This window comes from Archocentrus centrarchus, unplaced genomic scaffold, assembly GCF_007364275.1.
Source record: "Archocentrus centrarchus isolate MPI-CPG fArcCen1 unplaced genomic scaffold, fArcCen1 scaffold_26_ctg1, whole genome shotgun sequence".
In the NCBI taxonomy this organism is placed as follows: domain Eukaryota; kingdom Metazoa; phylum Chordata; class Actinopteri; order Cichliformes; family Cichlidae; genus Archocentrus; species Archocentrus centrarchus.
The window spans coordinates 792,513-864,601 of NW_022060256.1; the positions used below are offsets into that span (position 1 = coordinate 792,513).

The following is a 72,089-nucleotide window of genomic DNA, read 5'->3' on the forward strand; positions in this document are numbered from 1 at the left end:
AGCTGTTGGTTCATGCATCACAGTTATTCTTATTTTCTGTCTTTAAACAATCAAACATGTATTTGTCTAAAAGGAAGCACTAAATCAGAGTTTATGGAGTCATAAAACCTAAAGGGTCGTACTCCAAAGAGCTGAAACCAGACCAGTGATAGTGAACTGTTTGCAGTCATGATGTCAACACTGAGGGAAAAACCATATCAAAGATCTCAAACTGGACTTACTGGTTCTGACTCAGCCGTAACTTGATGGTTTTATTGTACAGGATGATCTCATGATTCTTCCTCGCGAGGACTCGCGCTCTCACTGTAATCACACCAGACAATATTCACACACAGCTGCACACACTCCACTTTACTGCAAAGATTTACATCATTCATTAACTGCTACATGGATCAATGTTGTAAGAAATAAATCTCATGTTACTTCCACTGAGCATTTCCTGTTACTCTAAAAACTTCCTGTCTGTTTTCAGTCTCTGTATTATGTTGGTTTTTGATGTTTGCTGCTGCTGTTTATGACAGCTGCTGAATTATTCTTGTAGGCTCTTTATCTTCCACTATAAAGCATCTTAAGGCAACTGTTTGTTGTGAGTTGTCCTATATAAATAAAACCGAATTAAATTGAATATTAAAGTTTAATCCTTGTGTGGAGTCATTTTTATGTGCTTGCTTCGCTGCTTCTTCACCTCCTCTGAGCAGAAGTAAACAGCCGCCCTCGGTGCTCCTTCCTCCGCCTCCACCCGGCACTCTCCTCCGCTCGACTTCTTCTTGCTCTGGAAGTAAAGCTGCAGTTTGTTCTTCAGGGTTTTGGTCTGAGCTGGACTCCAGTCCCCCTCCACGGTCACCGGCGGACACTTGGGTCCCTCCATCCTGCTGTCCGGATCACACACACTGATAGGCACTGACACACACACTGATAGGCACTAATACACACTGACACAGCTAAACAGACGGCGCAGACTTCATGGTTAAACTTTCATTTTTGTTTCTTCACAACAGAAAAACTGGAACTCTGACTCCGCTTATTTTTTATACATACAAACAAGTTTAAGGCCTTTATACTTATTTTTTGCTGGTTTAGGATATTTTACAAATCTTCACTGGTATGTAAACTCTTTTGTAATTTCTTTACCATGATAAACATGCATAGAAACTTCACATGAACTCAGTGGGACATTTAGGAAGCTGGGACTGAAAAGAGTATTATACCATGGAGCCAGGCCCTTCTGAATCAAGGCCTTTCCTCTTCAGATGAGGCCAAAGTTGTACGAGTTGTGCAGTGAGGACATAAACTTACTGACAAGATAATCTTCCTCAGTTTAGATGGCTACTCTGCACTGTGTTGGCATATGTCATTGAAGAGCATAAAAATGAAGAAATTATATCCTTAAACTTAGTTACAGCTAGGGCTGCAATGATTCCCTAAATAACTCAAATAATTGGATTATAAAAATCCTCGACACAAATTTGTTGCTTTGATTCTTCGTTTAAACTCTGCGGCGCTCAGGCGTCTCTGTGTAGGTGGACCATTTCACAACATTAGCAGTAGTAAAGTTCTCATCACTGCAATGGATTCCTTTTAACACTGAGTGGATCATCACTCACACATATTTCCACGCTTATACTGCTCTCTGCCATGTGTGTGTTGTACTGGTTGTGCTGAGAATTTCAGCTATCTTTTCTTACTTCAGTTGTTAGCTCCCAGAACAGATCAGTATAATGACAGTTTGCTAGTGGGCTGCAACCACTGTTAAATCTTTACTGGTACACAGCTGGAGGTTCTTCATCAATCATCTGATCAGGAAGTGTTAACGTGAACAAAAGAGAACTTTGTAGCTGCTCCATCCACCGCTGTTTGCTTCACACAGTGAAAAATTGCAGTACAGAAGTTAAAATATGCAGATGAAGTGTTAATATGAAAAAAGTATTTCTTATGAGATTACTCAATTAATTGAAGGAATAATCGATATAATGCGTGATTATACTTTCAGACAGATTTCTACTGTAATAAAACTGCTTACAACTGCTGTGTAATTAAGTAAATGTACTAAGAAATGATCAGCCATAAGGGGGCGTTCAGGGAATACTGTTCAGTCTTCAGTTTCTTTGCCATATGTCAGCACAAGATTCAGATTCATCATCAGATCCAGAGCCAGAAATTTTTGGAAGGATTTGTTGTTGCCATTGTGAAACTGGACATCCACGTTTGTACTGGAATCCAATAAAAAAATTTTTTTTTAAAAAAACAATTTAATAGTTATTTTAATTTTGTTTTAGGTCTGGAGAACATGAAAATATGAACCAAAAACCAATGAATAACTTGCATTTCTTGAAAAAAAACCTGAATGTTACATCACAGTAGTGCTGAAGGCAAATCATCAGCAGGAATGCAGTTTGTTCTCTGATGAAGCAGAATGCCCTTTCACTACCAAGCAACATCTTAAGTCACTATTACAGGAATATATTCAGTCAGAGCTCATGTGACTAATTAAATTCATTACTTGCTCTTAGATCGCAAACTCAAACATAATATTCTCAACACTGTTCAGCCCACTGGCACAGAGCATTAAGTGTGCACAAAATAAATGATGAGAATTGTAAGAGTAGTTTCAGTGTTACTTTATTGTTCATTTGAACAGCATTTGATTACATCTATGACAAATAGAAGAGTAAAAATGAAAACGGCAATTCAAAGACGTTCAATATTTGATATTATTTTAAATTAGACTAAATTAAAACAAATATAACAGAGCTATATCTGTCTCAAAAGTGTTGCACAGTGGGAACATGGCAGCTCATGTAAATGTGATAAGGTATTCTGGGTATGCCTGTATATCAATGAAGATGACAAACACGGTTGGAGTAGAGCGGTTATCAGTGACGCTGTCATACAGGTCTGAAGTATTCCTAGATTTTTGGGGGTGGGGTGATCATACCACCTTGTCCTTGTGTGTGGTCTCCAACTAGAACTCTGGCCTGGTACATGCGTTTATGCCCCTTGGCATCAGGCTTGGCGTAGCCTTGTGCTGAATAGCAAGGGTTCACAGCAAAGTAAGAGCCGTTGCCGTACATTGCACCTGCAGACAGAATGAACGAATTAGCTGAATGCTGTGGTTCGGTGTATCGATTTATTGGATTTAAAGCAGAATTAGAGTGCTGCGCCACCACTGAACTGTCTGTTAGCAGTTGTAACTGAATTTCACACTTTTACAACTGTCACAAAACAGCGTTACTGACTGATTGTAAACACATCAAAAACTGGTTTTCAGTCTGTTACACCAGTACTGTAACAGAAATTCAGTGTGAAATTACTTACATATTTATATAATGTAATATTTATCTAATAAGTAAATTCAAACTGGTAATGGGAGGTGGTTATTTTGTGATAGCACTCATTACTAAATTTACTGCTCTTGTATTGAATGGGTCACATATTGACTTTAGCACTTTACATATGACTGGGTAGTATAGCAATTCATAGCCAACAGCCTGTGTTAATGTTTTTTTTTAATGTGATTTTTGAGGAAATATATCACTTTCTCTTATATTTGATTAAAGTGAAGACAGGCTTCTAGCACCCATGAGATTTTCTGGTTTTTAAGGGGGCTGAACCACTGTGTTACACTAACATGAATAGTAATGCAGTGAGAGAGTTATTGTGAATATGATTAAACCAGAGATATCTCCAAGTGTTACACTATGCCATACTTTTTTCAGATCCCCAACACATGTAGACTGTAATTATTCATCTTGCTTCTTAAAATTAATAATAATTTATATTAATTTGTTGCAACACTAATTCTAAAATATTCTACCTTTAGATGTGTATTGTGTGTGAGGCTTTGGTTACCATGTGCTCCTGCATAGCTGCGGTTGAAGCCTTGTTTGTTGATGAGATCGATGGACGTGGCCTTGGTGCCATGATAAAGAAGCTTTTCATTGTTGGTATGTTTATTCTTCGCCTCCATTTGTTTTCTTCAGGATCTGGTAGTTCTGCCACAGTGTTGGGTTTTGGACCCTTTCGATCTGTCAACACAATCCAAACACAGTTCATTCTCATAGTTCTTCCCTTCTTAGCTGTTTCCTTTCTCTGATGACCTTCATTTTTTCATGAAAACACTTCCTCCTCCTACTGGCAGACACCACCCTCAATCTAAAGATTGCCTCTTTGTACATACATGAACCTTGAAATCAAGAGCATGGCTGAAGCTTGCTGCAGCAGTGAGTCTGTCATAGACTCCCATGTTAAACTTTACAGCAGAAATAAACACACTTACAGCCTGATACAGCAACTGCTTTGATCTCTATCACTAATTTCCCCTTCATACATAACTGTACGGGGGCAGGGAGAATTTTTATATAACTCACGTGTTTGAATTATTTAAGGCCTAAAGTTTGGATTTTGTGGTTTGGCCTCTGTCTGACAGGCAGCTGCTGTCTGCTAGGCTTCACCTCATGTGTTTGTGCTGTTGGAGCCTTTTGGAACATTTTAGTGCCATTATCTGCTGTGAGCTTCATTTGACTAACAGACCATCCAAGAAGGCGGAGCTCCAGTTTTGCTGAGTGAAATTCTGGGATTTTATTTGGATGTTTAACAGTAATTAGCAGGTTGAGTCGAAGGCTGCTGGATTTTTTTGGGGGGCATTCTTGGCGATGTCTCGCCTGTTTCTCAAAAACCGTCTTAAGCTGTGAACAAAAGAGCTTTGACTCCAGCCTGTTAGCACACCACAGCCTGGATGACTGCAAACCTGCACAGACATTAATTAGCAGGTATCTGTGTCTGTGTAATGCACCTGTAACTAAGCTAATTTACTAAATAGTTATTTTTAACTGTACAAATTATACAGTCTGCTCTGTGTATTTATGAGTGAACATACACTGATGATGTTAACATGAAGTCCAGCATTTGTCAGTTCACTCTCCACGTCGTTGTATTCCTTAGATCCTGGAGTCAGAGCAAACAGCTTCACAAGGTCGCCCTTCATGTCCTCCCAAAATGAAGGCAGAGCATTGTCATCTGTAACAATCATTGGAAGAGTTCAGTTTAAATAATATTCTACACTAACAGAGGACATGTGCACCAGGCTGTGGCTGGAGTTTCAGTGGGAAATGTAAAATCTGTTAGTGTAGGACTGAGATTACTTGTTGTCAGGGTTTCTATATGTGACAAGCTTTTTTTTCAGCTTGGTTTTCTTACACATTATAACATTTTAAGCAAATACAGCCACTCAAAACTCACCACTTAGCCTTTCATAGAGGTTTTACTTTGGAAAATGCAACAGGTTAAAAGTGCACATAAATGACTCACCTTTCAGTCCTTTCCGGATGAGCTCCACATTCTTCCTGTTTGCTGAAACTGCTTTTTTAAGCTGTGGATCAGCGGTGTGCATTTCTTTATATATCAACTGATTCATTTCATTGATAGTTGTGGTAGGGATTGTCCGTAGTGCTGCATTCACATCTTCTAGTAGATCTTCAGAGGGTACTTCACGTAGTCTTGGTAGCCATGCTTTTAAATCCTTTTAAATCCTTTCTTTTCATATGTAAATCATTCACTTGTGGTCTATATAAAGTAGAACTGCATTGCAATGCAATGATAAATGATAAATACTGAATTTGGGGTTTTCATTAGTTTACAGTTAAAATCATCAAAATTAAAAGAAATAAACATTCAAAATATAGCAGCCTATTTGTAATGAATGAATATAATATACAAGTTTCACTTTTTGAATGGAATTACTGAAATAAATCAACTTTTACATGATATTCTAATTTTATGACCAGCACCTCTCTTTGTCAGTGTTTCTTCAGGGAGTTCAGTGGTCATGATACTCCAAGGGACACCAAACATGAAGCATGTGATTTTAGTGAGTTTCCAGTCAAGTTACCAACTCGACAATCTACCAGCCAATCACAGCACTTGTCAGGTAAGAACTTTCAGAAGACAATGCAAAACAGCTCCAAGAGAAGCCTCCTTTAACTTGAGATTTAGTGATTGTCTCAGCTTAAAGCACTAAATTTAACTAATTTTAAGTTTGCCGAGAACAAACTGATGGCAATCACTGTTTTATAAAGATCTACTGTTCAAAAATATTTGTTTATGTTTATTTATATTTTACCTTCAAAGTGTTCAAAGCAATAGTTCTTTTTCACTCATTTTCACTCATTTTCACTCATTGTTTCTTTGTTAAAGCTACTTAACCCTGACCTATGAATTATTTTTTTATTATTATTTTGCACCAACAACATGATTCCCCAAAAGATATTAGCTGAAAACCTGGCATGTCTCAGCATGGTGTGCATTGTGTCCTTAAAACATTTGAGGAAACTGGAGAGCAAAAGAAGTGTCAGGCAGGAAAAACAAATCCAGCAAATACCTGACACAGGACCTGAGAGATGGCAGCACGGTGGCGCAGTGGTTAGCACTGTTGCCTCACAGATAGAATACCATCTGGAAGGCCTGGGTTCGATTCCACCTTGGCCCAGGCCTCTCCCTCTCTCTGTGTGGAGTTTGCATGTTCTCCCCGTGCTTGCGTGGGTTTCCTCCGGGTACTCCGGTTTCCTCCCACATTCCAAAGACATGCACTTACTGGGGTTAGGTTAATTGGCTAATCTAAATTGCCCATAGGTGTGAATGTGAGTGTGAAAGGTTGTTCGTCTCTCTGTGTTGGCCCTGTGACAGGCTGGCGACCTGTTCAGGGTGTACCCTGCCTCTCGCCCTATGACAGCTGGGATAGGCTCCAGCCCCCCCGCGACCCTGAACAGGATAAGCGGAAGTGAATGGATGGATGGAGGACCTGAGAGATGCATCTGGACCTTCAGCTCATCTGAAGCCTCATCAGAAATGGTCTCAGTGGAAGGGTGGCTCTCAGGAAGCCATTCATTCTTGAGGAAGGAAACAACAAGATAATAGAACTGGGCTGGAAATCAGTGGCTACAGGTTGGATGGAGTGATCAATCCAAATTTGACATTTTTGGTTAAAACTGCCATCATTACAGTGGGTACGGAAAGTATTCAGAAATTTTTGTCTTAGCTAATTATAGGCCAATCTCCAACCTTGCTTTTCTCTCAAAGATTCTTGAAAGAGTAGTTGTAAAACAGCTAACTGATCATCTGCAGAGGAACGGTTTATTTGAAGAGTTTCAGTCAGGTTTCAGAATTCGTCACAGTACAGAAACAGCATTAGTGAAGGTTACAAATGACAGTGGACTCATCTCTGTTCTTGTCCTGTTGGACCTCAGTGCAGCTTTTGATACTGTTGACCATAACATTTTATTACAGAGATTAGAGCATACTATAGGTATTAAAGGTACTGCACTGCAGTGGTTTGAATCATATTTATCTAATAGACTCCAATTTGTTCACGTAAATGGGGTGTCTTCTTCACACACTAAGGTTAATTATGGAGTTCCACAGGGTTCTGTGCTAGGACCAATTCTATTTACATTATACATGCTTCCCTTAGGGAGTATTATTAGAAAGCATTGCATCAATTTTCATTGTTATGCAGATGACACTCAGCTTTACCTATCAATGAAGCCAGATGACGCACATCAATTAGTTAAACTGCAGGAATGTCTTAAAGACATAAAGGTCTGGATGACCTCTAATTTCCTGCTTCTAATTGCAGATAAAACTGAAATTCCTGTACCCAGCCCCGCAAATCTTAGAAACATGGCGTCTAACCAGATACTTACTCTGGATGGCATTACTTTGGCCTCCAGTAACACTGTGAGAAATCTTGGAGTCATTTTGAGCAGGATTTGTCCTTCAATGCACATATTAAACAAATATGTAGGACCGCTTTTTTGTATTTGCGCAATATTTCTAAAATTAGAAACATCCTGTCTCAGAGTGATGCTGAAAAGCTAATTCATTTATTTATTACTTCTAGGGTGGACTACTGTAATTCGTTATTATCAGGCAGTCCTTCAGAGCCTTCAGCTTTCAGGCCCCTCTTCTGTGGAACCAGCTCCCAGCTTGGATTCGGGAGACAGACACCCTCTATTTTTAAGATTAGGCTTAAAACTTTCCTTTTTGATCAAGCCTATAGTTAGGGCTGGATCAGGTGACCCTGATCCAGCCCTTAGTTATGCTGCTATAGGCCTAGGCTGCTGGGGAGGTTCCCACAATAGATTGTTTCTTTTCATTCACCTTATTTACTTTGTTTATACTCCAGTCTGCATTTAATCATTAATTGTTATTAATCTCTGGCTCTCTTCCACAGCATGTCTTTTCTCTCTCCTCAGCCCAACCGGTCACAGCAGATGACTGCCCCTCCCTGAGCCTGGTTCTGCTGGAGGTTTCTTCCTGTTAAAAGGGAGTTTTTCCTTCCCACTGTTGCCAAGTGCTGCTCATAGGGGGTCGTTTTGACTGTTGGGTTTTCTCTGTATTATTGTAGGGTCTTAACCCACAATACAAAGCGCCTTGAAGCGACTGGTTGTTGTGATTTGGCGGTATATAAATAAAACTGAATTGAATTGAATTGGTTCTGAACCTCTCATTTGACATATCCACACAGACAAAAACCCTTCCTCTAGAATGCATATAAATTATTAAATTAGCTCAATCAAGATCCAGACAGCTCTCAGCTTACCATTTTCCAGTTATTTTTAACTTCAACCATTTTTAGTCTTTAGTTATAAATTTGAATCAATTATGGTTGTCCATTGGATGCTTTTTAAAAAATTTTTAACTAGCATTTGTTAACAATTAGGCTTTTTTTTGGTCAAACTTAAAGTTCACTTTTTTAAAAAAATAAATATCATTTATTTCAGCTACCACAAAAGTTAGCACAGATATCATAAAAATGTCCTTGTCTAGGAATTATTACATTACAAAACTAAAAGTATGAGAATACCTTTAGTCTGTTTTCTTGGGTGATCTCAGCTGGTTAGTCCAGCAAATGGGGAACTATTAATGGTACACCATACAGTCTGACAGTTTAGACCTAGCATATTTCCAAAATTTGGAAATTTTGTATTTAAAGATGTGAAGAACTTTGGTCCTGGACTTTGTTGGACAAAGCCCTCATCTCAGCCCCAGCCAACACCTCTAAAATAGTGTAGAACTCTGTTGGAGCTCACTATCACACTACGTTAGTCTACTTAGACATCAGCAGTAAAGATTTATTTAAAAAACAAAAAGAAAAAACCTTTAGGATCACTGAAGTGATGATGGCAGCCTGTTCCGTTGGGATCATGATGATATTGTCAGGCAAGAGTCCAGATCTTCTCAAAATACAGCTCCAGCATGTCTAGAAATAAGCCAGAAATGTTACAGTTGGATAAGCATGAAATCACTTTCCAAAGGTTGGTCTCATTCTCACTCCAGGTGCTGTGCCAGATTTTAGCCAACAGTTTTTTCATCATGAAATAAAAAGTAATTATTAAAGGCATTTTTTTGTTTTGAAAAAAGCAAAGCTAACGGCAGGACACCTACCATTAGTCTCTTCAGTAACAGAATACAACACTGTGTTTCCACCACACCCAGCTTATAATGGAGCAGTATCCACCTGCAGTTCTGCTTGAGAACATCTTTATGGTGTAGGTGCAGGTATGAGACGCTGCTGTTGATGTGAGGAGAGTTAGAGATTGACCAGAAAACTGGTCAAGGACAAGGACAACCTGCCCAAACACAAGATATGCAACGAAGACGTCTATGCTGTCCAGTGTAGTGACCTCTACATTGGAGAAACCAAGCACCCTCTTCACAAATGAATGGCACAACATAGAAGAACCACCTTGACAGGACAAGAAGCTGTACATCTGCATCTTTGAGTATGCAAATATTCAAATCAGGACAGGGAAGACAGATGATTTGAAAGAGGAGTAAAAGAAGCATCTATGTCAACAGTAAACAACCATCATTGAAAAGAGGAGGTGGATTACGCCACCAACCTTCCCCCCACTTACAAAGCTGTTTTGAGCTCCCTACCCAGGCATCTCAACCCACATTCACACCTTTGTCCAGATGACTTCAATAGGTCACTTGTTACAATGGAGCAAAGTCTCAAATTGGTTTCACCTGAAACCACTGATTGTAATGACCCTCCTTTCACACCTTGGTGCATGTGTAACCCATGTTATAAATATTGCAGTAATGCAATAGAAAATTGTCACACTAAATTACATTAAATATTAAGTTTTAATTATATAATTTATGTTGCAAATAACTTGTAAATGAAGGTTGAAACATTAGTATTAAATTCACCAAACAAAAAGTGAGTTGTGGGTATGCCCCCTTTAACGTGCCCTTCCCCCCTCTTCCCGTGAGCGTAGTGTTGGAGGGAAAACAGCCAGCGATACCAGAGAGGTGACGTAGGTGTGCGCATCGAGAACATTTTCTCTGAAAATACGGAGGTTTTCTGATCCAAAGGGAAACCAGTGTCTATTGAGAGCCTAGGAACAATAACCAGAGAAGTTTTGGTGAGTTTCATGATGTTTCTTTTGTATTTGAGAAAACTGTGTTTTAGACGAGCAAATGGAGTAAATGAGACCCCGAAGTTAATCGGTAAAAGTGGAAAACTGATCGCTTTAATGATAACGTGTTTTGAGTTAATGTGCATAACCAAACGTGAATATGTGTATAGCTTATGTTAAGATTTAAGTGTGCGTTTTATTGCAAATGATGTTAGCTGCGAGAGGAAAAAGCTGCTGCCATTTTCCTTTCCTTTCTCTTCTCACAAGGAGGCAGAAAGAGTGTATTCTGTTCTTGTAATGATTCCTTTATAGTAAATTAAGTTTTCTGCATGGCCTGTTATGCAGGCCAGGTTTTTTAGTGTGTGCTTCAGGTGTCGGGAAGAGCTTTCTGGGTGTCGGACGAGGCCTGGATCGCTCTCTCCCTTTTCTTCGTGCGGGGGCTGCAGACGACCCGCACACACACACACAGGATATTGGATGGCGAGCCTGACCCATGAGACTCGAGCTTAAAGACAGACAGCAACCGGATCAACGGAATACGGTTTGATATTGCTCATAGAGAGAGACAATTTTGTGTGCTCCTGTTTGCTGCTTTATGGCAGCAGGATTCCGGATTTCCCCCTTTCTGAACTGAATCGAACTATTGAACTGAACTGGATCAATCTGAGTCAAACTATTGAACTGAACCAAACTGAATCGAACTATTGAACTGAACTGAATCAATCTGAAACTGTTGAGCTGAATCCAAGTTATTATATTGAATACCGTTATATTTCATGCTGTTGTTGTTGTGTTAAAGTGGGTTCTATTCATACTCAATAGGGATTCTAAGTTAGTGCGGTCTATTTGACATTATTGTGAGTGTTTCTGTTTAATGCTTTTTGTTTTATTAAAATGCCGGCTTTCCATTTAAGGGTCTCTGGTTCTGGTCTCTTACTGTGCTTTGCTCCACCATTCCGGCGAACCAGAACTGTCCAGTAGCTCATACATGTCTGAGATTGACACAAGTGCCACATATGTGATTATTCACATTAACAACAGAGGGTCATAACCACCTCCAGGGGACTACACCCACTGGTGTTGAAATACCTGGGGCCTATTCCAGGAAGCATGTTCAACAACTCTGAGTCTAAAAACATATGCTGAGTTGATCAACTCTGAGATTGGCAACTCTGAGTTTCCCGTTCCAGAACAGCTGATCAGAGTTAGGTCAATCAACTCTGAGTACGCTCACCCGGAGTTAGCCCATGCGTGAGTAAAGAAAGAAAGCCACCATCACTGGACTTAATCAGGACTTAATCACAACCGACATACAGGTAACTGTTTTAGAGTCTGTTAATAAGAAACTAGATATCTTAGCCATGCTTCATCAGGAGATCAAAGACTTAAAATCTAGCGTAGAATTCACACACCAGCAAATAGCCGATCTCCAGAAGGACAATGCGGAGCTCTGATCCTCCATGTCAACATAACAGTGCAAATGGAAACTTTAAAATAGAAAACAAATCCTTGAAAGAAACGATCTTTGACATACAAACCAGAAGTATGCGGGACAACTTGATCTTCTCAGGAATCCCCAAAAATACACCAGATAACCCGGAAACACCGATTAAAAACTTCCTGCAATCGGCTCTGAAGATCCCGATGGAAACTGTCAGTGCCATCTCATTCCACTGCGTTCACCATTTGAAGCCCGAGGAGGAACCAGACCACCACCCATCATTGTGAAGTTTGATTATTTCAAGCAAAAAGAACTTATTAAAAACAAAGGACATGAATTAAAAGGAACATCGTATGGCATGAATGATCAGTTTCCCCATACTCCCGCAGGACCTCCCAAAGGACACCCCGAGGGACACGGTCGAATGCCTTCTCCAAGTCCACAAAGCACATGTAGACTGGTTGGGCAAACTCCCATGCACACTCGAATATACTTGATAAACAGGATAAAGAGCTGGTCCAGCATTCCGCGACCAGGACGAAAACCGCATTGTTCCTCCTGGATCCGAGGTTCGACTAACGGATGGACCCTCCTTTCCAGCACCCTGGCATAGACCTTACCGGGGAGGCTGAGGAGTGTGATCCCCTGAAAGTTGGAGCACACCCTCCGGTCTCCCTTCTTAAAGATGGGGACCACCACCCTGGTCTGCCAATCCAGTGGCACTGCCCCAGATCTCCACGTGATGTTGCAGAGGTGTGTCAACCAAGACAAGCCCCACAACATCCAGAGCCTTCAGGAACTCAGGGCAAATCTCATCCACCCCAGGGGGCTTGCCACCAAGGAGTTGTTTATAACTGCCTCAGTGACCTCACCCCCAGTGATGGTCAAGTCATCTCCCTCATCCCCAGACTCTGCTTCCACTACAGAAGGCGTGTCAGTAGGATTCAGGAGGTCCTCGAAGCATTCCTTCCACCGTCCGACTATAGTCTCAGTTGAAGTCAGCAGCACTCCACCCGCACTATAAACCGTGTGAGTGGAGCACTGCTTTCCCCTCCTGAGTCGCCTGACGGTTTGCCAGAATTGCTTTGATGCCGTCCGAAAGTCTTTTTCCATAGCCTCACACCGAACTCCTCCCACACCCGAGTTTTTGCTTTGGCCACTGCCCGAGCTGCATTCCGCTTGGCCTGCCGATACTTGTCAGCTGCCTTTGGAGTCCCACAGGCTAACCAAGCCTGATAGGACTCTTTCTTCAGCTTGATGGCTCCCTTCACCTCCGGTGACCACCATCTGGTTCGGGGGTTACCACCACGACAGGCACCAACCCTCTTGCAGCCACAGCTCTGAGCAGCAGCCTCAACTATGGAGGTGTGGAACACGGTCCATTCAGACTCAATGTCCTCAGCCTCCCTCGGAATGCTGTCGAAGTTCTGCCGGAGGTGGGAGTTGAAGATCTCCCGGACTGGGGCTTCTGCCAGGCGTTCCCAGTGCACCCTCACAATACGCTTAGGTGTGCCAGGTCTGTGCAGCATCTTCCCCCGCCACCTGATCCAACTCACCACCAGGTGGTGATCAGTTGACAGCTCAGCTCCTCTCTTCACCCGAGTGTCCAGAACATACGGCTGCAGATCTGATGATACGATTACAAAATCAATCATCGACCTGCAACCTAGGGTGTCCTGGTGCCATGTGCACTTATGGAGATCCTTATGTTCAAACATGGTGTTCGTTATGGACAAACTGTGGTTTGCACAGAAGTCCAATAACAAAACACCATTCGGGTTCAGATCGAGCAGGCCGTTCCTCCCAATCACCGCCGCTTCAGGTCTCACTGTCATTGCCCACGTGAGCGTTGAAGTTTCCCAGCAAGACTATGGAGTCACCAGATGGAGCACTCTTCAGCACCCAGCCCAGCGACTTCAAAAAGGGTGGGTACTCTGAACTGTCATTCGGCGCATAAGCGCAAACAACAGTCAGGACCCGTTCCCCAGCCCGAAGGCACAGGGAAACAACCCTCTCGTCCACTGGTGAAAACTCCGATGTACAGGCAGGAAGCCGGGAGGATACAAGAATACCCACCCCAGCTTGCCGCCTCTCACCGAGGGCAACTCCAGACTGGAACAGAGTCCAGCCCTTCTCCAGGAGACTGGTTCCAGAGCCCAGGCCATACGTTGAGGTGAGCCCAACTATATCTAGCTGGTATCTCTCAACCTCACGCACTAGCTCAGGCTCCTTCTGCACCGGAGAGGTGACATTCCATGTCCCAATAGCCAGTCTCGATAGCTGGGGATCGGTCCGCCAGCCCCTCTGCCCTTGGCCACCGCCTGACACACACTGCACCTGACCCCTACGACACCTCCTGCGGGTGGTGGGCCTACAGGAGGGCGGGCCCATGTAACCTCTTCGGGCTGCGCCCGGCCGACCACCACGGGCTAATGCCCGGCCACCAGACGTTCTCCCTCGAGCTCCCTCCCCAGGCCTGGCTCCAGGGTGGGGCCCCGGTAACCCTATCCCAGGCAGGGTAAACTGTTCCCTTGCTGTTACGAATATAGGGGTCTTCTGAACCGCTTTTTGTCTGGACCCTCACCCAGGACCAGTTTGCTATGGGAGACCCTACCAGGGGGACAAGCCCCTAGGCAACATAGCTCCTGGGATCACTGGGACACACAAACCCCTTCACCACGATAAGGTGGCGATTCACGGAGGTGAGGATCCTGGAATATGACACAAAATTAAAAGCAGACATCCTCCACCTACAGGAAGCTCATCCACAAAAATCAGAAAAAAATTATCTTATAGATTCTAATTTTACCCGGGTCTTTTCAGCATGTTATAATAGTAGACAAAGAGGGGTCTCTATCTTGGTACATAAAAGGCTATCAAATACATTTCACTGTGCATTGTACTGTGTATAACTGTGCATGTGACAAATAAACACTATCTTATCTATCATTTACACCAAATAACACAATAATAGATCCAAAAGGTTGATTTGCCATAATTAAAGAAACTATATTTAATAGTGTTTTTACAATCATCAATCTATATGCTCCCAAAATTGATGATCCAGCTTTTTTCCATACATTTTTTTCTCAAATATACAATCTTACTGCAAATTCAAAAATCATTATTCAAGGAGATTTCAACACTGTATTAAACCCTTTAATAGATCGCTCTAGTAATTCAGCCAATGTAAGGCATTTACAATCTGCCAAAATAATAAAAGAATACATGGAGGAGTTTGGTCTTGGTGATGTCTGGAGACTTAAAAATGAAACAAATAGGGATTAAACTTTTTTCTCTCCAGTACATCAATCATTTTCACGAATAGATTTTTTTTCTCATGAGTAATTCCATGATTGAAAAAACATCTTCTAGAATATATCCTATCATTATAAGTGATCACACAGCTATATCCCTCATTATTCAAACTGAAACCCATTTTAAATCATCTCCCACATGGTGGTTTAACACCTCTTTATTAAAGAATTTAATACATTTATAAGGAAAGAGTGGGTAAACTTTATAGAAACAAATGATTCTCCAAACACATCTCCCTCTTTAATTTGGGAAACAAGACAAGCTGTAATAAGGGGGAAAATCATATCATATTCCTCATATAAGAAAAAAAAACAGGAACAAAAACTAGAATGAGATATTGAGGAAAGAATCGAACAATACCAGATAGACACACAATAAACCCAAACGAACAAACATGGAAAGAATTACAAAATGCTAAATTACAGCTGGATAATATTTTATCTAAAAAAACTGAATTTATATTACAACTTAGATACAATAACTTTGAATATAATAATAAATCAATCATGTAATAAAGAAAAATCTCTTATAACAAGAATCAAAGATTCAACTAGACAATATAGACAATCACCACAGGAAATTAATCATACTTTTTATAGCTATTACCGGAATTTGAATTCAGCTGAAAATAAACCTAATCCAGAAGATATTCAGTCATTCCTGCATCATTTAAATTTACCTCATTGATCTAAAGAAGATACAGATTTCTTAGACCTACCTTTATCCTCAGCGACTTTTGCTGGCAGTCTCTCGCCAAACCTTTCATCCTCACTGACACTGCCATATCAAGATTAACGCGAAACATATGTACTAATATTGAAAAGTTTTGCGAGATCTCGCAAAACTGCCTCTTTTTTTTTTTTCCTCCCATGTTTTTTTCCCCATGTCCCTTGGATTCCGTATAGAATGAATCTGTGCATCTAATAAAATTAGATGCACACAACTGATAGAACACAAAGCACATTTCATTTATAATACTGGAAATATGGTCATTAATTCACAGTATTTGTGTGAACCTGAATCCAGGTGAAAAAAATAACACAAATAGGAATCTAGACGGTTCAGACAAATGTTGGTGGATGGCGCAGTGTTGTCAGATTGCCAGATTGGGCAGCTTGTGAACACATTGGGCTGGAAAATTATATAGATATATCTATATAATTATAAAATCATATAGATATATAATTTTACAATTAAAAACTTCCTAAGAACCTACCAAATATGGTGAAAAGCAGCCAAAATTTTAACAACTTACCCAAAGCTGTGTATATTTAAATATATATCACACCTGGTGCTATTAACATGACTTTCAATGGAGGTTTTGTTGCTTTGGGCTGGCTACTGTCAATCAGATCTGACAACCCTGGGGATGGGTGGCGGTGATAACCTATTCCGCTTCAGTACGAATTACGGCAGATGGAAAGGAAAAGGTCAAAGCCATCAGGCGCGCAGTTTAGGAAAAGAGAAAAGAAGAAGAAAAGAAAGAAGCAAAAGATAAAGGTAAGCAGAAGCTGTGTAATATTTCAGTTTCTTCCATGTTTTTTCAAATAAAAATTTAAAAGAAATTCTGAGTGTGCCTGTGATGGGGGGGGCTTCTGTTAAAAACTGTCTGTCAGACCATGGCAGAATTCACCACACAGCAGGCAGAGGGCGCTCATTACCCCCCAAGTGGAGTAGTGCAGTAGGCACTGCTGAGGCGATCGCTATTGGGGGGGGGGGGGGGGGGGGGGGGGGGGGGGGGGGGGGGGGGGGGGGGGGGGGGGGGGGGGGGGGGGGGGGGGGGGGGGCTGGCGGGGATGCTCGCCCAGGGCGCCAACAGGCTAGGACCGCCACTGCCAGTAGCTACCAGCCAAGGCTCTGGAGAGTCTCCGCCATTGGCCACGTGGCCAGCCACCAGAATTCATCTGTCTCCGCCGCTGGGATTGCAACCAGGTCCCAGACCGCCTCTGCCGCCAGTTCCCGACCATCCCCTTGGGCTCCTCCGTCTCTGTCACTGGCCATCCGGTCAGCCCCCCGAGTTACCTTGCCCCCATCTCTGGTCTCTTTCCCCACGTCTCACCCCGTGACCTGGATGACCCCCTGAACTGTGCTGCTTCATGAGTGGCTTCCCTGGCAGACATCCTGAACTGTCAATTTTCCCTTCGTCAGTTGTCAGAGTCTTGTTGTCATAGTGGCTGTGTTGTTTCCGTGCTCTCCAGTGCCCCTTAGCTTTCTTCCCCAGTTTAGGTTTCTTTTTGTTTCATTTTTTGTCCTCTATATCCTGCTGCCATAATAAAGGCTTATTTTTAGTTCATTTACATCTGCCTACTCCAGCATCCTGCTTTTGGGTCTTTTCCTCCTTTGATGGAGGATCAGGTAGAAACATGTTTTGTTCCTTGTCCATACACCGTGACAGTTATCTTTTTATATCACACAGTTACTGAGTGCTATCACAACAGCCTGGTTCCAGAATCTTCACTGCAGGTCACATTTCTTCCATCATCTTCAGGAAAATACAAAAAACACTGACATGAACATTAATGAATGATTTGGAGATTTGATATCAGCATCAGGTTGGTGTGAGTTGGCAGAACAGAGAAACAACCTGCCCTATGGTGTTGTGAACAATGTGAAGCCATGCTTTGATGAGTGGGCCCTGCTTTGTGGGTACTGCTTTATACTATGGTGTGGGTGTAATAGTTTGATATTGTAATACAGTTTTATGTATAGTGACATGTTTTCATCATGGTTTACTGCTTCTGAAGGTCTCAGCTTTCTATTCTTTAAAGGGCACTGGCATCCAAAATATTATAAAAAGTCATTATTCATGGTTTTGTGCAGAAGTCCAGGTGGCTGCCTCGGGCTCATAAGTACCGCAATTATGATCAACAGGTCATAATTTAGCATCAGGAAGAAGGAAATGTTAATGTTACATAAGTGATATGTAATTCAGGTTGAGGTAAAAACTGAAACCTGAGATGAAAATGAGATTTAGCTGCAGTGGGGTGTGATTCTATGACCTTCATTTTAAAGATGTAGCATGCTCAGATTTGTTTTGTAAAGTAACTGCCATCTCTCCTGATTTCTTTTTTCTTTTCTTTTTTGTCACACTTGCATGTTTCAGGTCATCAAACAAATTTTAATATTAGACAAAGATCGCCCGAGGAAATACAAAGTGTAGTCTTTAAATGATGATTTTGTTAGTAAGGAGGAATAATTGTGGTCTTGTTCTATTGGTCAGTACCCAAAGCTCAGAACCATAGGTCAGGGTAGGGACGTGGATTGACAGCTTCACTTTTACGCTCATCTCTCGATGGACCAGTGCAGTGTCATTGCAGCTGCAGCCCCAATCTGTCTGTTGTCTACATCCCGCCCTTCGTGCATGCTGAATCTGTCATTGCTGAAACTGTGTGTTCTGTTTCTGTCTAATAAAGATGAAAAAGAGTCTTTTGCTTCTCAAAGCTGGCAATGAATTACCTGATTGTTCTGCTTCCCAGCTGGCCAATTTTTTAAATTCTGAGTCAGCAGTTAAAATCTGTTTTTAGTTCATGAGGCGGCCCACAAACAGACTGAACTTTTTTCCACAGCCGGCTCATTCTCAGACTGTTTATTGTATTGCTGAGCCAACTGGCTCCGAAATTATTTTCTCCACTCGACCAGCTCATTGAGAGACTGAATTCTGTATTAGTCTACCTGAGAAATCAGACTGCTAACAAACTTGAGTCAGCTCACTCAGAAACTGCTGATGTACCTGTGCCTACTCTAGCTGTATATAGCGATTTTGAGCTGGCCTCCCCAAAACTAACTGTGTTCCTGAGCTGGCACCCCGAGAGACTGTAGCTCTGCCTTGGCCATCCCCAGAAAACTTTGAGCCAGTTGACTCTGGGCCCCCCCAGTGAATTCCTGGCTGGAACAGCCACAGTTCCTATCTAAAGAAGAGTTTGCTGGTTGCTGTTTCGCCTGTTAGACTTTCTTGTTTCCTGAGTTAATTTAGTCTCTCTGTCTTTTCATCCAGAGAACTGCTGCTCACTTGGTATTTTTACTGTTGGACCATTCTCTGTAAACCTAGAGATTTACGTTTGGGAAAATCCCAATAAGTCAGCTGTTCCCGAAACACTCAGATTGAGAACAGTGCCACTTTCACTCACCTTTCTTCCTGATGCTCAGTTCGAACTTCAGCAGGCTGTCTTGTAGACTAAATGCTTTGAATTGGCTGATTAAATGTTTACTTTAACAAGCAGTTGAACAGATGTACCTAATAAAGTGACTGCTGAATGCATGACTTTAGCAGCAGTTGCTGCTATGTTCTCAGATTGTGACGATAGATCCTTTGTCTGTTTTCCGATGCATATAATTTCAAAAGCATCAGTTTGCTTTTTTTCCATTTCAGCAATTTTGTACAGTTCCAATATAAAGCCTTCACATTTCATTTTTGTCTGAGCATTTCACACTCTGCATTAGGCCTGCATTCAAAGCCAGTAAAGTTGTGATAAAAGTACAAAAAACTTTGGTCTTTATTGGTGGTTAAAGTTTATTCATTATTCAGAGCTGAAGTGATTTTATTTTTTAGACTCCATCAGTACCTTTGTCAAAGTGTCAAAGCATCAAATGGCATTGTGCTGAAGCATAAGTTGTGGGATGTGGTGGGAAAAGACAAGTGAAAAGTCAACAAAAGCCTGGACAGGAAGTATAATCCTTCTGGAAGTAGTTGTACAGTCAAATTTATGTCATTCATTGTGACACCAACAAGCCCCTTAATCTCACTACCAAAGAACTAGTGCAGTTTAAGGGTACAGAACAATTCCATACAATTGCAGGTTTTGCTCCAAAATATGCAATTGTTTTGGAACAAAGCCAATTAAGTGTCCCATGTAAACAAACCATGGCACTAAACAGATGGGACTTCATAAAAAAAAACCAAAAAAAAAACCTGCACTTCAAGAACAAGAAGTGCAGACAAGGAGAAAATATCGATCCACTCCAGAAAATCTGTGTACTGGTCACCAATCTTACCTCGAAGCTGCAGACAATCCAAGATTCCTTTAGTTGGCCCAACACGCTATTACCACGCTTCCACTGATGCCCATGCAAATGCTGGTGCTGGTTCCAATAACCGGGCAACCCGCTTAAGAATGGGCCTGCGTTTCCGCTGCACTTTGCAAGCTTATCCTTTATGTATGAGTGCGGACAGTGCAGACTGAAAAAAGAAGCCAAAGGGCACAAACGCGGTAGAACATGCTCCCCTTGTGCAAACTTTATTTTTTGTGCTGCGAACCTATTTTATGGTCCAAACAAAAGAACTGCAGCATCTGTATAGGCATACACAGACAGTGATTACCAGCAAGACAACAAGTATGCAGTTTGCTTCCTTGGGGGGTACACTGTGGAGCACATAGCTGCAGACTTTTAAGTGCAAAATAACCAACAAGAGAATCATTGGAATTTGTTGTAGTTTTAATATTCCTTTAAAATACATTTGATTAGATTTAAAATACAATGTGACAGCAAGAGAAACCAGCCAAAGATGTTAAATATTTGATAGAACTTGCAGCTGCTTTTAATGAACGAATTCAAGTCAGAACACACATGATTTAAAACAGTATTTTCACTCACAAGTGTTGCACAGTGGGAGCATGACAGTTCATGTAAATGTGATAAGATATTCTGGGTACGCCTGGATATCATTGAAGACAACAAACATGGATGGGTTAGCAGTGTTATCTGTGACACTGTCATACAGGTCTGAAGCAGTCCCAGATTTGGCAGGAGGGGTGATCATGCCACCTTGTCCTTGGGTGTAGTCTCCAACTAGAACCTTGGCCTGGTACATACGCTTGTGTCGATTATGATCGGGCTGGGCGTAGCCCTGTGCTGAATAGTTCGGGTTCACAGCGAAGTAAGAACCTTTGCCGATTGCTGCACCTACTGAAAGAATGAATAAATACAAGTTTTAGCCAAGAATAGCGGAGAAAAGCTGTGTGACACTCATGCTGCTCCACTGCTCTGGTCTCTCTCAGACAGTTAAACACTTTGTAGCAGTAAGTGGAGGAGCAGTAAATATTTAGAAGAATCTGACTGAACGAGTTTGGAAAATCTCAGTTACAGGATGTTGTGGAAATTAATATAATAAATGCTGAGGAATATCTGTCTGCACCACAGTGGACCAACCAACATAAAGACAAGACAGTAGAAAATATCTGACACAGGTTGTTGGTAATAATAATATAGATTACCAATCTTGTGTTTTTCTCTTAGCATCATCAGTCTCTAATTTATCATCACACAAATCTGTTGATGTTATAAGAGAGCAGACTGTGAACTCAGTTTGTTCACAAACTCCTCCTACACAATCAGGGCTCCAGCAGCCACAGCTGGCACACAGGCACAGACTCAGACCCCTGAAGCTTCTGCTCAGTAATAGATATTATGATGTCATTCTGTTGCCTAGCAACCACTTACCAACACCTTAAAAAAGTACAATATAATTTTATATTCACAGTAACAACACCTAATTTAGCAAATATTGGATATGGACTTTTGATTGTGAAGCTAATAGTACCAATATTCTGTTGTAGTATTTGACACATTAACCTATGAGGTCAGGTTTACTGTAATGTCACATAAATAACGTTCTTAAGGCAGTGGGAATTAGTCTAGTCCAGGGGTCACCAACTACATTCGTCCAAGGGCCTGAATTTTTCTTGGCAGACAGTGTGAGGGACAGATGCTCTCGTAAAGTACAATAAAATAATTATTGTATGCACAATCTACTTTAGAGAAGCTGTTTTTTTTTTTTTCTTTAATGAATACAGAAACACGAAGAGTTCAGATGCAAAACCATCTAAATCTGCCTGGACACTTTTCTTTTAAAAGAGCATTTTATTTATTTTTATCTGGATCCTATGGTAGCTTTTAGTAATTTCATTTCACAGGCAAAGGTGAGGTGCCCTTTTTAAAATTTTAAGTGTCCATCCATCCATCCATTCTCTCCCGCTTATCCGGGGCCGGGTCACGGGGGCAGGAGCCTAAGCAAAGAAGCCCAGTCTTCCCTCTCCCCAGCCACCTCCTCCAGCTCATCCGGAGGGACCCCAAGGCGTTCCCAGGCCAGCCGAGAGATATAATCCCTCCTGCGTGTCCTGGGTCTACCACGGGGCCTCCTCCCGGTGGGACATGCCCGGAACACCTCACCCAAGAGGCGGCCAGGAGGCATCCTAATCAGATGCCTGAGCCACCTCAAATGGCTCCTTTCGATGTGGAGGAGCAGCAGCTCTACTCTGAGCCCCTCCCGGATGGCCGCACTCCTCACCTTATCTCTAAGGGAGAGGCCAGCCACCCTTCGAAGGAAACTAATTTCTGCCGCTTGTATTCGCGATCTTATTCCAGATATTATTCCAGTAAATCGAGAGCTTTGCTTTTACACTAAGCTGTGTGTCGGGCGGTGGCCGAGGGCGGAGGCCCTGGCGGACCGATCCCCGGCTATGGAAACTGGCTATTGGGACAAACTATAAATGTAAATATAGTAATTTACCTACTTTTTAATAAATATTTTGTTTTGAGGCAAAACCTTATCTGTCCTCTGCCCAGTGTGAATGAAGGCAAAAGATGCAAATATATCGACATGATAAAGATTCTTTATGAGTCATGAATGTGCTGCGTGTGAGGGTTTAGTTACCATTCGATCCTGCGTAGCTCCGATTGAAGCCTTTGTTGTTGATGAGATCGATGGACGTGGCCTTGGTGCCATGATAAAGAAGCTTTTCATTGTTGGTATGTTTATTCTTCGCCTCCATTTGTTTCTTCAGGATCTGGTAGTTCTGCCACAGTGTTGGGTTTTGGACCCTTTCGATCTGTCAACACAATCCAAACACAGTTCATTCTCATAGTTCTTCCCTTCTTAGCTGTTTCCTTTCTCTGATGACCTTCATTTTTTCATGAAAACACTTCCTCCTCCTACTGGCAGACACCACCACCTCAATCTAAAGATTGCCTCTTTGTACATACATGAACCTTGAAATCAAGAGCATGGCTGAAGCTTGCTGCAGCAGTGAGTCTGTCATAGACTCCCATGTTAAACTTTACAGCAGAAATAAACACACTTACAGCCTGATACAGCAACTGCTTTGATCTCTATCACTAATTTCCCCTTCATACATAACTGTACGGGGGCAGGGAGAATTTTTATATATAACTCACATGTTTGAATTATTTAAGGCCTAAAGTTTGGATTTTGGGGTTTGGCCTCTGTCTGACAGGCAGCTGCTGTCTGCTAGGCTTCACCTCATGTGTTTGTGCTGTTGGAGCCTTTTGGAACATTTTAGTGCCATTATCTGCTGTGAGCTTCATTTGACTAACAGACCATCCAAGAAGGCGGAGCTCCAGTTTTGCTGAGTGAAATTCTGGGATTTTATTTGGATGTTTAACAGTAATTAGCAGGTTGAGTCGAAGGCTGCTGGATTTTTTTTTTTTGGCATACTTGGCGATGTCTCACCTGTTTCTCAAAAAGCATCTTAAGCTGTGAACAAAAGAGCTTTGACTCCAGCCTGTTAGCACACCACAGCCTGGATGACTGCAAACCTGCACAGACATTAATTAGCAGGTATCTGTGTCTGTGTGATGCACCTGTAACTAAGCTAATTTACTAAATAGTTATTTTTAACTGTCCAAATTATACAGTCTGCTCTGTGTATTTATGAGTGAACATACACTGATGATGTTAACATGAAGTCCAGCATTTGTCAGTTCACCCTTCACGTCGTTGTATTCCTTAGATCCTGGAGTCAGAGCAAACAGCTTCACAAGGTCGCCCTTCATGTCCTCCCAAAACGAAGGCAGAGGCAGAGCATTGTCATCTGTAACAATCATTGGAAGAGTTCAGTTTAAATAATATTCTACACTAACAGAGGACATGTGCACCAGGCTGTGGCTGGAGTTTCAGTGGGAAATGTAAAATCTGTTAGTGTAGGACTGAGATTACTTGTTCTCAGGGTTTTTATAAGTGACAGCTTTTTTTTCAGCTTCCTTTTCTTACACATTATAACATTTTAAGCAAATACAGCCAATCAAAAGTCACCACTCAGCCTTTCATAGAGGTTTTACTTTGGAAAATGCAACAGGTTAAAAGAGCACTAAGTGCACTTGAATGACTCACCTTTCAGTTCTTTCCGAAAGAGCTCCACATTCTTCTTGCCCCTGTTTGCTGAAACTGCTTTTTTAAACTGTGGATCAGCGGTGTGCATTTCATTGTTGATTTTGATCTTCACCTTTTGTTTTTTCTCCAGAGCCTCCTCGAGTTTGAGGTTGGTGAAGATATCAAAGGTCACCATTGACCCATCACGGTCCTGAAACTGCCATTCTACCAGCCCACTCACGAACAAAGCCTGTCTCTTCAAGTTCTCCGTCCTTTCCACCTTCCGGATGATGTCCCTGATGGTCATCAAATAAAAAAGCAAAAAAAAAAACAACAGCAACAACAACAAAAAAAGTCAAAACAAATACAAAACACTTATATTTGTCAATTTTTGGTGTGTGTCAGTAATTTGCGGACCTAACTGCAGACTCTGCAGTGAAGACTTCTCTGGTCAGACCCTCCAGGTGGATCTCGGGGTCCTGGTCTTCTGCTCCTTTGTCCAGACGGATGCTGACCGTCAGCTTCCTCTGCAGAGCGTTCAGCTCCTCTATGTCAGCCTGTGACAGCTGGTTAATGTACGGGTCAGAGATGGTTTTCTGTGCCTGCTCAGCCAGAATCAGCTCATTAATCCTCTGCTTGGTCTGACTCAAAGCCTGCAGTGTTGAAGGAATGGTTGTAAATCTTTGTTACAAGCAGTGACACATTTGGAAAAACTCACAGAAGGACAACAAATATATTCTGTGTTCTGGAACTATTTATGGTGTATTAATCTTCCCAGTTAGTCTAAACAGGGTCTTTGACAGGTTTCCAGGTTTGTCATTGAGCACACCTTTTGGTTTTGGTGCATGAGAGTACAAAATTAAAGTACCATATTTTTTCGGACCATAAGGCGCACTTAAAATCCTTAAATTTTCTCAAAAATCGGCAGTGCGCCTTATAATCCGGTGCACCTTATGTATGAATTCTTGTTTTGCTTACTGACCTTGAACCAATTTTATGTGGCACACTGTGCTGAAAAATCTGTCAAAATGTTTTAGTGCGACTTTGTTATGGGACACTTAACAAATATCGACATGTCAGCTGTCGCTAGAAGTCGCTAAAGGACGACTCGAGGTCAGGGTGTGTGTGTGCTGTCCCCCTCGGTGCCAAAGAGAGGTCCGGGCGATGCCACAGAATATGAAGGGACGCAGTACGAGTGCTGTATGTTCACATACAGTTGAGTCAAAAAGGGATTTCTTTTTTTTTTTATGTTTTTTCTTTGCTTATATCAGTAAATATACAGGATTATATATAGAAGGGCTTATATATAAAATGAAGAAATGACTTGTTCTTACCCTCATGAATAAAGAATATATTATAGCGTCTATTAAGATGTTGAAGAACATGGCGACAGATTGCCAACAAAAGTTGCCCTTTTATCAACGATTAAATGGTTGCTGTGTGCTGCAACCAAAACAAAACAGTAACAATGAGACAGACTCGGATAATGACGAGAGGGAACCCGGCATGCTTGATGCTGAAATCGCCCAACTGTTCAACTCAGACACTGAAGATGAGGAATTTGATGGATTTGTGGAAGATGAATGATTTAAAATGTGAGTGTATTTTTCTGTATTTGTTACAACTGAACAATATTCTGAGTTATTGTGAATGAGTTGAATAAAGTTCGACTTAAGTGACTCTTTTGTTTTGTTCTACATATGTTTTATCGTGCGCCTTATAACCCGGTGCGCATTATGTATGAAAATAGACCCGTTCACTGATATTGCGCCTTATAACGCAGTGCGCCTTATGGTCCGAAAAATATGGTACTGCTGAAAAAAAAACAAATGAATTAAGTGAATAAATGTATGCGTACCTTTCTGTCGTCAGCACACAGCTGAAACACTGTGGGTTCAAACTCCTCCCTCTCCAGCACTAGGTCAACAGCGCTGGACTGATCTGACCTGAATCCCAAAACTGAAGCAACTTGATGAAATTTTTCTGAAAGAACATTAAAACAAACACCATAAACGTGTCCGAATGCAGGGCCACATGTCTAATCTGCTGAGGAGTAACTGCAAAATTATCTGGAATAAATAAACAAGTTTATGCACAGTTCTACTTGTTAGAGTCCTGACTTCAGGCGATGTCAATACCTTTGAATTTGTCAAAGACACTCTTCTCCTCCACCCCCTCTCCCTGCCTCTTCTTCATGCTCGTGTGGAACTCCTTCATCATGGCCGTCTGGAAGATCAGGATCTTGACACTCTGAACGAACCTCGGCTGTTTCTTCCTCACAAACTCCACCACTGCGTCGACCATGGCGTCAGCCACAGCTGATGGGCTGGCCCCTCCCTGACCTAATAGGCAGACAATTGCCAAGTCATGATGGTAAATGGTGAATGGACTAGTTCTTATATAGCGCTTTTCTACTCAGATATGAGCACATGATGATGATGACAGCACCCCTAATTCCCACAGCCTTGGTGTGAGGGCCCAGGAGAGCTCCCTCTCTCTCTGCCTGTTTTCCTTTTCCTCTCTGTCTCTCTACCTTTCAGGTTCTCTGTCTCCCTGTCGTTGCATCTCTTTGTCTGCAGCTCGTGTGTGTCCTTAAGGCTTGAAACCCCGGGGTTACTTCCATGTTCTACTTCTTTGTTTATTTGACTTTAGTCAGTTTTAAAAAAGCATAAACTGCATTGCAACAAGCTCTGCTTTCCTCCACAGGATCTTTTTTGAGTATTTTAAAAAGCTGAATCTACAAAGACAAAGTTCATCATTTTGGCTCCAGATTTTTGATCTGAAAGTTCAGTCTGTGAAAATCACCAAAGTAACAATCTCACATCTGGCTGGTGTTACTGCAGGACTGCAACATTCATTACAGCTCCAACATGAAAGAGTTGGACAAAACAAACACAATAAAGTGCCTACATGTGTGACATATTTCCTGTCCACTGACACTGAGGACGTGCTGTGTTCCATCAGAGATGATATTTGGGGAATAATTATACAACCATTGGGCATCTTCAGCTGAGCTGCTTTCACCATAATTAGTAAACAGACTCAGTTGTAAAGTCCTGTTACATGAAGGTGAGAGACAAATGGAGCTGAGGATACACTATCCTGGTACCACACAGGAAAAATGGTTTCAGTCTCATTACACGTTTCTTAAACGTGTCAGATTTGAAGTGTTTATGACCGTAACCTTTCATTGATTAATTTGCTTATTGTCTTTTTTGAGACACACTGAGTTTCAAGCTATGAACTGCAGGTGAGAGCACTGTGTGGCTCACACATGAATCTCAGACACTTTCAGGAGAAGCTGGTTGGGATATTTTCCACAGATGGTCATTGTCACATCTAACACACAGCAGGACACAGCCCACTCCAGAGTTGTTAGCACTGCTGGTAAAATCATCATAAAATCATGATTTAGGTGAGGGAGCGTGGAGGAGGCAGTACAGATGATGACCACTAGCTGGAATTGAATCCAAGCTTCAGTTATCTGCTCTGATCACACATCAGTGTAATCTGACAACACGTAGACTCTGTAGACAGGAGCTGGTTAGTTAGTATGTTTCAGCTTTGTATTAAAGACGTTTGTGACACAAACTCTGTTCAAACTTTAGGTTTGTCGGGATTCCCTGTGGAGTAAAGACCTGTGTACCCTGCTGCACAGTGAATCGGTGAAATGAACATGCAGTCTGTACAGACCTGTTCCCAGTGCAGGGAAGGCGACAGAGGTGAACTTGTTCTCCTCACAGACCTTCAGCACTGAGTAAACCATGTCTTTAATGTTTGTAGGGTCGTTCTGGCCGACGATGTGGATGATGTTTCTGCTGGGCAGCTGCCCGGCTGATGTCAGGATCAGTGCTTGAGGCTGACGCATGGAACGCACTGCAGACAGGAAATACATGAGGCTTATAACACAAAGTCTGTTAGGAGAAGAACGTTTCATTTACAATCCCAAATTTACATATTTGTAGAATTATTCTAATTTTAGTTAATTCCCTGCCGACCATTAATGTTATAACTTAATTTTTCACATAACTCCATACTCTGGCTGAGGAAGATTTAGTACTCTCAGTACTCTCATCTCCTCATTAAAAGTAGTAAATATTAATTTATGAAAGGTTCTCAGGAGATCTTCAGCCATCTGCCCAGAGGTCCTGGACCGCCAAGAAGCCCCGACACTGTGATTTGTCCTTTGTGTGACTTTAAAATCCTTTTTCTTACAGATAAGGTGTTAAAAGATGAATAATATGACCTGATTCTTATCAATTTGTACTTAATAATAATAATAATAATATTGTAATACAAAGTCTGTATACAAAAGATGGATTTAGTTATGATTATGTCACCCATTGGTTAGTTGAGTCTCTTCTTTAGACTTGAGGTTAAATAAATTTGTTTTTCCCATTTTAGCTTCTTAAACCTGAATGCAGTGAATGAAGGAGAGTGTGCACGTTTACTCTCTGTGGGGAAATAACTTACATAATATCCATTATGGTATGTTCATGAAGATTTGAAGTGAGCTACTAAGTGATGTGACGTGTGTGTGTGTGTGTGTGTGTGTGTATAAAGTGAGAGAGAGAGAGAGAGAGAATAGATTAAAAAAAATAAAGTAAAAATATATAATGAAGATAAGATAATCTTTTATCTGTCCCACATTGTGGGAAATTTACGGTGTTACAAACAACAAAGGGATTTAGAACACTCAGCACAAAAACAAGAATAAACAATATAGAAAATCTGAGAGAAAATCAAATTAAAATCAAAGATAATACCAAGATTTCTGGTATGATACTAAGACCATAAACTCATCTGGAAAATGTTTATGAGCACAGAGTGTTCTGGAATTATTTATTGTGTATTAATCTGCCTCTTCCTGGCCATTAGAAAGAATGCAGGATTAAGGAATTTCCACAGTGACTCAGACCTCACACCATCTTTCAAATTCAGGAGAAAACGTGCAGACATTCAAATGTCTAGGAAATAAACCATTATCCACTGGTGATCCATTTCAGGGTTGTGGGGAAATACACTTTTAACACATTTTCAGTTATAATAGTGCTCAGCTGTATGAATGTGGAGCATAGTGATTCTAATAAAGAAGCAAAAAGTCTGTTATTCCATGTACCCACCCGTCTGTGCACACTCCTGCTCGACTGTCATTCCAGCACCGTCTAAGATTGCTTTGGACACTCCTGAGAAACAAGAACAGCAACAGGACAGTTGAGGCACATATTATGTTGTGTTTCACAACATGTTTTGTTTTGTTTTTTCACAAAATTAAAAGTGTAATTAAAAACAGAATGCAATCAATGCAAATCTCATAAAATCTCAAGCCATGTTTTATTCATGGGGCAACAAAAGGCTGTAAGTAGCACTAGTCACATCATTGGGAATGAAAAGTGTTTCTCAGAAACAAATCTCTGTCTACCAATTGTGGAAGAATTTCAGAATCTTGTTCCTCAACATGAAAGTATGAAGACTATAAGGATATCTCATCATCTGCAGTATACAGTATATCATCTCTGTGCGCAGGGACAAGGATGAAAATCAGTACTGGATCGCTGTGATCTTCAGGCCCTCAGGCAGCACGGCTTAAAAAAAAAGATCTGATCCTGTCAGGGAAATCACTGCATGGCCTCAGGAGCACTTCCAGAATCACTGTCTGCGAACCAGGGTTATTATAGTTAACGAAAACGAACGAAATAACGAAAACTGAAATTGAAAAAACATTGTTGTTAACTGAAATAAATAAAAACTACAAATAAAAGGAAAAAACGATAACTAACTAAAACTAACTGAAATTATTGTGGATTGATCATTTTTACGCTCTCCGAGTTTAAGCTGGGAGCGCCGTCGGGCAGCTGTGTGCGTGTGAGAAAGCAGCGGTTCAGAGCGGGTCCACGCTGCCGCAACGCTGTGATTATCCTGTTCAGTTCTTGTGCGTTTCCGGCTACTTTATCAGTGAGAGAATAACAATCAGGAATAATAATCAAAGCATCAATATAAGGACTCACAAATGTCAGCAAATTCCTGGAGGGAGACTGCTGTCAGAATGGACGTGAGGAAATGAAGGAAGTGGAAAAAAGGGACAAATACGTTTGCAGCCAAAAAACTGAACACAAAGAGCGAGGACCAAAAAAAGTCCCAGCTGGCACCACAGCACACGACCACAAGGTAATTAACACACACAACACACACAAGCATAAATGTGGACATGAGGTCGGACACTTCCGTAGGTTGTGTACAGAGGCTGCAAAGACCCTGCAAGTTTAATTAGCAGCATCTAACCAAGCTAACAGAAGCAGCTTCGGGTGGAGAGAACATCAGGATGCAGCTGGATTTGAGCTTTGACTCCTTCAAAGAGTTTGTTTTTGTCAAACACCACATGTAGCTGTTGTTAATCTGCTGCACTGATGCTGAACTTTATTGGGAGTTTATTGTAGAATTTATCGAGTTTTGGAGTTCATATTGTTAGCAGTTTCTCCCTGTTGATGTTCATGTGTGTCCTTAATATTACACACATTTAGCATGTAGTTCTGCTGTCTGTGAACAGTTGGTTGCTGAATTTATTTCTTTAAAGGGGATCTTTAAAGCGTACCTGATTAAGTATGAAAATACTAAAACTAATACTGAAACTAACTAAAACTAAGCATAAAACCAAAAATAAAAACTAATAAAAACGAGCAAAACCACTCTGAAAACTAATTAAAACTAACTGAATTAAGAGAAAAAAAAGTAAAACTAACTGAAACTAAACTATAATGTAAAATCCAAAACTATTATAACCCTGGTTTGGAGGTCTGCAACTGACTCTGCAGAAAGTTGGTGACTTATGCCTACATGTGATGTTTTTGTCAAACATCACATGTAGGTGTTATTAATCTACTGCACTGACACTGGAGTTTATTGGGAGTTTATTGTAGAGTTTATTGAGTTTGGGAGTTCATATTTTTCTTTGTTTCTCCCTGTTGATGTTCATGTGTGTCCTAATTATTACACATTTAGCATGTAGTGTTTCTGTCTTGTGAACCGTTGGTTGTTGAATATATTTCTTTATGGTATCTTTTGTTGAGTTTTTATTACACAATAGTCACTTTTGCGCATTGAATCTTACACCTGACAAAGTATGAAAATACTAAAACTAATACTGAAACTAACGAAACTAAACTAAAACTAAGCATTAAACCTAAAATAAAAACTAATAAAAATGAGCAAAACCACTTTTCTACTCAGTCAGAGCACTCAAAGCACTTATACAACATGTTTACATTCACCCATGCACACCCATTCATACAAGCACTTCCATGTTTACTAAGCGCTTTTTTTAATTATCTAACATTCACACACATTCATACTCCGACGGGAAGGTCGGAGAGCAACTTGGGGTTAAGTATCTTGCCCAAGGATACATTGGCATGTAGCCTGGAGTAGCCAGGAATCGAACCGCTGACCTTCCGACCACCCCAATCCACCCCATGAACCCAAAAACAGGACAAAGCAGACTGAGGACTGCTGAGTAGCTGCAATCCTCTATCAGACAGAACGGGACAACATTTATCTCCCAAAAGTCCAGCAGCTGCTCTCCTCAGTTCCCAGACATTTATGGACTGTTGTTAACGCAGAGGAGATGCTGCACAGAGGGAAACACGAACCTGCAACAACTTTGAGATGTGTTGCTGCCATCAGATTCAAAATGAGCATTTTTTTTTAAATAAATTTTTGCATTATCTCATTTTAAAAATTTTATATGTTTTCTATGTTCAATTGTTAATAAAATACAGGTTTGAGATTTTCTAATCATTACATTCTGTTTTATTTACACACAGTATTTCACACAGTGGCCCAACTTTTTCTGGACTGTTTTTAAATATTTGTGTAAATATACATATATAAATTATATATTTTCAAATACTATCAGCACATGCTGCTATGGTGACTCCAGTCTTGACAGTAATTCTCCTTCTATTTTAGTTTAAGGGGCTTTACAGGAACACTCACCTGCTTTAAGGTTAAAGGTCTGATTGGAGGAATTGACAATGACATCACTGGCCTCCTTGGTTATGTCACCTGATGACACCTCCAGGGTGAGTTGACCCATCTGCATCTGGTACACACCGAGGGAGGTGGACAAAACTGGGCCGAAGGAGCCTGACACACAAAGATATGCATATTTAAGTTTTCACTTTGGGAGGAAGGCAGAGTCTCTGGAGAGAACTGAAGGTTTGAACCCAGGACCTTCTTGGTGTGAGGCAGCAGTGTTAGACACCGCAGCACCATGCTGCTTCTTGATTCTTAAACTATTCTAAATGTATTAAAACTATAAAAGTTAAAAACTGCCCACCAAGTAACATTCTTATGTAGTGAGGATCAATAAAACTGTTTAGCCTCTTATGTCTAAAATATTTACTGTAAAACATAAAGCTCAGAGGTGACACCTGGTGGACAAACAAAGACACAACATCACTGAAGGTCTGATCAAGACTGCAAAGTGAAAATAAAACATCAGTTTTAATCAGCTAAATGCAGCAGATTAAGACCAAACAACCACTAAGTGTCACATTAAAGAGGGCGTCTGCTGGAGCTGTGTTGTGTTCTTAGTAGTTCTGAAGGGTCTTACGTGAGGAGTGCTGTGATTGGCTGACAGGCTGCTGAATTGATTGGTCATTAAAACCGCGTTCTTCGTGTTGGGTGTTCCTCTCAGCCGGCTGACCGGTGAACTCCCTGGTGAAACACTGACCAACAATACTCATCAACACAGATGTTACTGCTGTAACTGTGGCTCAGTGAAGCAAAAATAGCAAAAACATTTACTGTTAGGCTTCTATATACATTCCATCATTAGAACATGTTCTAATGATGATCGTGTACACGATAAACACTTAAACACAGCCAGCTCCTATCAGGGCGTCAGAAACTCACATCCACAGTTTGGCCGTCACTGGGGTGAACCACGATGACCACCTTTCTCAGAGAGCGAGGATTTCTCCTGCTGCTGTACGAGTGGATCTCCCTCAGCAGGAGTTTGGACACCAAAGCTCTGGGGAAGCTCAGGTTTCCTGTACCGATGGCTGGAAGAGACAACGATGCCATCTGATGCTTCTCAGCCTCCTCCAGACAGGATCTGATGATGGATGTTAACTCCTGACAAATGGAGATAAGAGAAAGTGAGGCTGGACTGCAGTGACTGAGCAATAAACAGTGAGGTGTATATTTATTAATTCAAGGAACATGTTCTCCATCATGTGCTTCTGTAGCTGTAAATTCTCAGGTGGGTTTTAGTTGTGCATCAAAAACTCTCCAATCAAAGTGCTGCAGATACTGTGGGATTTCTCTAAAGTCACTGAGTGTGTTTAACTGAGAATTTTACCTAATGCAAAACTAAAGACACTGCTTTATAAAAATTAAATGTGCTGCATTCACACAGAAATAATTTCAGACACAATGAAAGTGTACTGTGATGCAGGAGTGGTTGAAGGCCTTTGTATGGATTTCTGGACATATACGAGTCCTCACTTCTGTAATAATCTGTTATTCAGCATAGCTTTATTCTATCTGAAGCACCATGGTTACTGTCTGCTGTGATATTTATCCAAAAAAATCTGTAGTTTATGGGAATAATAATAAAGTAAAAAAAAAAAAAAACAGTGGTCAAACACCAAAACATATCAAATAAACCACATGACGAGTGTTCGTAAGAGTTTTCTTTTTTGTTGTAAAGGCTCAATGACCCACATTTATTCCATATTTATATGTGCAGCCATCTCTTTTACCCACTTTAGGAGTCTAACCTTTGAATAAGAAGCCTCACCTCCTCTGCCTGGCCACCTTCATTGTCCCAGAAAGGACAAACAGCATGAAAGACTTTCTGACATCTGAGCCTGTAGCCATCAGTGATGACGACATCACCGTATTGCAGTTTGGACCTTCTGGCTTCAGAGTAAATGGCATCCTGCAGTGTGTCTCCAGCTGCTGACAGGATGGCTTTGGAAACAGCTCCCTGCTTCAGGTTCATGTCCTCTGAGATGGTGTTGACGATGACGTCAGTCTGTGGAACAAACGCAAAATCACACAAGTTTACAAACTGGCAATAAAGTGTTCAAGTAAAAATACAGAAACATTGTATGATTTTTGCTGTTCAGACAAAAAGGCTGCAGAGGAAACGACATTATATAAATTATAAAAGACTGTTTACTAATTGCAGCAAAGCAGACCAAAATCAATTTTCACAGTTAAAACAGCAAATAATACTGAGCCAAATCCAACCCCCACATTTATATTTGGCACCACAACAAAAGTTTTTCCTTTCACAGTTTTATTAAATGATAACCAATTCTTCACCAGTCTATGGTTGAAATTAAGAGATGCAGACTAACAGCGTAACTATAGAACTATAAAGCAGATATTTGAAAAACATTGTAAAACAATTTTAATTTAAAATTCAGGCTGCTGTAAACATGTGAGGCTGCTTTTAAATTCATTACTGAGTTCAAAGTGTAACAAAGGTTAATATGCCCTGTAATGCAAACTGTATTTGGAATCTTTGAGAAGTATTTCTAAATTAGCATGATACAATTCAATTCAGTTTTATTTAAAAAGTGACAAATCACAGCAGTCACCTCAAGGTGCTTTATACTGTAAGCAGGGGCGGGCTGGGGTTGAAATGCAGCCCAGGAGCTTGGCCAGAAGAGCTGCACCCAGAGCGCTGCTGGCTTACTTGTGGTTCCTCGGATACTTAAGAGTAGAATGGGAGGCAGAGCCTTCAGCTTTCAGGCCCCTCTTCTGTGGAACCAGCTCCCAGTTTGGATTCAGAAGAAAGACACCCTCTCTATTTTTAAGATTAGGCTTAAAACTTTCCTTTATGATGAAGCTTATAGTTAGGGCTGGATCAGGTGCTACTATAGAACTGTTTGTACTCCACTCTGCATTTAATCATTTGTTATTATTAATCTCTGTCTCTCTCCCCTCAGTCCCAACCGGTCGCAGCAGATGACTGCCCCTCCCTGAGCCTGGTTCTGCTGGAGGTTTCTTCCTGTTAAAAGGGAGTTTTTCCTTCCCACTGTCACCAAGTTCTTGCTCATAGGGGGTCGTTTTGACTGTTGGGTTTTCTCTGTATTATTGTAGGGTCTTTACCCACAACACAAAGCACCTTGAGGCGACTGTTTGTTGTGATTTGGTGCTATACAAGTGAAATTGAATCAAATTGAATTGAATCAGGAATCACTGGATTTCTGAGTGAGTTTGATTAGTTTGTATGAACGGTTGTGAATGGGTGAGTGTAAACATGTTATATAAGTGCTTTGAGTGTTCAGATAGAGTAGAAACGTGTTATATAAGAACTAGTCCATTTACCATGAATTTATGTTTTGAGCAAATTTGGCCCCGTAGTGAACACTGTCGCTGGCTTCAGCACAACTCCACAAAATATGAAAAAGAATTCAAAAACAATTTTTTACCAAAGATCGAATATTGTTCTGCTGAAAATTGTTTCTGCCAGAATATCTTTCACCTCACCTTTCACCTTTAAACCCAAAGTGAAAAACAGGTGCACTTACTGCCAAAGCAGTGCATATAGTACGTATAGTTTTACTTAAAGGACACTAATAAAAAATAAAAATCGAAGAAAAAAAAAAGAACTTTCCAGCTTGCATTGCTTAAGTGTAAGTGATGCAGGCATGTTTGCATCAAAACCTGGAGGATTATGTAATTGTGTGGCAAGAGACTAAAAGAGTAGCACTGCCTGTTCTTCTGAGGAGGAAGGGCTGAATAAAAATGATAAAGATCTTGACTTTATACTATGGCATAAACATGCATGCATATATATGCATTGTTTTAGCATTAAAGTATTATGGTATTTTCCTTTTTATCTGGGTGAAGTAATATGAGCAGTAATAACCCAGAATAACCATTAATCCTGGTGTATAGGTGAAAGTGATCTGAATCTCTATTAGTTCTAAACAGCTGACAGAATCCTCTAAAATATCCAAATGACACCACATGTACTCACAGACTGATCCTGAATGTTTCCCTCACACAGAATGATCTTCAGTCCTTCAGCTGTGGTCTGCTCCAACCTACATCCAATCAGATAACAGGACTGATGACATCACAGAGAGCCTTATCAACATAATGTAATGGCATCGAGAGTTCAATAAAAGCAAATAAGATGAAGAACCTTACCCCCCATGCTCTCCATACCTGGTATGTTCTTTGGGCCTCCAGTCTCCCCTGTTACTGTGATGACTTCCATGAGATCCACCTCCTCTTCCTCGGCTTCCTCCTCCTCTTCCTCCTCCTCCTCCTCCTCCTCTTTCATTAAACCAACCATCTGACCGGCTCTGACCTCTACCCCTGCCTCGACCCCTCTGATATCTACTGGGAAACAAAGTTTTAAATACCTTTCATTCAGCATTTGACTTACATGCTGCATCTTTTTATTTATGGCCTAAAGTTACAGTGTGTACATTTTTCACCTCTAGATGTCAGTAAATTGCAGATTGAAGTCAACTGAGTTCTGTTTTCTTACCCCTCTCAATTCATAATCCAGTGCATAATCTTAGCTATGGTGGCTGCTATAGGTCAAACGTGTTACAGTCAGCCAAGAGAGATCAAAACATGAATTCAGACTGTATCCCATAATGACTGCAGCCGGCAAGCGTGTTTCTGCTACTGTTTGTAAAAAAAACATATACTGTACTTTAACATATTTGAATAATATCATCACTTAATAAATTAGGACATTAAAAAAACCCAGACATGGTAAATTAAATATTTTGTAGTATTTTATGTTTTTAGCCCTGAATGTTCTCAAAACTCTGGACACGATTCGTCTGTAGGGAGTGACTCCGGACCGGATCCGCCCCAGAGTTTTTCCCATCTATGGAAAGGCTCTCAGTCTGTCAGTCTGCTGTTTACCTCAACTGTCAACGCTAGGTGAGGAGCGTCCACCTTTATTTACTCTGGAGGAGATTGTAAAACTTTATGAAATGAGTCGATAGAAGTCAGCGAGTCAGTGAAGCTCACTTCTGACCAATGACTGCGATACTGAGGTGAGCTGAACTTTTCTGGCAGTAAGAGCTGCTGTTTTTGCCGGCATTAGTGAAACTGAAATGAAATTGAAGTGAATGTAACTTTGTCAGACTCTAACAGTTAATAAAGGATCATATGATGTTAGAACGTAATCAAACAGTTTCCGAGAAAAACCGTGACACCTGAGCTTAATGTTAGCTTATTACGAGCTGTTGTTGTTTAGCTGGCTCTTGTCAGCTGTCCAGAGACAGGACAGTCGCCTGTCTGATCTACTGATCATAACTGATGGTGACAATATCAGGAATAGATGAGCATGTTTATGTATGTTTGTGTGTGTCAGTTCAATTCAGTTCAATTTTATTTATATAGCACCAAATCATAACAACAGTATCCTCAAGGTGCTTTGTATTGTAAGGTTACAATACAGAGAAAAGAACTCAGGGTTGTTAGAGTCCTGACTTCAGTTGAGGAGATGAGCCTTGAGGTGAGGAAGAGGATGGCATTTTATAAAGATGCCCATGGCGTTGCCTCTTTCCTTTAAGTTTTCGATTCTTGGTGAAGAGGACCCCTTCTCCGACAATAAAGCGTGGGTATGATCTTAATATGATGAGGATGAAGGTGCAGGCACGAATTTAAATGTTCCCCCACAGCACACAAATGCCTACAGTACTGTGTATGTGGCCGGTCTGTGGCCACATACATAAAACGCCATTAGTCTGAAGGGAGATGTCCCTCCTGGCCACTGTATTCAAATATGGTGGGAGAACATGGCGGCTTCTACAAATTGGTATCCATGCTTATGTATTTTTAATAGATAAATTGGAAGTTTATGAGAACACATCAATTTGTTGGAAGATGTAATTACACACTAAAGTATAATTATGAGCACAGTATCTTCTTTTTATTAAATAACCTCATAAAATTACTGACTGAAACTTTAAGCAGCCATTAACCTTAAATGTGAAAATTTGAGATGAATTTTTCATATCTGGCTCGACATCAACAGCAAACAAAAAGGTTTATTGAAAAGATTTAAAGAAATAGCTTTGTTTGTATTTAGTCTAGTTGGTGGAGAGAAATTCCCACCATACTGCCTCAATCACAGATTAAGGACACGTACAAGTACATAAAGGCAGATGTTAACTGTGATTGATGCTAGCCAGGCTAGATGTTTGCCCTGATTCCAGTATTTTTATTAAACATATTTACCTGACTGCTGGCTGTAGCTGATGAGTATCAGTGTTAATCTGTATGCAGAAAAGGTTCATTATAAAAAGACTAAAACTTACCCTGAAGCCCCTGTGCGTTTGCTGCCTGCGTGCTGTGGGATGGTCATGGTAGGTCTGAGGTCAGAGAACTCCTTGTTCACAGCTGTGGCCATGGCTCTGACAGTTGTATCATTGTTGTCCACCAGGTTAATCTCGGTTAATGACCTCAGACCTTGTGGGCTGTCACAGTACTCTCTAACTGCCTGGGCTATGGTCTCAGCACAGAGGTCAAGAGGGAAACCAAAGATGCCCGAGCTGATCGCTGGCAGTGCAATGCTGGAGCAGTTAGCCATCTCTGCTTGTCTCAGGCTCTCTTTAACTGCAGTCTTCAGGCGTGACACGGCGGTCTTCTTGTCAAAGTCAGAGAACCGTGGACCGACTGCATGTACGACGTGCTTGCAAGGCAGGTTATATGCATCTGTTATGATGGCATCACCTGGGCGCAGGCGTCCATTTTTAGCGACGTAGTCATTGCTTTCTTTCTGCAGTTGTGGTCCTGCAGCATTTAGCAGTGCCAAAGCCAGACCGCCAATGTGGGCTAAATCCTCATTAGCTGCATTGACCACAGCATCCACAGTAAGGCTACAGATGTCCACCTTGCTGACAGAAATCAGAGCTCCACTGACGGTCTGCACTTTGCAATAACAAAAGGTAGTTTCTTCTTCATAATTCTCTACTTCTTCATCTTCATCTTCAATCTCTGGTCGAAGGAGCACCACACATTTGAACTCATTCATTATTGAAGACAGGAAAATGCTTCCTTGAGTCTGGAAATATTTTTTAGCTCCAGGCTTGTCCACAGTTAAGCTGTCAGTGAAGAGAGTGCTGACCAGTTCCATAAAGCAGGATTTGGCTTTCTGGACATGAAGATGAGCTCCAGCAATGCTGATCCTCGGCCTCTCTACATCAAAATTTACTGACACTTCATAATTTTTTGCAATACTGGACCATTCCTCTGTTTTCTTCCTTTCAATGAACTGAACAACAGCACAGGACTCAACACGAAGGGTTTCTTGAACTTCTGAGTAGTTTTCAATGAACTCCCTCAGACTGCGGCTGACCTCTTTCACTGGATTCACAAAACCAGCGACTGCTATTTTATTTCTTCTCTCTGGATGCACCTGAATGGCCACAGTTTTCTTCTTTGACAGGTTGTAGGTGTCCAGCAGCTGTTGCTTCAAATCCACCCAGTTAGGAAGATTTAGAACTTCCTGGTCTTTCACATCCACAGTTTGGTGGGCTAAAACAGCCTTCATCTTACTTTCTGCATCAGCGAGGGCTCTGTCAGAACTCCCCAACAGGAGAAGCCCTTTGCTGTCAATGGTGTAGATTGCACTGATGCCTTGAGATGTGAAGAGATCCTGGGACATGTCCATGGGATCCAATGTTCTGAGAAAGTCTAGAAGACATGGGGGGACATTCTGGGGTTTTTTACTCATGTTCACATTCTTCTCTAAGATCCACGCCTTAGTTTTGAAAACCTCTGCAGGGAGTCCTGTAATGGTTAACTTCTGGGTGCCTTCATCATAAGAAAGTTTCATCTCAGGTGAAATGTCCACAGTGGCTTTCTGGAGCCCTTCTTGTTTCAGGATGTAGAACTGAGCAGGGGACAAATGCATTTCCTCAAAGATGCTGTTTGTCTGCCGTTCAATGTGACTCATGGCTTTTAGAAGAATGTTCTCCACAGGAGCCCTGATTCTTTTTATATCATCAGCTCGGCCAGCAACAGTCAGAACCCCTTTGGAGGCATCCAACACCAGGACGGCATCTTCCTTCACAACCAAACTGACATCTTTCTCTGCAGCTTTCCATCCTGGTTGATTTGCTTGACATTCAAATGCTGTGTACTGAGACATCAGGCGGCGGAAAGCCTCTTGGGCTTTACACATCCAGTTATCTACATGTTCGGCCGTCAGATTTTGCTGCCTCAAAAACTCTGGCAAAGGGCTGAGTTTCACTTCAGGGTCATTCAGGTCCGCTCTGCAGAAATGTGGAAGCATCTGATCATTGATGTGTGCTGACAGTTTCTTCTCCACAAGGAATTTCCAGATAATCTGGTGAACACGCTCGGTGAAGGGCTCGGGCATCTTCCATGTTGGTCGTTCTTTGCCGTATAAGGCGGTTCCCAGAGATTTATAGAATGGATATACCTTTATAGTGATAGACTTCATGTCATGGTCTACTTTCACACAAATCGTTTCCACAACTGCAGAAATACAAGAAGCAGAGAAGCAAAGGTCAGGTAAGTGTTACTCTACTTGTAGCTTAGGGATTTATCCAAGTCATGAGTGGTTCTGAACTTCTCATTTGACAAAACCCTGCAGACAAAAACCCTTCCTCTAGAATGCATATAAATTATTACATTAGTTCAACCAAGATCCAGACAGCTGTCAGCTTACCATTTCTCAATTACTGTTAGCTCACTGTTTCAACTATTAGCCTACAAGTTCAACCATTTTCACAGTACTTTTAGCTACTTCTAAATATTACAGGTATTCATTTCAACACACTTAGTGATAGTTTTCACCTGTTTATCTGTTATGTTCACGTAACAATTTTGTATTGTTATCTCGCACTTTAAACTATTTTTTAACATCAACAATTTTTGGTCTTTAGTTGTGAATTTGAATCAATTATGCATGCCCTTTGGATGCTTTTATTTTTTAATTTGACCTTAACAACTAGGTTTTTTTGGTCAAACTTAATTTTTTACTTTTAAAAAATCTCCATTTACTCCGGTTACCACAAAAGTTATCACACATATCACAGAAATTTCCCTCCTGGGAATTAATACATTACAAAACTAAAAGTATGAGAATAACTTTGCTCTAACTTTTGGTCAGTTTTTCTTGGGTGATCTCAGCTGGTTAGCTGGGGAAATATTAATTGTACAGCATACATTTCTGCATGTTAGACACTAGCATGTTTCCAAATTCTGGAAAATAATTTGCATTTAAAAATGTGGAAGAACTTTGTCCTGGGCTTTCTGAATAAACTCAACCCCAGCCAACACCTCTAAAATAATGTAGAACTCTGTTGGAGCTCACTAACACACTACTTTAATCTACTTAGACATCAGCAGTAAAGTTTTATTTTAAAAAAATTAAAACCTTTAGGGTCACTGAAAGTGATGATGGCAGCCTGTTCAGTTGGGATCATGATGATATTGTCAGGCAGAGTCCAGGTCTTCTCAAAATACATCTCCAGCATGTCTAGAAATAAGCCAGAAATGTTACAGTTGCAAAAGGATAAAATCACTTTCCAAAGGTTGGTCTGCTGCTCACTCCATGCGCTGTGTGTCAGGTGCCAGATTTTAGCAAACAGCTTTGTCAGTAGAAGAAACTGTGGAAGCTACACTGTCCAGATTTAATGACGAACGAGCTCATCAGCAGCAGAACATCCAGATTTTATTCTATACACCACAGCGTGTTTGTTTTGTAATGTGTAGGTATGTATATGTAGAATTTACCTGCACAGGTAATTATGCCTTATGTTGTGTTTGTTTACCCTTTTACGGATTTAATGTGTAGTGGAAAACAAAAGACACAAAGTTCAAACTGACATTTGAGATTTTCCACAACAACTAAAATACCAACATAAAAATCTAAACATGTGAAATCTACCATCAGTAAAAACAGATATTTTTCTGAGAAACAGAGCCCAATTTTGTCAAGAAATCACAAGATATGCAAAGATCTTTAACCCAATAAAGCCAAATGTGTCATTGTTGACACAGTGTACTTCAAATGTCCCGCTGTTTGTGGACTTCTGGCATCTATTACTGTAATAACCCTGTCGGGTGTGAAGAGTAATTTCTTAGCTTTCAGAAGCCATTCACATAATTACAGTAATTCAAAGTGCGTTTGATCAGACGTCTCAACTAGGGTTTATTTTTCCCGAAAATGACATGAATCAAATCCCGGGAAATGACGAGCCATTTCCCGGGAATCCCGGGAAAAAGTTTATTTATTTTTTTATTTTAATTAGGCCTTCTGTAGCCTGTGTCGGCCTTAACCTATTCTGATACTGTAGAGGTAGCTTTCCAGCTATGTCCTGTTATGCCCAGTAGGGGGTAACGTCGGCTTGATTAACGCAATAAAACCTACATCTCGGCATTCGAGTGCTCGAACTATGCGGTGTTGTATCGTTCCTCAACACTCCCTTAACAAATATAATTCGAATATTCCTCCATTGTACATGGAATTATACCAAGATATTTTACAACTGCTGGTGCAAAACAATACGGTTCATCTCCACAGCATTGATAAAGGCTCAGCCACGCTGTCGTGGGGACATCTGTTGCGCTATATCTCCACCAGTGGAACGCTGTAATAGTCATTGAAAAGTTAACTACCGTACTACACTATAATATGACATAACACAGGGCCTTGAGTACTGCACTACGACTTGGTCATTGCCATTCTGGCAACAGCAAATTTATAACACCGTGTCTGAGGGTTAAAGTAGGTTCGCTGTGAATCGTCTTTTGAAAAACTGGCCAATCCTTATAGCCTAAAAAATATACATTTTACTCAACTCCATTTTAAAAGCGAAATATGTTAAAGTATCTATTTCATGATACTTTCTTCACACATTAGGCCCGTATCCTAATTCATGATTGTTAGTAAGCGGCTGCAAACGAGGAAAAGAAACACTCGAAGTTAAACAGATATTTCTTTATTGTTCAGGGCAGGCATATTTTATAGGCTATATAATGCAATATAGTAATATATAATAATATAAAATTATATAATACAAAATACCTTAGGGTAAACACATTGCCTACGATTTCAACAAATTAAAGAGGAAAAAAGTACAACTGTGTAATACCTCTATTAAAACGCTTGAGATGAAGGCTGAAGCCTTAAACGGAGGCTGAACGTGCCTGAAATGAAGAGTAATGCTTTTCGCATTAAACGAACCCTTCTCTCAATATTTCCTTAAATTTAACTTTCTGAAGCTTTCTTTTCTTTCTGAAAGTCAAATCGACGCGCGCAACTCTTTTCCCGGTTTCCCGTCAAACGTTTCCCGGGAAACGGGAAATGGTTCTGATCGCATTTCCCGGGAATCCCGGATCCTGGGATTAAACCCTAGTCTCAACGGGGTTACGCTCCGCATTAACCAGCTGTTCACGGTAGGTAAGGACAGATGTTATAGGGTTAATTCTAGTATTAAACCCATTTCTTGAAAAATATGATCAAATAGTTCAAATAGAAGACAAAACAAAACAAAACAAAACAAACAAACAGACAGATTAAGAAATAACTGACGAAAATGTGCCAGGTTGTTTATAGTTTTTAGCAGGCAGCAAGTGAAAGTGGGTCATCATGATATGTATGAGTTAAATAAAAAAAAAGTAATTAAAGAAAAGAAAAGGATAAGTGGAAGAGAATGGATGGATGGATGGATAACAACAACAAAAAAGAAAACCAGCAAATAAAGAATAAACAGAATCATCAACAAATATACAACAAAGATTTTAAAGTTTACCGTCATGGTGAAAGTGTGTTTTAATCATAAGCCATATATGAGATGGATAACCTCCTCTTACACTTTACTGGGGACCATATTTTACTGAATAAACATCCCGCTTTATTCAATAAAACTTCAAATTAGTCACTGGGACCATAAAATCATAGGTATTTATTGACATAACAGATGAAGTGAGCAGAAGACTCGAGTTCTCATAGACATAATCATCTTTTAGCAACCAGAGGAGTCGCCCCCTGCTGGCCATTAAAAAGAATGCATTAATTCAGCTCTGGGTTCACGCACAAATTGTACATCCAGTCTGTGATTTTTAGGAGAGCACGTACCTTTAACCACAGTTGCAGGAAGACTCTCCACTCGGATATTCGTTGCTACCTCCAGAGGCCGAGCGGTCAGTCCATGTTTCTTCATCTTTGTGCTGGTCTGACTGAAAGAGACGAATTTCTCCACATCTGGAAAATAATCCAGATTTATCGATTCAGATTAAGTTTCATCAGCAGATGAGAGAAAAGAGCTGGAATATAAAATTTCAATTAGACAGGTTGATAGGAATGAATGAAGCTTCTAAACTCTGGGTTACAGTTAGTCCTTATTTTAAAACATAGCATGTACTTTCTTAGATTTGTCTGTTGTGCCGTCTGTTTTAATAAAATATGATCTGTCAAAAGATATCAGCTTAATGTTTGTAAGCCACAGTTTGAAAGTATAAAGTTATTAAAGTTACATTCAAAAATACAGGAGATGACCAGATCTGGGTTTGAATCCAGCGTGAAGCTTGGTAATAAAATCTGAGCTCAGAGGTGGAGTGATGATTTATGATGTTGGTCCTATTTTTTTTTCTTTTTTTGTATTTCATGACTTTTAAGATTTCCTTAACATATTTAAATAATTCATTATTGAACTATTGTTTTATTATTTTATAACTTGTTGTGTAAATGTGGTCTAATCTATAAATTTTCCCAGATCAGATATCTGACATATTTTAAAGTTAGTTTAAAATTAGAATCACAGGTTTTAAAACAGGGATTTGGGATGTTTGTCCCTGCAGTGTCTTGTTGTGTTCATGTTTAAGGAAAAGTCCAGGTGGTTGTTTCCTACCTGCAGGGCTGCTGAAGGTGACCACGACGCTGTTGGATTCCCAGATGATCTCCATGCTGTAGCTGTTCTCGTCCAGCCCGGAGACGCTCTCCACCAGCATGGACAGCAGATCTGTGGACATGTCGTCTGCAACGTTTTCCAAAACCACCGAGCAGCTCTTTGACGACTCTGAGTCTGAGAGAAATATGATTCATAAAAAGTCTGTCAGTACTGATGGAAACAATTCTTTTTCCAGGCTTTTATTACCTAAACTTTTCTTTGATAGAACCTCATAATTTGAGACTAATAAGATTTGAGTTTGACTGAAAGCATGTATCCATTTCCATAATACTGTGTTCATAATTTATAATTTAAAAAACTCACCTAAAAATGTACATTTTTGAATTCTCAGCCACCCTGCTGAGTAAAGCTGTTTTCACACATGCAGACTGACCCTGAACGCTCCCTTAGTTACGCTGCAATAGGTCTAGGCTGCTGGGTGATTCCCATGATGCACTGAGAGTTTCTCTTTCATTCACTTCTTTTCACTCTGTTTATACCCCACTCTGCATTTAATCATTAGTTATTATTAATCTCTGTGTCTTTCCCCTTAGCCCCACATGGTCACAGATGACTGCCCCTTCCTGGTTCTGATGGAGGTTTCTTCCTCTTAAAAGGAAGTTTTTCCTTCCCACTGTTGCCAAGTGTTTGCTCATAAGGGGTCATTTTGACTGTTGGGTTTTTTTCTGTAATCATTGTAGGGTCTTTACCTTACATATAAATAAAACTGAATTGAATGATGTCACTCACTGTGATGCTGTTTTGATAAGTTAATGTCAGAACATTGAATCTGTTTGTTTTTACCCTCTTTGTTGGCAGCTGAAGCTTCATTTTCAGGTTCAGATTGTGGCTTCTTTGAGTCTGTTGATGAGTCTGAGAACCAAGAGAAGCAAGTTTGACCAGTTTAGATTAATTATATGCAAAATTAATTATTAATTATTATTAATATTATCAACTTCGTTATCACAAACACACTTATTTAACTTATTATGAAACGTATCTTACATGAAGAATATGCTAAAAAAAAACAGCAGCAGAGGAGGTTTTACCTGAGGCTCCGTTGCTGTTTATTGAGCTCTGAGAAGAAAAACAAAAATAAGGATTTAATCAAACTGATAAACAAAAAGATTAAAATTTGTTTACAGTCAGTTTTACAAGAAAAAAATCAAACTTAAATTTTAAGATTTTTGGACAGTGGGAGAAAAATTATGGCAAAAAGAAGGACTTGATCATGAGGCGCCTGTGCAGGTTCTCAGTCATGAAGTCTTGAGAGCTTGAAAAATAAGACAACTGGACTTCTATAGATTTGTGAATTTGTTTTGTGTCTCAGATTCACATTTCAGACCGAGAAGACAGACGGTTTGAAAAAGCAGTAGAAGAAGCTGTCTGCGTCCACTGTTGAACAGAGGTGGAGGCTTACGACAGCAGCTGTCAGCACCATACTGCAGTCTTCAAATCCCTTCTCAGGCACCTCAACAACACTCACACCTTACTTCAGGTGACCTCAACAGGTCACATGATGGAGTGGGCCAATGCCTGACAGAGGTTTTTTTGGCCCCCATGATGGTAATAACCCACACCATTTTTGGCGGCTCGTGCAGCGACACACATGATTAATGGTGAGTCAACGACCCTGAGGACCACCTCCAAGAGGACAGCCCCCCACTAGCGGTTTATTACCTGGGGCTCTGCACCTGTTGTTTTTGAACTGAAGAAGTCTGTTGGATGAGAGGAGAAACATCTGCACAAACCTGAAGAAGTCCATTTGCCTTTTTATTTCTCCAAGTTCTCAAGACTTGATTATGAGGCCAATGAGCGCACCAAACATTACAAACACTAAAAACATTTCTAATGAGAATAAATATATATATAAAAGACAGCAGGATACTTGATATATTTACAAATATTACAAAAATATCTTCATGATATTTATAATTAGCCTCTTGAAAATATTTTCACACTAATCTTACTAAATGATTTTCTGTTGTTGTGAAGGCCACAAACTAAACCCTGTGGGAACTCTAAACCTCGAGCTCTGCTCTTATAAAGGCTGAAATCTCCCTGAACACAGGAAAGGTGATTTTACAGCCTCATAAACCTCAATAACACATGATATCACCATCCTGAGTCATCTCTCTGCAGCAGGTTGCTGTGCGTGTTTGTCAGGTTGGTTATTATTGGAGCTCAGAGGCACCACACCCAATCACAGTGCAGCTCCAACACATCTTCTGCTGCTGTCACACACAAACATTTATTTACACCGGTGAAGAAAAGTCCTTTAAAACCTGCCATGTAGATATTCTGATTCTGTTATTATGATCATAAGGAAAGCTGAGTTCAAATTTTGCTTCATAGAAAAACCAAACTTGTATTTTCCTGTGAAATTAAACTCTGAGCTTAAGAATGTGTTTGTGTCCTGAGCAAAGATTTCCACACTCTCCTGACTGATAAGAAGCTCAGCAGCAATAAAACTCCTCAGTGATGATTTTACAGTCAGTTTCTGATGTTTCCATCAGGTCAGAATCACAGGATAGTCTGCTGGATCACTTTAGTATCAGGGCTGCAACTAATGATTATTTCAGCATCAACTAATCTTGTAGTTATCAATCTATAATTTTCCAGTGTATTAATCAATAAAATGACAAGGGTGCCCAAATTTATGCACCTGCCTAAATAATTGTTGCACACGTTCTGTAAATCCTATAAACTTAATTTCCCTTCTCAAATATCACTGTGTTCATCTGCTATATGATATATTTAACTGAAATTGCTGATCCGAACAACCAATGATTCATAAAGGAAAATCATGAACTTTTAAATACCAACATATTTGTCTAAAAGGAGGCTCTAAATGAGAGTTTATGGAGTCATAAAACCTAAAGGGTCGTACTCCAAAGAGCTGAACCCAGACCAGTGATAGTGAGCTGTTTGCAGTCATGATGTCAACACTGAGGAAAAAACCATGTCAAAGATCTCAAACTGGACTTACTGGTTCTGAACTCAGCCGTAACTTGATGGTTTTATTGTCCAGGATGATCTCATGATTCTTCCTCGCGAGGACTCGCGCTCTCACTGTAATCACACCAGACAATATTCACACACAGCTGCACACACTCTACTTTACTGCAAAGATTTACATCACTCATTAACTACTAACAGTAACTGGGCAGCACGGTGCTGTGGTGGTTAACACTACTACCTCACAGCTAAAAGGTCTGGGTTCTAAATCCACCCTGGGTGGGCCTTTCTGCATTTTGCATGTTGTCTCCGTGGGTTTCCTCCCACAGTGTAAAGACACCCAGTTAGTGAAGTTAGGTTAAATGGTGATTCTAATTTGCCCATAGGTGTAGATGTGAGTGTGAATGGTTGTCTGTCTCTCTGTGTTAAGCCCTGTGACAGGCTGTCAAGTTGAATTGAATCTCGCCCTGTGTCAGCTGGGATAGGCTCCAGCCCTCCTGCAACCCTGAACTGGATAAGTGGAAGAGAATGGATGGATGGATGAACTGCTATTTGGACTGAAGCTGTAAGAAACAAATCTCATCTTACTTCCACTGAGCACTTCCTGTGACTATAAAAACTTCCTGTCATGTTTTCAGTCTCTGACTTTTGTTGGTGTTTGATGTCTGCTGCTCATTATAAAAGTAAATTCCTTGTGTGCAAAAATTTTTGTTTGCTGTTTCCAGCTTAAGAAAAAAAAAACTCCTGGAAGCAGCCCTGGCTTCAAATAACACATTTCTAAAAGTGATACCAGCTCCAAGCATAAAAAGATCATGATGTGTTTCACTAACCCGAGCAGCACTCTGCTGTCTCACAACAGCAGCAAGGAGTGGCACTGTGGGGAGAGGTGAAGTGCACGCTGGGAAATCAGCTGACAGGCTCAGTGTTCATTAAGCAGCTTCAAAAGCAAAAAAAGCAAAAAATGAAGGAGTTTACATGTTTCTGACAGCTGCTCTTTGTCAGTTTTATCCATTCATTTCCTTTCGCTTAGCCTTTTCGGGGTCGGGGGGCTGGAGCATCCGAGTTGAAAAGTTTGAACAAAGGGTTAAAACGCTGTTAGACGATTTCCCTTTTGGACGATTAGAGGAGATTTCACTGAACTTTCCCCGCAGTTTGTTCACTTTCTTTCGTGTAAAACTCTTTTGTCCTTCCTCCTCCATCATTACACTGACGGATCACGGTCTTACTGTTCGTTTGTGTTTTTAATAATTAGTTAAATCTGATCTGATTTCGTATCTGAACTATCATGGAGCAGACTCTCACCCTCCTCTGAGCTGAAGTGAACAGCCGCCCTCAGTGCTCCTTCCTCCGCCTCCACCCGGCAGTCTCCTCCGCTCGACTTCTTCTTGCTCTGGAAGTAAATCTGCAGTTTGTTCTTCAGGGTTTTGGTCTGAGCGGGACTCCAGTCCCCCTCCACGGTCACCGGCGGACCCTCCATCCTGCTGTCCGGTTCACACACACTGACAGCCGAGCAGGCGGCGCAGACTTCAGGCTAAACTTTAGTTTCGTTTTCGTTTCTTCACAAACAGTCACTGGAAGTCTGACTCACGGCCTATTTTATACACTCAGACTGTGCAAACAACGGAAGGTATATTTTGCATATTATGTAATAACTTATAATGAATAAAATAAAAAGAACCACCCTATGAAAACATATAAACCCCCAAATATTCACTTTACATGAACTCAACAGAGGAAAACAGCATTAACCAACACTTAAGCTGCTTACAGCAGCACTTCTACCTCATACAAATACCTGATTTCATATTGAAAAGCACATTTTCTCAACTAAATACCGACTCTGCATGTCCCAATGCAAAGTTTTCCCTACATACACTAAAACACAACAAACCTGGTTCAGAATCCAATCATTCTGTCACAACACGAACACAGATTCACTGTTCAAGAGGAACATTGAGTCAATCAGCACATCTGCTGTCAAAAAACTAACAGCTGATGGCGTTACAGAAACAGTATAAATATTTTACTCTCTCCCCGTAAACAATAGACATCATAAAATCTACTGTTTCTTATTAGTCAGCTTATATTTACACCCATTTGTAATTTCTACTCAAAGTTGTGCATTTTGGCAGCATACTGTGTACACAGTAAGTAAAAAAGGAGTCTGTGACAATCTTGCAGTAGGGGAGAGCGGGCTGAGTTGTGCCAGTTTTTAGTTAAAGTGAATTTAAATCAAGGCCATGATAGTAATGCTTCCAACTAATATATATATATATATATATATATATATATATATATATATATATATATATATATATATATATATATATATATATATATATATATATATATATATATAATTTGGATTTGAAATATGGTATTTAAGAAATATAGCTTTCTGAAAAAAAGTGGTATTGTGGCACAACTTGCCCCCGGTGCAGGGTAATTTGTGCATTTGGAGAGAATGCATTGGGGTAAATTGTGCCATTGCTTATTGAAGTAAAACAGTATATTTTGATCACAGAAATTGTAACGCTATATAAAAGGTAGACAAATACAACCAAAAATTACTCGTTTAAGGTTTATTTAAAGTTATTTTACAACATCAAAGGCTATATAAAGGTTACATTTCAGTAGGGACACAAAATTATTGCCTAACTAAAAAATTTATTTTAAACTGTAATTAGCCTTGGTCCCATATGTATAAAAATACACATTATAAAAATAAAAAATAAAAAGAAGAAAAAGCCACACAAGGGGGAAAAACACAGCAGAACAATCTTGTTCTTCTGAATGGTCTTCAGCATTTGGCCACATGTTTTCATCCACATCACACCTGATATTGTCCCTTGTCATACACCTAGAATAGAAACACTGGGCATACCTTATCCACCTGTGATCTTCAGCTGAAATGTCTCTGCATCCATTTCATCCAGGAGGGACATTCAGTCATGTGACTGATGAGCCGACCTACACCTTCCATCTCCAGGCTGAAAACCTTCCTCAGTGGAGTTGAGGTACGGTGAGAAAGGTTGGAGGAGAAAAAGGGAGATCATTCTTTGATGGTCTGCAAACCAGTGTGTGATAGCATGTGAATGGTGGAATGCTACATTGTCCCGTGAAATCACAAATGTCCTCATGTTTCCTCCCGCCTGCTCCCGTTCTGCTTCTGGCACCAGTTGTTGGTCGAGTTCTTCCAAAAGCAAAAGAAGTGTCAGAGGGACCAATCTGGCATTTGTGAAGGACCAAACAGCACCTGACATTGTAGCTCTCGCTGTGATATTTACTCCTCTCTGACCCTACAGTACATCAGTAGTGGCTCTTTTCCCAATGACATTTTTACCACGTTGACGTGTTCTGGTTAAATCCTGCCTCGTCCACATAGATGAGTTCTGTGGGGTCTGATCAGCTTCCAACCAACAGTACATGAACACACTTCCAGTCTGTCCTGCTGGATTACTGTAACTCATGTTTCCATGCAGGGTGGCATAGTGTGAAACTCACTATATTACAAGATATAACAGGTATATAGGATAGATACCATACCTGGAGATAACCCTCTCACTGTTCCTTTCAAAGGAACTGTGTACAACTGTTTGATTCAAATTTTAGTCAGGGTGAGGGCAGTGGTTGTCAGGTTATCAGCACATTGTGAAATAACTGGTTATTTTCTATTATTTTGGATTGAATTTCTCTCAGTTTTAACCCATTGTCAGCAATGATCCTGTCTACAATGCTCCTGGTCTTCACTGGTCTTCCGTTCCCCCAGAAGGAGGAAGACGTTGCTTCCTTTAAAAGAACAAAAATACAACATATGTATCAGCAGTGGGACTGGTGGCCTACAGTTACTGTAGGATATAGCAGCATAAGGAATATTCCTGTCAACTGTATTGTTTACCTGTTTGTTAAAACATCAGGATGATGGAAGTGACAGACTGACTGAGGTTAGGCTGCACTCTTTGACCAGCCTCCCTCAGTGACACACCATGGTTCATCACATGGTCTGTGATGGTGGCTCTGATTTCATCAGTTGTTATTACCCTGTGTTGCTCACTCCCTCTGCTCCTGCACCCACACTGACCAAACCTGTTACAAACAAGCCCCCGTTTTATGTCCCTGACAGTCTGTGACTCCAACTGGGATTTTAATCAGCTGTGGCTGATCTATTACTGCATTTTTGGTGATTTGTACCAAAATAAAATGTGTGTGAATTTTAATAAATTTTTACCTGCTGTATTTTTTGCAGTTCTGTGTGTTTTATATTATACAGAAAATGTATGTTAAGAAAAATGTAAATTGATGGCATTTTGTGCAGAAAGTGAAATATTAGGAAAGAAGACCTTTTGTCTCATACTCTTTTTTTTTTCTTTTCAGTCAGCAACCAGCTGATTCATTTCCTGTCAGACAACAAAGAGATCACGTTTGAGTTTAGAGTAAACAAAAATCTAAAATCATCTCACAAAATGAACAACGTTGGTAAATAAGCAAAAATTTTTTATTGCACTTAGAAACAGAAACTCACACAGGAAATCCTGATGTCTAACATGCAAATATATATATATATATATATATTTTATTTTTTTGGCATCTTGAGAACACATTCTGTTCATGAACCCACGGACTAGTTTGTTCTGTTTATGGTGATGAACAAAGGTTTGAGACCTGATTCTTGAACTTTGTTGGCTGCTTTGTTTTCACCTGCAGTGGAACAAGAAGAGTGATGAGGAGGAGGAGGAAGGACAACTTCACCCAAAAGCAGATTCAAGTTATTTGTGTGAAAATATCAAAGCACCTGTGAGTTTACCTGGTGCGCCCCCTGGTGGGCTGCTTGCCACCAGGGGGCGCTGCAGCCCACTGAAATCCAGTAGAGCTCATGAAATAAAATGAGTAACAAACCTGTCTTTGGTCAAAGTAGGAATCAGTGTGAGTGAGGGCAGAGAAGTGTGTGTGTGTGTGTGTGTGTGTGTGTGTGTGTGTGTGTGTGTGTGTGTGTGTGTGTGTGTGTGTGTGTGTGTGTGTGTGCATGTTTACACATACAGAAAGGCTTGGGTGAGGGAGGTGGAGGCGTTGGTTTGGCACAGGTGTATAGCACCTCCAGGTACCTGGTCTCCTTACAGGGATATTCCCCGAACAGCGGCTCAGTGACGGGGACCCTGCAGGACCTCCGGCTCCCACAGCTGCACACACAGGTTGGAGTTTGGAATGAGAAAAATCTGAGCTCAGATTTCAAATTATTTCCATGTCTCTCTGTAATTACGATACCCACGATTCTTAGCTGCTGGTGCTGTTCATAAGAAGGGAAAACATAACTGTTGAAAAAAATCTTGAAACACTCAAGATCTCCCACTTTCTGGACTTCCTGCTTTATTGGGGGACTCATGAGGTGATTGTAGTGAATTTATAGCTCAAATTGACCAGAAACTGATCTAGAATCAGAAAGTGAACTGATTTAGTTTGGAGTTCAGTGAGTGGATGTTTGTTAGTTAAATGCACCTCAGAGGGTGTAGCTTCCTCCACCCATCTGTTTTAATATGCAGAGGAAGTGAAGTAACTAGATATGTTCTACCACAGCTCCATTCTTTGCCCTTATCTGTCCATCTAACACTTGAAGCATCAGTCATGTGACATCATCTAAACCAAAAACAGGGTGAATAAAGTTACATCTTCACACGTGCTCATCTTCAGTGTTTGGTCACCACTTCCATTCCTCAAACCTCAGAATGAAGCAGAGTTTTCTTACAGATCCTCCACCACCATCTCAGACCAGAGGGAGGAGCAGTAGTTGCCGGGTCTGTCGTCTGGGTGGTGTTTCCCCGCTCTACACCTTGTCTCCACCCCCACCTTACAGAGGCTTATCTGGGTGCATCTGCAGAAATGCCACAAAGCAGGACCATCATCATCATAATTGTTTACTGTGTTTTTGTGAGTCTAATGGACTTTAATCTGTCTACATTTCTTATTTTCAGTGCACAGATTATCACACCTGTGACACACCAACTAATTTTGGTTTCAACATTTTTGATAAAAATGGATGAGTCAAAACGTCAATGTGCCTTTCCAGGAAAACACGTTACTTTTTAAGAGGAATTTTCCAACAAAATGTTCACCCAGCAAACAACAAACAGTACATAAAAAAAAACACAAAAATTTAAATATTTCTGAGGGAAAGAAAAGGAGTTTATGGAAATGTGATAATTCAAATCATCATGAAGAGAACATCATCGACACATTTTCTTTTTGTCAGCTTGAGCTACTTTAATTTTTGATATTTTAAAGACAGAATAACTGCTGTCTTGTAAACACATGTTTAAGTGTTTTTCTTTTGTGGGCTGGATTTGAAAATTGAAGCCTTTTTCTATGAGAATCTTCAATTTGCATATTTAAACATTTTCAGAAAACTTGCCTTGCAAACGACTGAGTCATCAGCCCAAAAAGTTTTTATTCATAAATATGAGTTTGCAACAAATGTGCATTAAACTTTACAATACATATTCTAAAAATGATTAATTTTTCTAAGTGTGAGCCTGAAATCTCCATCTCAACAACACTTTTATCCATATTTTTCCTGATCTGTTGGTTTTTAATGAAGTGTTTGTTCATATCACTCAAAGAGTTTAGTCCCATAAAACTGCAGTAAAACCAGCTTTGAACCCAACTTTATGATCAGGCTTCTGTTCTTAGAAATTATGGAAATTTCAGCATATTTAGATGACTAGTGCCTCATTTGCAGATTTAAATATAAATTTTCAGAAAACTTAAACACACTTAATCACACTGAGGGACACCTCTGCATCCTGATATATATAATCTGCATACTTAATAAACAGTGTAATGCTGACTGAATACATACTGAATACTGAGTACAAATACTTTGTTACTGTACTAGCAGAACTGTAATAGTAGAATTTTCAGGTATCTGAACTTTTCTTGCAGATTTATTTTTCTGATAATTTTTTATTTTTACCCGCTACATTTTTAAACAAAGATTTGTGTATAAATGGGATATTTTCTACTCCTTACATTTTCAAAACAGACTTGTTACTTTAGGTTTAACATCTGAGGGAAGATTTTATTTCTGCGCCTTCAAACATCAAACCAATCTGAGCCTAAATGGTGGAACAATGACAAATAAAAGCCTGTCGTTTTGGTGAATTCATCACCGGCACTTATTGCATACAAAGATATGAAAGAGGCAAAAACATATGATTTATGTATCATTTATAGCGCTGCACTCAGGCCAGTGTGGTGGTGGGACTTCAGCATCTGGCTCCTCTTCTGTAGCGCTTTATGCATAAAGGGAGTAACATGTGGCAGGTAATTTTAAATGCAGCGTTTCTAACTGCTCAACAAATATCAGCAAACATACAAACTGTTTGTGTGCAGTTTATCACACAGTGTGTCTGTGAGCTAAAGGTCCAGCTGCTGTGTTTCCAGGGAGAGAAAAGAGTGAGCGAGAAGTTCACTCAGAGATGGAGAAAGATGGAAGAAAGAGGAAGGAGAGGAACCAGAGAAGTAAGAACTGCTCAGTGACATCTGATACACTGGCAATTTAAAGCTTTCAAGTAATGTCCTCATTTTTAAATCAGATATTGGCTCTGTGTATGATGTGAAGTTATGTTTTTTCATATTATGAAATGACCTGCAAAACAAACTGAGGTATACTGACTCTGTGTTATTCAAAGGTTGCACTGAAATACTGCAGTTTAGTGCAGGATAAACAGGTTAGCTTGTACTGTGAGTAGCTCTCCAGTAATAACCTTGTTTTAAATGCCAGTAAGACTGAGACTATGATTATAGCTCCTCCTGATCTATATCTGACATTCAGTCAGGCTCTTGTCTCTTTTTGTCCCACCGCGAAGACCAGCATTCGTAATCTTGGAGTAATATTTGATTCCTTTTTGAGCTTTGACTCGCATGTAAGATCTCTGTCTCATTCCTGCTTCTTTCACTTAAGGAACACTTTTAAATTACGACGTATGGTCTCCAAGGCTGATCTGGAAAAAATTATTCATGTATTTGTGTCTTCGTGTTTAGATTGTTGCAATGCCTTCTTTACTGGCTTGGACAAATAATCTCTTTCACATCTCCAAGCAATACAAAACGCTGCACCCAGATTATTAACAAATTCTAAGCAAACAAGCTCACATTACTCCAAATTTACATTCCTTACATTGGCTCCCAATCGATTTTAGGATTCGTTTTAAAATTCTCATCTTCACATACAGAACATTAAACAGCCAGGCTCCAGATTATATTTCCCAGCTTCTCATAAAATATACTGCCTCTCGCTGTCTTCGTTCACAGGCTCAGAATTTGTTAGTTGTTCCCCACACACGACTAAAGACTAGTGGGTCAGAGCCTTTCAGTCAGTGGCAGCAAGGCTGTGGAACAGTCTAACTCTACATCTACGCTCAGTTGACTCTGTGGATTCTTTTAAAAAGCAGTTAAAAACTTTTCTTTTTAAAAAAGCCTTCTACTGAGGATTTTTATAGAATTTTTAGTTTTGGCTATTATGATGTTTAATTATTTTAGCTTTAATTATTAGTTTTTAGCTATTACAGTGTTTAATTACTGTCTTTTTTTGGTTTTGCATATACAGCGCTTCGTGACTAATGTCTGTGAAAAGCACTAAATAAATAAAATGTACTTACTGCAGTGAATTTTGGGGTTCATGCTCATTGTTAGGTTCCATCAGTGTAGCAGAGATGAGTTTGACTTTAAGCTGCTGATGCTGAGATTCATTCACTGAATTCAACCTTTATGCAAACTGTATGCTGTCAGTATAAAGACAGTATAAACAGCTTACTGTCAGTGTCGGGATGGAAATCAGCCAAGATAGCTCGTGAAATATTAGGTTACATCTTTCTGAATTCAGTTCATCCACAAAGAGCAGCAGCAGGTCAGCTGATCACAGCCTGCACACAACGAAAATCTACCGGATTCTTTTCCCCGTGTGGAGCCACGACTGATCTTGGGGTTCGTCCACCTTCTGAATCCCACTTTAACCCCTCATTTTAATTTAGCAACAGGAAGATGGAAACGCTGTGCTAATGTTACACAACTGACAGCTTTTAAGTTAGGATAATATTCATTTAGACTGAAGTCAAACGTGAAAACCAGAGATTTAATAATAATAATAATAATACGAGATTTTAAAAGAGATAAGCTGTTTAAGACCTTTAAATGTTGCGGCAGAGCATTCCAGAGATGGGGTGCTGTGTGACAAAAGGCTCTAGACCCGGACAGAAGGTATAGAGAGAAGCAGTGACGAAGAAGAACGAAGTGGGCGTGAGGGAGTATAGGAATGGATTAGAGCAGCAATGTAGGGGGGAGCAAGGTTATGGAGAGATTTGAAGGTGAGAAGAAGAATCTTGTATTTGATATGGTAGTCGATTGGAAGCCAGTGTAGGTCCTGAAGGATGGGAGTGATGTGTTGAGTAGCAGAGGTTCGGGTAATGATACGTGCAGCAGAGTTTTGAACCATCTGGAGTTTACGGAGAAGTTTGAGTGGTAGACCAGCAAGAAGTGAATTGCAGTAATCCAATCGAGAAGTGACAAGAGCGTGGACAAGAGTTGCAGTACTGGCAGGTGTAAGAGAGGGACGGAGACGATTAATATTGCGTATGTGAAAATAAGCAGACCGAGTGAGGTTTTTCACATGAGCCTCAAAAGAAAGAGTACTATCGAGGATGACACCCAGACTCTTAACTTGGGAGGAAATGGGGACAGTGAAATTATCAATGGTGAGTGTGAAGTGATTGGATTTTGCAAGGGTAGATTTGGCACCAATCAGCAGGATTTCCGTTTTATCATTATTCAATTTGAGAAGATTGTCAGACAACCAAGATTTTATTTCAGAAAGACAGTCAGAAAGGGAGGACGGGGGGAGAAGAGCATTTGGTTTAGAAGAGACATAGAGCTGGGTGTCATCGGCATAACAATGAAAATGGATGCCGTATTTCCTAAAAATATGTCCTAATGGTAGTAGGAAGATAACAAAGAGAAGAGGACCGAGGACAGAGCCCTGAGGAACTCCAGAGGAGACCGGGGTGATGGATGACTTGGCAGTTTTGAGCTGATCGTATTGGGTGCGTCCAGAGAGGTATGACTGAAACCAAAGAAAACGAATACCTGTAAAACCAAGTGAAGCTAATCTGTGAAGGAGGATTGAATGGGAAATAGTGTCGAAAGCCGCACTAAGGTCGAGAAGAATGAGTATGGTTAAGAGACCAGAGTCAGCTGCCATTAGTAGGTCATTTGTGATTTTAACTAACACAGACTCGGTGCTGTGTAGAGGATGAAAACCAGACTGAAATTCCTCAAAAAGATTATTATTTGAGAGGTAATTGTAAACCTGGTTGGCTACAATTCGTTCAAGAATTTTAGCAAGGAATGGAAGATTAGAGATGGGCCGAAAATTGTTCAAATTACTGGGATCAGCCCCCTGCTTCTTTAACAGTGGAGAAATAACAGCTGTTTTAAATGGCAAAGGAACTTGACCAGAAGTAAGAGAGAGGTGCATGATATTTGTTATTAAAACCTCTTGCCTAACATTACCAAAACAGTTTTAACTGATTGGAGTGTGATCATGTGATTTCTTGTGTTGTGTGGGTGTTTAGAGGTAAATGCCTTGGATTGACATTTATGCTCCTTTCAGACTCACTGTTCACTTTGAAACACCCCTCCATTCATCCATACTTGATACATCCCATAAGGATTTTGAGCATATAAAGAATCCAGATGGGCTGGCACTGCTTCGGCAGTTCCTGTGTTGACCCATATGCTGGTTTCTTACCAGCATATGGGTCAACACAGATATGCAGCTGCCATGTGGTGAGCTGCCAGTGAACGAACAACCTGACATGAATACTAAAAGGCCTCAAATAAAATCAGTCATTATCTACTCCCCAACAACATGAGCTGCAGTTTTAAAGAGGCTGAGGGTAACGTGCTGACTTTTATTGTCCTTTTATTGTCCTACACAGATTACAGCTTACAGAGGATAACCATGGCAGCAAGTTTACAAAACAAAACATGATTATGCTGCATAACTTTTATTAAAGTTATGCAGCATAACTTTAATGTGGTGACACATTATACACACCCACAAATTATTTGTGTTTCTACTTACAAGTACACTAGTATTTACATTTAAAAATGCAAATACTAGTATATTCATCTGAAATAGTTTTTATAAATAAATATGTAAACAAATCACCTTTGATTGTAATTCTTGTATTTCATATTTGTGATAGATAAATAATCATAACATAGTCATATTTCATATACTTTATATTTGTCTAAACTCTTCACTGCTTATCTAAGTCAGGATCATTTGAGGGGCTGGAGCCTATTCTCTGTGAACAGATGTGGTGCACTGTGGATGGTCTATCCAGTCTGTCACAGGGCTCACACACATTTAAACACAGTTTGAAAGCCAAATTAACCTAAAAGCATGAAGCCAGAGTCCTGCAGGCACAGGGAGAACATTCAAATTCCACAGAGAAAGGTTCCTACTGGACTTTGAACCCAGGACCTCAGTGATGTGAGATAACAGTGATCCCTGCAAGTTTAGCGGGTATGTAGCTCTTAACCCATACCAGTGTGTCCGAATGACATCACCAATTTAAGATGATGTAGCAGCAGGATGCAGCCTCACTGAGTCTCCATTGTAATGTACCAATGGAGTGGGGATTTTTTTTTTAAATGAGTGTGTGCGAGACAGAATACAGGGATTTGCAAACTATTTAAAGCCTTCACAGCACAGTGGGCACAGTTAGCACTGCTGCCTCACAGTTAGAATAATCTCTAGAAGGCCTGGGTTCAATTCCACCTTGGCCTGGGCCCCCCTCTCTCTCTATGGAGTTTGCATGTTTTCCCTGTGTCTGTGTGGGTTTTCCTCCTACAGTCCAAAGACATGCACTTACTGGGGTTAGGTTAATTGGCCACTCTATCTACCTCCCCTATATTTATGTATAAGAACAATTTTTTTTTAAACTCCACTAGTCACTTTATATCTATCTATCTATCTATCTATCTATCTATCTATCTATCTATCTATCTATCTATCTATCTATCTATCTATCTATCTATCTATCTATCTATCTATCTATCTATCTATCTATCTATCTATCTATCTATCTATCTATCTATCTATCTATCTATCTATCTATCTATCTATCTATCTATCTATCTATCTATCTATCTATCTATCTATCTATCTATCTATCTGTCTGTCTATCTATCTTGCTCATAAGTGTGAATGTGTGTGGATGGTTGTCTGTCTCTGTATTAGGCTGACGACCTGTACAGCATGTACCCTGCCTCTTGCCCTGGGATAGGCCATTGTAGTGTGTATAAGTCAAAAAACCTTTTATGCCTTAACAATATACAGTATGGTGACACCAGGTTCAGACATAGTTACTGTTGCCATAAAACGGCCTACTAAAAACTACATGCATGAGTAGTGAATGATTAATTAAATGCACACATTTATGTGCCTCCACAGTGTCAGATGATGTGCAACCAGTGACGCGAAAGGGTAGCTTTGAATTTGTGCGACCTGACTGTAAGTATAACTGGGCTCAGTCTGAATTTTTATGATTTTCATAAAATCTGAATCTCCACCATCCTGCAGCGGTTAAAGTTTGATGTGGCAGACAAGAACCCTAAAATCTCATGGGGAAAAACAACATACAAATTAACTTGCATTTTGAGCTTCAGTTTATTTGTTTTCTTTGTGGACAGACTTTAATCAGCTCCTAACAGAGGGAATACCACCACGGCTATTCTGTTTTTGTATAAAAGAGAATTTTGACCTGGGGTAGCAGGTCGGTCCAGCGGTTAGCACAGATGCCTCAGAGAAAAGTTTTTTTTTTAACCTTTTGTCTTCTGTGTTTACATGTCATGGCAGGTGTAATGAAACTCAAACCTTCCAGAAAGTTCAGCTTTTCTCTCGTTAGTCCACAGAATGCTTTCCCAGAAGTCTTGGAGATCACTGAGATGTTTGTTTTAAAATGTGGGACGAGCCTTTTTGTTCTTTTTTGGTCAGCAGTGGTTTTCTCTTTGGAGCTCTCCCATTGATGTCATTTTTGCTCAGTCTGCTTCTTTTGTTGAATCATGAACTCTGACCTTAACTGAGCCAAGTGAGGCCTGCAGTTCTTTAGATGTTGTTCTGGGTTCTTCTGTGACCTCCTGGATGAGTCGTCGATGCACTCTTGGAGTAATTTTGGTAGGCCGGCCACTCCCAGGAAGGTTCTCACTGTTCCAAGTTTCCTCCATGTGTGGATAATGGCTCTCACCGTGGTTCTCTGGAGTCCCAACACTTTAGAAATGGCTTTGTAACCCATTCCACACTGATAAATGTCAGTGAGTTTGTTTCTCAGCTGGTTCACTTTATCAGACAGGTTCTGTTTCACTGATTTCTTGATTCAGCAGGTCTGTAGTAACCAGGCCTGGGTGTGGTAGTGAAACTGAACTCAGCTTTCCAGAAAATGTGTTTAATCACAGTTAATTCACGATTTACCAAGGGGGTGGGGGGTGTCACTATTTCAAATATGGTCGGGTTTTGTTCCTTAATAAATGAAATCATAAATTTAAAGTGGTATGTTATATTTAATCAGGTTATCTTTGTCAAATATTAAAATTGCTTTGAGGATCTAAAATATGTCACAGTGACATATACGCAACCAAATTAAAAAAATCAGGAAGAGGCAATACTTTTTCACAGCATTTACCCACTGTTTGATTTTCAAAAATACTGGGAAATGCAGCAACTGTGTAGGTATGTGGCAATCAAATTGCACAGTTGATATTTACACACAGCAGAAACTATCACGCCTCATCTCAGGAAGCATCCAGGACCAACCACCTCAGCTGGCTCCTTTCAATGTGGAGGTGTAGCGGCTCTACTCTGAGCCCCTCTTGAATGACTGAACTCCTCATGCTTTATCTAAGGGAGAAGCCAGCCACCCTTCAGAGAAAATTAATTTCTATCACCTACTCATTCTTTTGGTCACAAGCCAAAACTTGCGACCAAAGGTGTGGTTAGTGATGTAGATCAACAGGTAAACTGACAGCTTAACTTTCACATTAAGCTCCCTCTTCATCAGAGTGGAACAGTACATAGTCCACATCACGGCGGAGTTGTAAACAAACTACTTAAGCTCCTCCACTTGAGGCAGTAACTCATCATTAACCTGGAATGAGTAGAAACATGGCCTCAGATTTGGAGGCACTGATTCGTATTCCTGTCATGTCACACTCAGCTATGAACTTTTTGAACTAGTGCCTGAGAAGAAAAAATACTTTACATAAATTACAATTTTGTGTACAAGTTTTGTCTGCTTTAATCTTTACTGGCACTGCAGTAACAGCAGCTTGTTTATGTCCCCTATAACCCACATTTGGTTTTTTAAAGAAACTTCAGACTGACACTTGTTAGAATGATGGATTTACTTTTGGGTATGATGGGGAACAGCTGGACTGTGAGGAGTTCAGTTGGGAACTTCATACTAGGAGAGACCAAGTTTAACACTGAGGAAGAACCAGACTGCTGTGTGAGAGTCAGTGGAGTGTTGAAAGGGAAGGAAATAGTTCTCACCAACACTCCAGATCTCCTGCATCCAAAAATCTCCCAATACAGACTTGAACAACACCTCCATATCTGCATGAATGTTTCTGCTCCTGGACCTCATGTGTTCCTGGTGGTTCTAAAGCCTGAAGAATTCATTGAGGAGCAGAATGAGAGGCTCTGCAGAATCCTTGGATATCTGAGTGATCGATCATTTGATCATTCACTGGTTCTGATACCAGCATCAAGTGAGGAAAATTTAGGAGTCACAGAAAGCTATATGAACAATCCACACCTAAAGGACATCATCAGAAAATGCAGAGACTACTTTTTATGGAAGAAAACCACTGAACCTTCAGAGCTGTTGAGATCCCTTGACTTTTCATAAAACTAGTGCTATTAGAGATTACATAGAGTATACTGAAACGCAAAAGCGACCTATTGTACTGAATGGGTTTGATACAGTTATAGTACATATTATATGCTTTGCTGTGCAGGTAATTGCCCTAAATTTTAGTGAGCAAAATTCTAGTTTTTAAATAGTCCCTAATTGGCCTCTGTGTCTGTATTTATAAATGTAGTTTAGTAGAATTAGCTGATAACCTTTACCCTGTCTGTTATTTGTTCCATCCATCCGCTTCCGCTTATCTTGTTCAGGGTTGCGGGGAGGCTGGAGCCTATCCCAGCTGACATAGGGTGAGAGGCAGGGTACACTCTGAACAGGTCACCAGTCTGTCACAGGGCCAACACAGAGAGACAGAAAACCTTTCACACTCACATTCACACCTCTGGGCATGTCTTTGGACTGTGGGAGGAAACCGGAGTGCCCAGAGGAAACCCACACGGACATGGGGAGAACATGCAAACTCCACACAGAGAGAGGGAGAGGCCTGGGCCAAGGTGGAATTGAACCCAGACCCTCCAGATGTTATTCTAACTGTGAGGCAGTTCTGCATAATTAATTTAACGGCTTCTTTCTTTCTCTCATTGTTGTGTTTCAGATTCTGCATTCAGAATTGTGCTGTTAGGAAAAAGTGAGCACAAAAAGAATAAACTTGGAAACTTCATCATAAGTAACCAAGGGAAACATTTCCAAAAGCATTCTTCAGCTGAGGAATGTGTGGTCATGTATGGGGAGTGGAAAGGATATAGTTTAACAGTCGTTAAAACCCCAAACATCTTCAGTCTGCCTGAGGAAATTATAAAAGAAGAAATGAGGAGATGTGCTCATTTTTGTACACCTGGTTCTGCTGCTGTTAGTTAAACCCTCATCATTCACAGAAAAGAAGAGACAAAGACTAAACTTCATCCTGAGTTTGTTCAGTCAGGATGCTTTAAAGCACACAATAGTTATCATGACACATGACCAGAGGTGGGAAGTAACGAAGTACAAATACTTCGTTACTGTACTTAAGTAGATTTTTCAGGTATCTGTACTTTACTTAAGTATTTATTTTTCTGACTACTTTTTACTTTTACTCCCTACATTTTTACACAAGTACCTGTACTTTATACTTCTTACATTTTCAAACAGAATCGTTACTTTTTAACACGTCAGAGAGAAGTTTGCATTTCCGGTCAGTGCGCCGTCAAACATCAAACGATCTGAGCCTAAACGGAGGAATAATAACACATAAGAGACAATCGTACTGGCGTATCCTCCATCATCGGGGCTTATCTCGTACAAAGGGATTAAATACGCAAACCCATACAATTAATGTATCATTTATAGCCCTATAATCAGGGGTCACAGCGGGCCGGACCGAGTCCGTAAGTTGCGCTGCGGCACATAAACAGCTTAGCTAGCGCTACTGAAGAGGAGCGAGCATGAAGGGAGTAACGTGTGGCAGGTAAATGCAACGTTTCTAAATGCTCAACAAATATCAGCAAACACACAAAGTGTGTGCAGTTTGTTACACAGTGTGTCTGCTAGCTAAAAGAAGAGCTGCTGCATTTCAGGGAGAGCAAAGAGAGAGAAGTTCACTCAGAGATGGAGAAAGAGGACAGGAGAGGAAGAAGAGAGGTTAGAATTAAAGGTAAGGACTGGAAAATAAACTGAAGTATGCTGACGTTGTGCAATTCAAAGATTCTATGAAAATACTGCAGTTTAGGTTAGCTTGTTGTACTGTATTTACAGTAAAGCTCTGTGTTGGTGCACAGAGACTGTGTTCATGGTCAGAGTTACAGGTTACATCAGTGCAGCAGAGATGAGTTTGAATCAAAGCTGCTGATGCTGAGATTCATTCACTGAATCCAACATTTCTACAGCCTGTATGCTGTCAGTGTAGGGGATGGAGATCAGCTCAGAGAGCTGTGAAATACTGGGTTACATCTTTGTGAGTTCACTTCATCCACACAGAGCAGTAAACCTCAGAGCAGCAGCAGCAGGTCAGCTGATCACAGCCTGCACACCAACATCATTTACTGCAGCTCACAATAGAAAGCTGTGATTCTTCTCCACATGCAGAGCCACTACACCTGATCTTAGGGTTCCTCCACCTTCTGAATCCCACTGTAACCCCTGAGTATCCTCATGTTGGTGTTTAGGTGGAGGCACAGTCACCCTCTACTATGGAGGACACAGAGAACAGAGCTGTGTTTAAATTCACTTTCACAGTTTGTGTCCTACATAACAGATTCAAGCTGAGTGCATTCATTAGAATTAAAATTTAGATTGGAATAACGTTTGTATTCTCATGTATTATTTTATATTATTACAATAATATATAATGAGGTTCGGTTTGTTTTACACAAAAATAGCTTGTAGAAACATCCTCCAAAGAACTACTTTTACTTTCTTACTTTGAGTACATTTCAGAGCCTGTACTTTTTTACTTTTACTTAAGTAGAGAAGTTGAACCAGTACTTCGACTTTTACTAAAGTATTTTTTAACATAAGTACTTGTACTTCTACTTAAGTACAGAATGTCAGTACTTTTGCCACCTCTGCACATGACACCACTGAAAGTCTGTCTATGAAACAGCTGCTTGAGGATTGTGAAGGAAGATTATACAGAATGTGTGAAAATGATCAAAGATCACTAATGAAGCAGGTTCGGAACATTGTGCGTCAGAACAAAGCAAACTTCCTCACGTTCACCGAAGAGACCACAAGACGACAGCCTGAACACATCAAAACATCTTTAAACCTGGAAAAATGGAGAGCATGTGTACTATGATGGATTAGAGGGTGTGGATCCTGGTTTAACCATGACAGTAATGCCTGCGCCTGAATGCAAACCATCTTTAAACCTGGTTCTGTGTGGGAGGAGAGGAGCAGGGAAGACTTCATTAGCCAAGGCCATTTTAGGTCAGACTGAGCTTCATTCAGTCTTATCAGAGTGTGTTAAACATCAGGGAGAGGTGTGTGGACGCTGGGTTTCCCTGGTGGAGCTGCCTGCCTTGTATGGAAAACCTCAGGAGGCAGTGATGGAGGAATCACTCAGGTGTATCTCCCTCTGTGATCCTGAGGGTGTCCATGCCTTCATCCTGGTCCTACCTGTGGCTCCTCCCACTGATGAAGACAAGGAAGAGTTAGAGACCATCCAGAACACGTTCAGCTCTCAAGTCAATGACTTCACCATGATTCTGTTCACTGTGGAGTCAGATCCTACAGATCCAGCTGTTGTTAGCTTTGTAAAGGAAAACAGGGACATCCAGGAGCTCTGTGAGAGCTGTGGAGGAAGATCTGTTGTTCTCAACATCAAAGATAAACAGCAGATCCCAGAGATGTTGGATGTTGTGGAATGAATTAAACGTTCTAAGGACAGCTATACAAGAAAAATATATGCATGCACTCAAATACAGAACAGGAAAAAACTACAGGCAGAACTTAAGGAAATGAAGTCAAAGATTAAGTCCTGGTGTATGTATTTTTTTTAAAGTACAACTCTGTCTTAAACTATTTTTCTTTACTGCATTTGAACCTCTACTTTAGTCACATTCACCATTTAATTTAACTCCATGCTTTCTTCTTTTACAGGTGGTGATGAGAAGCAGAGCCCAGAGCCTCTCAGGATTGTGCTGACGGTCGTTCTGTTGCTGTGGTCGACACTCCTGGACTGTTTGACACAGCTCTGTCCAATGAAGAGGTTCATGAGGAGTTGGTGAAGTGTATCAGTCTTCTGGCTCCAGGACCACATGTCTTCCTGTTGGTGATACAAGTTGGTAGATTCACAGCAGAGGAGAGGGAGACACTGAAACTCATCAAGAAAGTCTTTGGGAAGAATTCAGAAAAGTTCACCATTGTTCTTTTCACAAAAGGAGATTCACTAAAACGCGATTCGAAGTCTGTGGAGGAATTCATTGAAATGGAACATGATGAATCCTTAAAGAAGGTGATCTCTGACTGTGGAGGAAGATATCATGTGTTTAATAACTATGATGAACAAAACCACAAACAGGCCAGTGAGCTGATAACAAAGATTGAGGAAATGGTGGAGAAAAATGGTGGTGAGTGCTACACCAATGAGATGCTTCAAGAAGCTGAAGCAGCCATACAGAAAGAAGTGGAGAGGATCCTGAAAAGCAAGGAAGAAGTGATGCAACGAGAGTTTGAGGAACTTCAAAAACAACATGAAGAAGAAATAAAAGAGATGGAAAAAAGAAATACAGAGCAGAGGAAAGAAATAGAGCTGGACAGAGAACCGAGAGAAAAACGGCTTGAACAGATGAGGGAAAAACTTAACAATGAGCTTCAGAAAAAGAGGAAAGAACAAGAAACAAGGGAAGAAGAAGATATAAAGAAGAAGAAACAAGAAGAAACACACCAGCAGGAGCAGGAACAAGAGTTCAACGCTGTGCAAGAAGAAATCAATTCTACATCAGATCAGGCAAAGAGAACTGAACTAGAGCAGAAAAAGAAAAAGATGACAGAGGAACAACAGAAGAAGAAAGCGGAACAACAGGAATTTTGGAAAAAACGTAAAAAATCACAAGTACTCAGACAAAAGCAAGATGAAGCAAAACTCAAAAAGCTTCAAATGGATTATGAGCAGGAAAGAGAAAAGCATGAAAAAGAAACAAAAAAAGAAGATCAAAGCAGACAAGAACAAGAGGAAAACGAAAGAAAAGAGTTGGAGGAAAAATATAAGCAGAGTATCCATGACATGGAGAAGAGATATGAAGACGAAGCTAGAAAGCAAGCTGAAGAGTTCAATGAATTCAGAAAGAAATACACTATGAACTTTGCAGGCCTGATGGAAGAGCATAAGGAGGAGAAGGAGGCAATGAAGAAACAGCACAAGAGAGAAATGCAGGAGAGAGAGGAAGAGAACAAAAAAAGCTTCAAACTGTTAGACGATCTTGCAACTTACAAAGAAGAAAAGCTAAAAGAAGAACTGAGAAGACACAAAAAAAAGCATCTCAGAGAAATGGAGGAGCTGAAGAAACAACAGGAGCAAGAAACCAAACATTTAGAAGAGAAATACAAAAACAAATGTGTGATCCTCTGATGATGCTTCTGTGTTCATTCTAAATCAGCTCAAACACATTCACTAAAAGATGCCATGTAAACACATATTCTTTATTTTCCTGTAAACTTTACACACAAAAGGTTTTTTTCTGACTACAACTGTGACATGAAGACTGAAGATTTCTGTCTTTTTTTCATTTAAGATAAACTATGTGTGAATGTAATCTTGAATAGAATAGAATAGAATAGAATAGAATAGAATAGAATGCCTTTATTGTCATTATACGGGATGTACAATGAGATTGGAGGTACAATGAGATTGTACTAGAAGTGCTATCTCCTGGTTGTCAATTGTTTCCCCCTTTTTAATCCTGACTGCCAGTTCTTTCCATATTTTCATGGAGTTGAGGTGTTCTGGACTGTTGTCGTGAGAGGTGAGCAAAGAACTTGTGCATTTCCAATCTGTCAGGCCTGAGCTTCTTAAGTTCATTGTCCTCTTAGAAAAGACTTTGCAGCAGAAGCTGAAAAGTCTGTTTTTTTCTCTGAATAGACTAACCAGCTTCTGGGAATCTTTTCATCATTAACCATGACTGCAGTCCGGCCCACAATAACAACCTCATCGTCAAATTTGCTGACGACACCACAGTGGTCGGACTCATCTCGAAGGGAGACGAGGCAGCTTACAGAGAGGAGGTCTTGAAGTTGACAGCCTGGTGTTCAGAGAACAACCTGGTACTGAACACCATGAAAACCAAAGAGATCATCATCGACTTCAGGAAGCACAGGACTGACCCAGCTCCCCTCTACATCAACGGCGAGCACGTGGAGAGGGTCCACACCTTCAGGTTTCTTGGTGTCCTCATCTCTGCTGATCTCTCTTGGTCAGATAACATCACAGCTGTTATCAAGAAGGCTCAACAGCGACTTCACTTCCTGAGGGTCCTCAGGAAGAACAACTTGGACTCAAACCTGCTGCTGACCTTCTACCGCTCATCCATTGAGAGCCTGCTGACGTACTGTATCACAGTATGGTACGGCAGCTGCACTGAGGCAGACAGGGTCAGGCTTCAGAGGGTAGTCAAGACAGCACAAAGAATCGTTGGCTGCCCTCTCCCCTCCCTGATGGACATCTACACCTCCCGCTGCATCAGCAGAGCCAGGAACATCATCAAGGACAGCTCACACCCTGGCTTTGACCTGTTTGACCTGCTGCCCTCTGGCAGGCGCTACAGGTGCATCAAAGCCAGAACAAACAGACTCAAGAACAGTTTCTTCGCCAGAGCAATCACCACCCTGAACTCACACACTCACCCACTGTAACTGTGCAATATTATATTATTCATACTGAACAATATCTGACATTCCTATATTGTGTAATATCCAGTATTCATTCACTAATGCAATATTCATTCACCAAGTGCAATATTCATCATCTTCATTATTATATGTATACACATATTTACTTTTCTTACAATGTACAGATGCACCAATGTATGTATATATTTTTATACATGCTATTTTTTGTATATTTTACACATTGTTTATTTCTGTATATCTCTTGATTATATTAATCATACTAGATTATAATATTTTCATAATATTTTTATTTTAGAGAGTTTGATTTTCTGTTACATGGCACTGAACAGGAGTGGCCCTCCAATCTCATTGTACATCCTGTATAATGACAATAAAGGCATTCTATTCTATCTATTCTATTCAATGTCTTCTTGAAATACTGGTGAAGGCAACTTTTTCCATTCAACTCATTCCTGGGAAAAACAAAGTCAGCAGGTACCTCACTTGGTCCTCTGCAAACCAGCTGTGTCTGAATTCTGTCAGTCAGAGCTGAAGGCCAATTAGCAGGGTCAGTAGACAGAAGCTCATCCTCAGGAACAGGATTTGGTGGGATTTCAGGTTGAGGCATTTCTAATAAAGAGAAAATGGTATTGTCATTAGTATATGTTATTTACAGCATTTATAGTGTTTACAAAAGTAAAAATTTATGCAAAAACACACACACACACCTGAGGAGTCCTGCAAGGAACATGAGGCTGAAAAGGTAGATGGCTCCAGGACCATCCCTGAAGAGGCCTGTGTAGATGGTAGATGGCCCCTCATTAGACTCCAGGACCATGTCTGTGGCTGCTGTGGAAGTATCTGACTCCTCATTTTGGACATTGGGTGCTCCAGCTCCAAAATATTTCAGAAGTGCCCCTGAATTTACAATTAAGATAATATTATAAGTTAGATGACACTTACATCACACATGCATCAGTTACCCTATTAAAATGACCATGATGCACTTTATTAACATTTGTTAACATCCTATTAACTAAGCACAACACACAACAATTTATTTTAAAGGATATATGACGTTGACAACTTATTTTAAGTAGCCCATTAGTAGTTCTGCTCAGTTTACAGGTACAATGCCTGTCCTGCTATGATTTATCAGAACCAAAGAGGACCAACATGTAAGGTTTTCTGATTTTAAATGATCTTATCATAATCTAATGGAGACCTAATTGGATGTTTGACTGTTTTACAGACTGATTTTTAGCAATTCACCCTCAAACAAAACCTTTCAAAACTCTGAATTCTCTGTGCAGTTTGCATGTCTCTTGGCAGGTTGTTTTTGCCTGTCATTACAATGGAATATTTTTATAACCATTATGGACATAATGCAAATATTCTATGCATGGACCACATAACAGAGGCTGGCTCTGAGGCTCAGTCTGCAGCGGGCTGCTCAGCATGTCACTGAACCACCATCTTCACAGCTAAAGTTGTGAGGTCAGAACTTCTGTGATGAATGGCACAAGCTGATTTAAAAAAAAAAATCGGTGAAACTCGCGGTTAAAATCAAATTTTTCATTTTAAAACTGGAACCTCTCGCACTGTTTCACGTGCTTGAAAAAGTTTTCTGTGACGCAGCAGTCTCCACCTTTATTTGAGGACCATTTTTAACACTTTCACTTTCATTTAGATGGACTTTTGCAGTAAAACAGTTAAACCGGTGAGTAACTCAGTCGATGATAAAGTATTGCTGATCCTGTAAATGTTGCTGATCTGGTCAGGCAATACCAGGCGAAGCCTCGATATTGATGTTACTGACTAATAATCGATCACGGATCGTTGTTAGGCGAGTCTGTTCGGGTTTATATCGAGAGCTTGTTATTCTCACGGTAATTTCGCTGACTGAACTGGAAACTGAGCTAGCTGATCACTCAGACCGACAGAGACCGTTTGATTTCACTTTAAACAAATCGGTAAAATTAATTCGAGTAATTGAAACGGAAATACAGAAAACAGCCTGAAAACAAAAGTAGTTCAATGTGGTATTTGATGCTCTGATTGTTAATTTGTTTCAAAATGAGAAGCTTCCGGCTTCGTTTCTACAGCACTGATAAAATTGAAAAAGTACATATAAATGATAAAAGAGCCATTTTAGATTTCAGGGTTTAAGCACAACCAGGAAGAACAAACCGCATAACAGAAAGTTACATATAAACTGTATTTTCCTTATTATCATTTGCAGGTTAAACTGCCAGATGCCTTAAGTTCATACATGATAAAATATTTTATTTCAGGGCTCTATTTATTTATGTCCCTGTGTGAGTAGTCGGTGGCCACACCCAACGCTTCCTGTTATTCTCACTTACTGAACTGGTTTTCAGCAGTATTCTGGGTGATGTTCAAAGAATAATTCGCAGCACTTTTTTGTCTGCAGTGTGTTAGACTTTTAATGTCTGACACATTTAATAAAGGTCGGAGTCATGTTGTATTTTGTTTGATAAAACTTGCCACCAGGGAAATAGGCCACAGTTCCAGGAGTTCACCTGGCATGAGTGTTGCTGCTAGGACTGATGCATAAATTGCCATGCTTGAAGTTTTAAAATGGATTTTGTATAGAAAACTTGGAGAACTTGATTTGGTTTCAACAAA

At 40.4% G+C, this 72,089-nt stretch overlaps 2 protein-coding genes and 2 pseudogenes across 4 annotated transcripts in view; 2 read left to right on the forward strand and 2 right to left on the reverse strand.

Annotated features, from left to right (window-relative positions):
- Positions 1-2,794: 2,794 nt before the first annotated feature.
- On the reverse strand, positions 2,795-9,268 carry LOC115775873 (protein mono-ADP-ribosyltransferase PARP15-like; annotated as a pseudogene).
- A 10,482-nt stretch (positions 9,269-19,750) lies between these two features.
- On the reverse strand, positions 19,751-49,667 carry LOC115775896 (protein mono-ADP-ribosyltransferase PARP14-like). Of its 3 annotated transcripts, none has more exons than XM_030723406.1 (23): positions 49,462-49,667; positions 48,191-48,273; positions 46,251-46,278; positions 46,006-46,074; positions 45,163-45,336; positions 44,391-44,516; positions 41,685-41,786; positions 38,596-40,780; positions 36,476-36,649; positions 36,285-36,351; positions 34,089-34,325; positions 33,200-33,421; positions 32,898-33,012; positions 32,279-32,428; positions 29,410-29,472; positions 27,980-28,162; positions 26,425-26,628; positions 26,145-26,269; positions 24,704-24,939; positions 24,308-24,582; positions 23,863-24,008; positions 22,832-23,006; positions 19,751-21,084 (listed from the first exon to the last, which is right to left on the reverse strand). In XM_030723406.1, exons 1-23 carry the CDS (start codon positions 49,634-49,636, stop codon positions 20,801-20,803), a joined length of 5,598 nt encoding a protein of 1,865 aa, XP_030579266.1. In that variant the 5' UTR covers positions 49,637-49,667; the 3' UTR covers positions 19,751-20,800. The 3 variants fall into 3 exon arrangements, 2 of the variants coding, with proteins under 2 accessions (XP_030579266.1, XP_030579265.1); XM_030723405.1 differs by having other exon boundaries at positions 36,476-36,652; XR_004019404.1 differs by having other exon boundaries at positions 20,947-21,084; positions 23,904-24,008; positions 36,476-36,652.
- Positions 49,668-62,627: 12,960 nt separating this feature from the next.
- On the forward strand, positions 62,628-68,184 carry LOC115775874 (GTPase IMAP family member 8-like; annotated as a pseudogene).
- A 2,936-nt stretch (positions 68,185-71,120) lies between these two features.
- The window catches only part of LOC115775898 (GTPase IMAP family member 8-like), a 16,259-nt gene continuing 15,290 nt past the window's right edge, over positions 71,121-72,089 (forward strand). The window contains exon 1 of the mRNA XM_030723408.1: positions 71,121-71,160. The gene's annotated coding sequence lies outside the window, so the exon portion shown is untranslated. The remainder of the gene's footprint in view (positions 71,161-72,089) is intronic.

Coding starts and splice junctions, on each gene's coding strand:
- LOC115775896 (XM_030723405.1), bottom strand. CDS start 49,636: ATGGAGGGTCCGCCGGTGACCGTGGAGGGGGACTGGAGTCCCGCTCAG. Junction 48,274..49,461: donor TCACTTCAGCTCAGAGGAGG/GTGAGAGTCTGC, acceptor GTGTGATTACAG/TGAGAGCGCGAGTCCTCGCG. Junction 33,013..33,199: donor GTGACGGCCAAACTGTGGAT/GTGAGTTTCTGA, acceptor ATTGTTGGTCAG/TGTTTCACCAGGGAGTTCAC.